The following is a 67,889-nucleotide window of genomic DNA, read 5'->3' as shown; positions in this document are numbered from 1 at the left end:
GTCTTGGATGCCATAGTTAGCTTTAGGGAGCTACCAGATGTACTGGGGGTGGACACTGCCAAAATGGTGTGGCACTTGAACAGGATGAATCTGTTATTGGTATGCAGCTTTGGTGGGTGGGCACAGAAGTGGCAGAAAGCTCACAGGAGATCTGAAAAATAGTAATACCTATGAGAAGAAATCTTGTCACCAAGTTGATATATCCCCAGATTTTTTTCATAGATTAATGCCCATTTCCAAGTTATTCATTCATTCATTCATTCATTCATTCACTGAATATTCATATTCATTGAATACTCGCTCAGGACCAGGGAGCATTTTAGGCTCTTCATGTCTCTCTATGTCTATGTATCTCTCTCTCTGACTTTCTTTTTTTAATATTTATTTATTTATTTATTTATTTATTCCCTTTTGTTGCCCTTGTTGTTTTATTGTTGTAGTTATTATTGTTATTGTCATTGTTGGGTAGGACAGAGAGAAATGGAGAGAGGAGGGGAAGACAGAGAGAGGGAAAGAAAGATAGACACCTGCAGACCTGCTTCGCCGCTTGTGAAGCAACTCCCCTGCAGGTGGGGAGCTTGAACCAGTATCCTTATGCAGGTCCTTGTGCTTTGCGCCAGGTGAGCTTAACCTGCTGTGCTACAGCCTGACTCCCTCTCTCTGACTTTCTGATAAGACAAAGAAAAATGCTCACCCACATATGCCAGGGGGAGGGGACACTCCTCCTTTCCACCCAAGCGAGTCCGGTAGTTCTATCTTTGGAGCAGGTATATGGGAAGGAAATTAGACAACTCCATGCAGAAAGAACTAGAGGAATATCATGAGGCAGGAATTTTAGGGTGAGTGGCAGAAAGTTGGCAGTGGATGGAAAAGCCAAGAAGACAGCTGAGTCTTGAGACAGGAGAGTCCTGGGGTCTCTGCAGAAGGTAGGCTGGCAAATGAGAAAGATGGAGAGCAGAGTAGGAGGACTAGGCTGAGGCAGGGGGCTGGCAGGGGGCTGGAGGAAGGGAGGGGGACAAATTAGAGAGCCGGAGGAGGAAGCAGAGTTTTAGCAGCCAAGGTGAGGGAGGAGGTGGGGGACTGGGAGGCAGGGCAGAGGAAATAGGTCCGGGCACTGGAGACAAAAGTCTGGGAGTCTGAGCCTCCTAGGAGCCACCTGGAAGGTGCAGGCTGCGGCAACATCAAACTTGGGATCCAGGGTTGGCTTTGGGAGTAAATTGAAAGGGGTGGGAGGTAACTGCAGGGGGAGCTGAGAGCAAGAGAGGGGGATAGAATCTATCATTACCCCCCCCTCCAGTCCTCAGTTTCCTCCAGTACCACCCATAACACCCAAGGCCGGAAGCCAAGACTCCAGAGTGCCACCCCACTACTGGTTCTGGACTCCACTGTGCTCACCCCTGGCTTTCCTGTCTCACTCTCTCTCCCGTCCAGCTTGGCTGTAGGGAGGCGCCTTGCTCAGAGGTGCAAAGAGAAGAGGAAAGGGCGTCTCCAGTCAAATGGGGGTCCAGATCCTGTTTGTAGTTCCCCTCCAACAGACCAGCTGAGGGTCCTCCGGGCACTTTTCCTCATCCAAAGGCCAGGACATGGATGCAGGTCCAGGCTCCAGGCTGAGTATTTTTCCTCTCCCCCCACTTCTCCCCCACCCCAAGATTCTCCCATCTTTTGGACTGGACCTGCTACCTAAGCATATGGAACCGATTGAAAGAATTTGTATGCTCACCTTATAATTTATGCAAATCAACTCTGTAATTAACTATAATTTGGAGGCATCCTTTGGTATTTGAGACATTTATCCATGAGGAAATGCCCTAGTGATAATGCTCCCGTATTAACATTATTTACTCCACCTGTGTGGTCTTCTCAGCTTGCCCCCCCCAACTCTGATTTTCTAGGCTAGAAGATGGGGAGGGACCTGGAAGCCCCTCCCTGGAGCCTGTCTCCGTCCTGACGCCTGGCCTGGGTTCCCTTAGGGAGTTGTGCAGGCTCTGCTCTCCCAATTTTGTCTGGGATTGAAGGAAGGGGTGCAGCTTAGCCTCCTCCACTCCCCCTGCTGCCCCCCCATCACTCTATTCTCTCCTGCCTGCTAGGTGGCTTTCTGCTGGGCTTTTTTTTTTTTTTACTCTTTTTTTAGGGCCTCAATGTTCTCATCTCTGAAATGGGGGAGAGGAAGGACCTGTTGGGGCCTTTATGGGGTAATTACTGAAAAGCTAATGAAGGGACTGGGAATCCCCAGTCTAGAGATCTCTGGGGGAAGAGGGGGAGGAGCGGGTCAAGAGTTCAGGGCAAAGACTCCTGACTCACCCTACTGGAGACATGGTGGGGGGGTGGCCTACGAGCCTTCGGTCACTATGCCTGTGCGTGTGCAGAGGTGTGTGCAGGGGTCCCTGTCCTCAATGCCGAGACCACTGGGCTCTGAGGATGAGGTGTGATTGCACACAGAGCCTCCAGGCCACTCTCTGGGCCGGTGGGTCAGAATTCCCAGCTTCAGAGGGCGCTGGGAAACCGGTCTCGCTTTGTTTCCTCTTCTTCCTCCTTCCTGGTCTTTTGTCCCTCTCTGCTCCAGGACATGCTGCTGGCCAACATGCCTAAACTTACAACCACCCTGAAATTAAGCACATGTGAATAGTTGGGGATGTGGGGGCTCCACCAGGATGCACCTCCAGGCCCTTTCTCCCTCTCTGGGCTGTTCCCAGCATTTTCATGCTCCTGGAGTTACAGAGTTTCTAACCTGCCTCTAAAAGGTCTGTCCCTCCCCAGTTGACAATGAGAGATCCTAGGTTTAAAAATAAATAAGCGGGAGTTGGGTGGTAGCACACTGGGTTAAGCGCAGGTGGTACAAAGTGCAAGGACCAGTGTAAGGGTCCTGGTTCGAGCCCCCGGCTCCCCACCTGCAGGGGAGTCACTTCACAGGCAGTGAAGCAGGTCTGCAGGTGTCTATCTTTCTCTCCCCCTCTCTGTCCTCCCCTCCTCTCTCTAATTCTCTCTGTCCTATCCAACAAAGATGACATCAGTAACAACAACAATAATAACTACAACAATAAAACAACAAGGGCAACAAAAGGGAATAAATAAACATAAAAAAATTAAAAATAAATAAATAAACGAGGGGCTGGTGGTGGAGCACCTGGTTAAGTGCACACATTACAGTGCACCAGGACATGGGTTCAAGCCCCCAGTCCCCACCTGCAGAGGGAAAGCTTCATAAGTGGTGAAGCAGGTCTGCAGGTGTCTCTCTGTCTCTCTCCCTCTCTATTCCCCCTTCTCTCTCGATTTCTCACTGTCTCTATAAAATAAGACAATAAAAATTAAAATAAATAAATGAACAAACAAACAAACAAACAAAACTGATCACATTCATATTGAACCCTCCTTCCTGCATTTTCAAGTTGGGAAGTATCTTTCTCACTTGGAAAACTTCCAAGCATCCCTTGAAAAGGGAATGACAGAAAGGGTGAAGGAGCAATGAGGTCCCCTGAGAGGCAGGAGAGACCTGATAGAGTAACCAACAGTACTGCAGGGAGGAAGTGTGTGTGTGTGTGTGTGTTTCAGGTCTTAAAAGCAATGCCCCAACAAGAGCAACAAAAGGGAAGATAAATAAATAAATATAAAAAAAAATTTTAAATAAAAAATAAAATAAAAGCAATGCCCCTCCCCCTTCTCCTCCTTTTCTCACCATCTATGGAGGAAACCTCAAAAAGTAGTAGGGGTGGAATTTGGAGAGTTCCAGCTTTCTCAGCTGCCCTCTTTCTGCAATGTGCTCATTTACTCCATCCTGCAAGAAGCTCCTAGTCCCTCTCTCACTGCCCATCTTGTCTCTGGAAGGAAGGGAGAGAGGGAGGTCCTGATCCCCACCCCCCAAGCCCAGCTGCCTCCTCCAGCTGAAATCCCCCTTTCCTGGCAGACCTCAGAGGCTCAGATCTCACCCCCTACTACTCCCCCAGCAGAGCCGGGGGCCACTGTTTCCTGGATTATCCTAAAAGCTTCCGAGGCCGTGAGGACTTGGCAGCTACCCTGCCCGCATCTCTCACCTCCCCCTCTGGCTCCAAGTGTCGCCTCCTTTATAAAGTCTGCCTCTCCCATCACCCCCACTTGCCCCTCACTGCTGCTGCCAGCTCTGGGCTCCATGGATTGGTAAGAGAGGCTGTTTTCCTGTTCAATTCAGGGGGCAAGTGGATCAGGTCTCCGCTCTAAAGTGGAAATCATAAGGAAGGGTCTGGAAGTTTTGGCTTTCTCTGAAATTGGGGTGGAGGAGCTAAGAGGGAGATCTTGGGGGGGCTGCTCTTTGTGAAGAATCAAAGGGATCCTTGGGGGTCTTTGGATTGGGTTGAAATCTGGGAGTTGTGGAGTGGGGGAGAGACAATTGAGGACTGCATTGAGCAACTATTAACAGACATTGCAGGACACACACTCACTACATGACAACTCATACATAACGGAAAATCTGCAGACACAACAAGGGAGAAACCACTGCCTATGTCCTGTGGGAAACACCCTTTATAATAGAGGAGAGAAGAGAGACACCCCACATTCAAACTGCAAACACAGAGCTCGGCACAAGGGGTACACACACTGGCATGACGTATACACGTATTTGCAGATACACATGCTGATGCACAATCTTCAGCTGGGTCCCTCTCTCACACTGAAAATGAATATAAATGCTAGTGAGATTTGGGTTTGTAATATAATTACTGTCCAGTATAGTGCTCAGTGCTAGGTGGACTCTCAGGGTTTGTTTAGTGGATAAAGGATGACTGAATAGACAACATATGATTCAACCTCTGAATGCTGCCTAGTATCCCAGGAACTTGGAGTGGGGTGAGGGATGGGAGGAGGGATGTGGGCGCCTAGTGTCACCAGCTTAGTCTTCCAAGTACATACTAGGGAGGTGGGGATGGGTGGGTAGAGAGAAAGAATGACACCTAGAAAATCAGGAATTAGGAGCCAAGGCTAGGTCCTTCCTCTGCTTCTGACTTGTTGTGTGACTAAGCCACTTGCCTTCCTGTTGTGAGGTTCAGCTTCCCTACTAGGAAAGTGAGGATTTCTGCTAGGCAATTATTATGGGCAGATCAGCTTTGCTGGTCTTTTATTATTATTATTATTTAATATTTATTTTCCCTTTTATTGCCCTTGTTGTTTTATTGTTGTAGTTATTATTGTTGTTCTTGATATCATCATTGTTGGATAGGACAGAGAGAAATGGAGAGGGGAGGGGAAGACAGAGAGGGGGAAAGAAAGATAGACACCTGCAGACCTGTTTCACCACTTGTGAAGTGACTCCCCTGCAGGTGGGGAGCCAGGGGCTTGAACCAGGATCCTTATGCCTGTCTTGTGCTTTGTGCCATGTGTGCTTAACCCACTGCGCTACTGCCTGAATCCCTGCTGTTCTTTTTTAAAATAAAGTTTATTTTATTGGATAGAGACAGGGAGAAATTGAGGGGGCATAGAGAGGAAGAGAGACACCTGTAGCACTACTTCACCACTTGTGAAGTTTTCCCCATGCAGGTGGAGACTGGAAGCTTGAACCTAGATCCTTGGACATGGTAATATGCCACTACCCAGCCCCTAGCTATGATATTTGTGTATATATATATATATATATATATATATATATGGATAGTTGATGTTTGGAAGGGACAGTTGATGTAGCTGTGGTTTGTCCCAGCTACAGGAAGAATCAGAAAAATCAGAGGCAGAAACCTAGACAGATGAATCTCCTGGACAGTGTGGAATCCTTTGCTGACACACCACAGGCAGACTGAGGGGCTTACTCCTGAGGATCCCACATGGTAGCTGGACAGGTTAGAATGGGGGTAGAAGGGGATCTCTGGGTTAGAAAGTGAGGTAGATATCCTTCATCCGGGGGGTTGGATCACTTTCCCAGTTGCTCTCCAGGGAAAATGAAAGAAATCAGTGAAATAAGATAATCTGTCACCTATAAATAAATAGAATGGGGACTTGCCTTTCTGTCTAGAATTGAACCCCTGTTCTGGTATTGGTAGCACCTTAAAGTGATAGCTAAGGGAAGAATCAGGAGACTACTGGACTATGGAGCTGCCAGGAGAGACAGGTGGAGAATGCTTGGGAGCCAGAGGGTCAAATAAGACTTCACCCAGGGAATAGATTCTGCGGCATAAACCCTAACTTGGTTCTAGACATAGCTGTGAACTAGTTAAGATTCACAGTCCCAGTGAATGAAGGCAAGACCATGTAGATAGATTAGAGGGTCTATCTGTGTAGATAGAGACTGATATAGCGGTGACTACAAAAAATCCAGAGCAGTTCTTGAGAATTTAGGGACCTGAATTTCTAAGATGGAAATATGACCGATCAGAAAAATACAAACTCTAATAATTGGGTGGTGTTTCTGGGTTTCCCAAGAGCCTGTCTTTTACCCCAAGGGCGGCTACTCAACCTGCATTTCACCCTCGAGGAAACTGAGGCTCAGAGCAACCAGACTCGCCAGATCAGCTTAGCAAGTGCAGGGCTGGGGCTAGAATTTAGATTTGTCAACTTCTACTCTAAAGATCTTTGTGAACATACGTTAATCCAGCAAACATTTGCTGGGAACTTATTGAGTAATTACAGCACCACCAAGTACGATGTTTTTCATTTACAGGGAGCTTACCATGGGCCCCATGTGGGAAAGTATTTTAGATGCATCAATTTCTTTAAGCCCCTGAACCATCTATATACAGGCTGTCCAGATGAGGAAGGAATCTTAGAGAAAAGAGAACTTTGCTGGTCAGCACAGTAACTCATGTGGATAGTACACTTGCTTTTTTATGTGCATGACCCAAGTTTAAGCTCAACCCCCACTATGCTAGGGATATAGTGGCCCCTCCCTCCCTCTCTGTCTCTATCTCTGAGCTGTGATGCTCTGATAATGAGAAAAAGAAAGAAAGAAAGAGAGGGAGAGAGAGGAAGAGGGAGAGAGAGAGATGAAAAAAGGAAGAAGGGGACCAGGCAGTGGTATACCTGGTTAAGCATACGCATTACAGTGCACAAGGACCCAGGTTCAAGCCCCTGGTCCCCACCTGCAGGGGGAAAGCTTCGCAAGTGGTGAAGCAGGGCTGCAGGTGTCTGTCTCTTTTCCTTTGTCCCCCCCCCATCTCAATTTCTCTGTCTCTACCCAACAATCATTCAATAAATAAGAGACTAAAAACCAAAAAAGAATGGAAGGAAGGAAGAGAAAAGAAAAATAAAGGGAGAGGAAGAAAGAAAGAAAAGAGATTTGCATTGAAGAATCAGGTTTTGGATACGGATAAAAGAACATGCGCTTTCAGGGAGGAAAACTGAACACACAAAGATCGATTTTCAAGTGATTTGTAAATCAGCTCAGCAGTTATATAGTTGTGTTTCAAGTATTCCCAAAGGGGAATGTAGGAAGGGCGAAACTCTGTAATTGTGGCTGTAGAAGAGAGATCCGATCAAGTCTAGAAAATTCCATTCTGGTTTTACGAAATAGACTGTAAAGACAAAACTAATAAATGAAAACAGCCAATGGGAAAGAGAAAGGCAACTGGTGCAGCTAAAAAGAGAGGCAGGGAGAGAGGGAGGGAGAGGGAGAGGGGGGAGAGAGAGAGAAAAAACTCATCCGAATTCCCTTCCTGGAAAGGGGTCACTTCAGATAACAGGGAAGCAGTTGGGAGCCTCCTGCACTCCTGCTGGGTTTGGAGCGCCAGGCTATTGGGGTGGGCTGTCCTGCACAGCGGGGGAGAGGACTCCCCTACCCACCCGGCGGGGCGGCATCATCTCCAGCTGGGATCTTGAAAGGAGTTTTTAGTTGGACATGGAAAGACACTGAGATCTCGAAGAATGTTGCATTGTGTGTGTGCATTTGTTTTTGTTTTTCCTGGAAGGAATCCAAGACCCTTCCTCAAAACCTTGGGTTTAGACTCTCAGATGCGAATCAGAAAGGCGTGGTGACAAGGGGTCGTTCAGTTCTTCCCAAAAGCATTCCTTCCCAGCACAATTCAGGGTTCCGACCCAATTTCTAGGGGTGAGTTCGCGGGGAGAGGGTGGTGGGGTCCCTTCAGGACCCGGGGAGGGAAGGTGTGTTTGGGAGATGGCCTTAGCTTGAGCTAGGGCTGCTGCCTAAGGGAAGGTGGAGAGAGAGAGAGAGAGACAGAGACAGACAGAGAGAGACCGGAGAAGTGAATGCGGGCAGTCAGAGAAGGACGAGGTCACACTAAAAGCTGACTGACTGGAGAAGGGGAACTGGAGAGGAAAGTCGGGGTAAAGTGCTGGTGAGGGGAGAAACCGTGGGAGAAATGATGAAGACAGGCAGAGCCAAGGCCAATTCTCACGACCTGGGTCTCCGGGATGGGCAGTGGGTGCTGGGGCCCTGGGGTGGGAGATGTAGATGGACCACAGACGTGGCGCTCAAACCCGTTTCCTTCTTTCCGCCCAGTTCTGAGACAGCCCCAGGGATGGGTCCTGGACCCCGCAGACAAACCGAGGGTCGTCTCTCACTTCCCCCAGGACCCACCTCTTCCTCCAGATCCCCAAGTTCCGAGTGCTGTGTCCCCAGCCATGGCAAGGACAATTTTCACCCGTCGGGGCGGGTCTCAGAACCTGGGAAACTCTCTGCTCAAGCCCCTCGCCCCAGGAACCACAGGAGGCGACCTAGTTAGCGATTCCTCCCCCACTCAGCGCCCGCCCCCTCCCTGCGGGCCCGTCCAGGCTCGGCCTCCAGTCCGGCCGAGCCCGCAAGGGTTAAAGGCGGCCGCAGGTGAGATGGGCGGGGCAGCGAACTGGGGAAAAAGGAGCGCACGGCTGAGAATGCTGGCAGAGCGCGGTGAGTCACGGGCGGAGCTGGCCTCGCTCGCTCTCTCCCTGGCTCGCAGGCTCCCGCCCTCCCGCCCGCTCTCTCCGCCCCTCCGCCGCCGCCAGCCGCCGCCAGCCGCCGGGTCTGGTGGGGCCCCGCTCGCCGCTGGAGAGTCCGCGGGTGCGCAGGGCAGTGCGCGCCGGTCTAGCACCAGCCAGCTGCGTCCGCAGCGCCGCGCCGCGCCGCGCCGCGCCCCGAGCGCAGCGTCGAGGTAGGAGCTCCGATCGGGGCGGCGAGGGGTGAGCCCTACTGGGATCTTCCAGCAAAGACTAACCCCGAGGCCGACACAGCCGTAGGGGAGGCGGTCCTTGAGAATCCAAGGAAATTAAGAGTCCTAGGAGAGTGGAGACTGGGGGAACGGGGAGAGGCTGGAGGGACCGAGGAGGCTGGAAACTGGGGGAACTGGAGCGACTGGGGCAACCAGGGGACTGAAACCTTGAGAACCCGGAGTACGGACGTCCAGACCGCCTGAGCACCGGCGATCGGCAGAGGGAGCCGGCGGAAGGGGAGCGAGGGTGTCTCTCTCTGTCCTCGGGTATTGGGGATCAGGAAGCCGTGTGCGCGCCTTCCCGTCTGCCTTCACAAAACCCGGGTAGTTAACTATTGCATCCCAGACTGGGTTCCTAGACCCTGTATCGGGCGGGTGAGGTTACTCCCGAGCCTGGGCTGCCCTACCCCCTCCTCCATCCCCTCGCCCCTGGGGGCAGTTCCCAGGCGCCAAAAGCTTTTAGGGTCTTAGCCCTCATCGCTCCAGTCCAGCCCCTTCTGGGTTGCCCCGCCTGAGCCTGAGGCTCCATTCCTGCTGCTTCACTCCTTTCTTGTGGTAAGGCTGCAGGAGCCTGAGTAGGCGCCCCAGTCTTTCTCTCCCTGACTTTCCCAGACTACCAGGTCTACCTCCCCGATCTGGAGATTGAGGGTGGTGGGGTCCTACTGTAGGTGGAGAGGAATAGTCTGACTCTGCACTAAATCGCACCTTCCCCTTCCACCCCCAACACATAACATCGGAGAAGCCCCAAACTCAAGGGCTCATGGCATTAAGGAGAGATGGTGAAAAAAGGACATTTCAAGTCACAGAGACTTGTGATTGAGAAAGGGGTGGGGTCTTCAGGTTTCCAAAGGTTTAGGAAAAGAAGAACAAACCATAAGTCACTCAGCACAGATTTGCTGATTAAATGAATTGAATGATTAAATGAATAAGGGAATGTCTACTTATTTAAGTACTACCTCAGTTCCCCACGATTTTATTTTATATAAGAGGGTTGATGATCATGGGAAATAGCTCAGTTGCTAGTTGCATGAGTTTGAAGGTAGTGTTGCATGTATTGGAGTGGCTCTTTGACTTCTCTCTTTAAAAAAATACTATATTTATTTGATGGAGATAGCCAGAAATTGAAAGGAAGGGGGATACAGAGAGGGAGAGAGACACTTGCAGCACTGCTTCACCACTTGTGAAGCTTTCCTCCTGTAGGTGGGGACTGGAGGCTTGAACCCGGGTCCTTGTGTACTGTAACATGTGCACTCAACCAAATGTGCCACCACTTGGCCCTGCTTTGGCTTCTTTCTCTTTTTCATGTAAGACTTTATTTCATATGAAATAAATAAAATTCATCTTAAAATAAGATGGGAGAAGTGAATTGGTCTAAACTGTGGTTCTCAACACTTCCCTGAATATTACTAGAATCATCCAGGGGAACATCTAAAAATGACCCATGCCTAAAAGATACCCTGTCATACACTTTTTGGGATAAGTCGTCCTCTTAAGTCTGTGATTCTGGGTTTCCTTGTTGGCCTGCTCTTCCTCCACTCTGATCCTTTATGAGAGTGGCAATGTTATCTTCCAGAAATTGCTCCTTGCTAACTTCCTTGTCTGGGGAAGCTGAGGTCCCTCCCCACTTCATATCTGGGTCTGTCCTGGATGGAGGAGAGAGTTGGCTGGCACCATATGTGTGAGGACCTAGAAGGGACTTAGTTTTCACTGGTGGGGAGAAGCCCCCTAGGAACTGGCACTATAGCTGCTTCCCAGGGAGGTGAAGTCCCTGCCTAAGGGAGAGGGTTGGGAGTCAGGCATGGGAGTGGGTTTGGAGGGACAAGGCAAGTGGGCCAGGTAGAGAGCTGGGGGGGATTGGTGAAATTTGGATCTTCACTCTGCTGAATATTCTTCAGGATGGTATGAGGGACTGTCTTCCAAAACCTCTGGACCTGTTCTGGGCTTTGGGACTTTGAGGCACCTCAAGCTTTAAGCTTCAGAAACAGACTACCTCCCTCTGAGTTAAGTTGGGGGAGCTTAGGTGGGTCAATATTCTAGGCCTGGACTGGCAGCAGATCTCCAGGGGGAACATGCCACTACCCCTTGTGCTGACCTGGTGGTTGGTGTGGGGATGGCTCTAGCACTGTGTCCTATGACTCTTCCACCTGGCAGCCTGGGTCTAGCCTAGACGGCCTTGTAAAGAGCCTCCCTCTCCAGCCCTCCTCTCACTGCATCCTTGAGCCTACCTGGCTCTCCCCAACCCCCAGAATTGAAATCTAGTTCCCACTCAGGGGTACTTCTTCCTTTCCCTCTTAGCACTTGGAAAGAAAAGCATTTTTTTAAAATTTGTTTTGGGCTGGGGAGATAGCATATAGTTATGCAAAAACACTTTCATGTCTGAGGTTCCAGGTCCCAGGGTCAATCCCCAGTACCACCATAAGTCAGAGTTGAGTAGTGCTCTGATCTCTCTCTGTATCTCTCTCTCATTAAAATATTTTAAAGACATTTTATTCATAGGCTGGGGAGACAGCATAATGGTTTTGCAAAATGTCTTTCATGCCTGAGGTTCTGAGCTCCCAGGTTCAGTCCCTAGTACCACCATAAGTCAGAGCAGTGTTTTGTTAATAAATAAGTCAATATTTTAAAAACACCTTTCATTCATTACATACGGATGCTTTTTTTTTTTTTTTTTTTACATAAGAGAGAAGCCAGAGCACTGCACTAAGTGTTGGTACATGTGGTGGTTCAAATGTGGGAACCTCAGGCATGGAAGTCCAGTGCTCTGCCAACTGTGCACTGGACTTTCTGGGAGATCTGGGTGAGGATAAACCCGAGAACAGAACTTTCCTCATTTCACCTCTCCTTGCCTCCTTTAGGTCTCACCTGAGGTGCCCCTGACCGTCCCTGTCCCCCATCCCACCCAGGACTCCGGCAATGCTAACCGCTGTCTGTGGCTCCCTGGGCAGCCAGCACACGGACGCGCCTCACGCCTCCCCGCCTCGCCTGGATCTGCAGCCTCTCCAAACATACCAGGGCCACACGAGCCCGGAGGCGGGGGACTACCCCTCCCCGCTGCAGCCTGGGGAGCTGCAGAGCCTCCCGCTGGGCCCTGAGGTGGACTTCTCGCAGGGCTATGAGCTGCCAGGGGCCTCCTCTAGGGTAACCTGTGAGGACCTGGAAAGCGACAGTCCCTTGGCCCCGGGCCCCTTTTCCAAGCTCCTGCAGCCGGACATGTCACACCACTATGAATCGTGGTTCCGGCCGACTCACCCAGGCACAGAGGATGGCTCCTGGTGGGACCTTCATCCGGGCACCAGCTGGATGGACCTCCCCCACACCCAGAGCGCGCTGACTTCACCTGGTCACCCTGGGGCGCTTCAGGCTGGTTTGGGGGGCTACGTCGGAGACCACCAACTTTGTGCCCCGCCGCACCACCCCCACCCGCACCACCTCCTCCCAGCCGCCGGAGGGCAGCACCTCCTGGGGCCTCCCGACGGGGCTAAAGTCTTAGAAGCTGCCGCCCCGGAGGCCCAGGGGTTGGATTCCAGCCTGGATGGGGCGGCCCGGCCCAAAGGCTCTCGGCGGTCAGTGCCCCGAAGCTCTGGCCAGACGGTGTGCCGCTGCCCCAATTGCCTGGAGGTGGAGCGACTGGGGGCTCCGTGCGGGCCCGATGGGGGCAAGAAGAAGCATTTGCACAACTGCCACATCCCTGGCTGCGGAAAAGCCTACGCCAAGACGTCGCACCTGAAGGCGCACCTGCGCTGGCACAGCGGCGACCGCCCCTTCGTGTGCAACTGGCTCTTCTGCGGCAAGCGCTTCACGCGCTCCGACGAGCTGCAGCGCCACCTCCAGACCCACACGGGCACCAAGAAGTTCCCCTGTGCCGTCTGCAGCCGCGTCTTCATGCGCAGCGACCACCTGGCCAAACACATGAAAACCCATGAGGGCGCCAAGGAGGAGGCTTCGGGCGCCGGCGAGGGCAAGGCGGGGGGAGCGGTGGAGTCCCCCGGGGGCAAAGGCAAGCGGGAGGCGGAGGGCAGCGCAGCTTCCTCCAATTGAACTCCTCCGCCACCGCCTCCCTGCTGGCCTCCCCGGGGGCGGGGGGCTGGGCAGCCATCCCTGGTCTGATGCGCTAAGGTGGGCAGCTTGAGCAAAGGGAGAAGGTGGTTATTTATTCAGGGGGAGAAGAGTGGTGCGGGGTCAGGGAGGCTGGGCGCTGGGGGTTTAATCTGGGGCTGGACTGCACGTTGGGCTGTTTGGTCCAACTCTTCACTCTTTCCCCTCTAGCTGGGGCAGGAGGTGGGGGGGGGTGCGGCATTGGGGTGGGGAACCCCAATCGCGGCTGGAGGGCGGAGGGGACGTGGCCTCCTTGCAGCAGAGAAGAGCCCGGGCCGCCCGGGGCGCTGGGGGGTAGTTGCCTGGACAAGTTCTTAGCGCCTGGGAACCACGACATAAAAGCGCCTCTGGAGCCGCCCTGTAGCCCAAGCCCCTTTCATCCCCCTTATAGTGCTTCTACCCCGAGGGTTTCTGGGAGAGACAGCTGAGATGAGGTAGGGGAGGCTGGGGGTCCCTCTTAGGGAGGGGTCTCCCTCTCTCTCTCTCTCTCTCTCTCTCTCTCTCTCTGTCTAGTGGGAAGAGTTGTTGCTGTAGAAATATCTTTTTCTGATGTGTCTCATGATTAACCCTTCCCGACCTGGTTTGGTGGCACCATGAAGGAAGAAACTGCTAGAATCCACAATACCTTCCCAGCCAGGACTGCGGTGCAGAGGTGGGGGGAGGGGTGTGTGATTTCTCTAAAATGAGAGAAAGTTGTGGTGGTGGTGGTGAGTCCTGAGCTTTTGGTTGTTATTTAAAAAAAAAAATGATAGCCTGTTCAGTGGTCTATACTTTACCCATCTGTTAGCCCAGGTGGACTTTATAGGCAGCAAGAAGCCCTCATTCTAGAACTGATGTAGTTTCTTATGCTAGATTCCCCCATCATCAACCTTCCACTTAGGGATAGAAAGAAAAGGATCTCCTGGTTTGGCTGGGGATAGCCAGGGATATATCCCTGCAGAGGGACTTCCTGTGGTTTTAGCTCAGTGGAACATTCTGCCTCTGCCTGCCCAACTCCTGCTCACCAAGAAGCAGGCTCACCACCACCAGCAGCCTTTCTCCTCCTGTAAGCCTCTTAGGAGACTTCTTCCTCCAGTCTCATGAGGACGGGGGTCTCCTATTGTTCTGAAGGGGCTCTGCCTTCTGAAGTGATGTCCAGGGAGCTATCCCTCTTCCCAAGAAGTACATCTTGATTGTGATCGTGAAGGGGAAGGGGGAGCCCAGTAAAGGCTGAGCCACGCAAAGGGGAAGGGTCTTCTTTGAGGAGGGTCTGGTGGGTTTTTCCAGGATGGAAGTAAAGTAGGGGTCTTCAGATTTACTTTGGCCTTCCTCTTCCCCTTTCCCTATCTCTACCCAGACCTTACCCGAGGATTAGTTGTGTATTGATTTCTAAGTTATAAGCAAAGGGTATTTTATTTAATATTAGGGCATGTGTGTGCATGTGTATGTTGTGTGTGTATGTGTGTATATTTCTCTACTGAGCCTAGGGTCTCCATCCAGGGAGACCCCCATCTTGTTCATCCCATTTAAGGTCCTGTGGCCTAGGCCCATGGTGTCTCTTCCTCCCTTGGGAAGAAGAGTTGGAGTCCAGGCCAAGGGCTGGGAGCTACCGGGGAAGTGGGGCTGGGATCTGGGTGGGGATATGTGTTTGTGTAGCAGGGAGCCCTTCTTAAAAGGGATGGGGTCACTCCCTGAGGGTCTGATGAGCCTGGGGTAGTTTAAGAAGTAATGTGCTTTCTTTATGCTCCCTCTTCTTCCTCTCTCCTGCAAAACCCCACAGAGTCACTTTTCCTTGCTGAAGGGGTGGGGGGCAGGACTACTGACAGCGGCTGTAGGTGAAAAGGCTGGACAGGTGACAAGGTGGGGAGGGCACTGTGGGTGTGCGCTGCCTTTCTCCTGCACCCATCAAAACCAGCCACCCCCTCTCTGTGCCACTAGGGCAGCCTTTCCTATGACCATTCTAAGGGGAACTCCTGAGTGGGTGTTGGTGTGTGTGCGTGCACGTGTGTGTGTGTGTGTGTGTGTGTGTGTGTGTGTGTGACAGAGAGATGGATGTGTTCCCCCACCCTCATCCCACAGAAGCCCTGTGCTCGAAGCTGCATGGGTGAGGGCTTTGGATAGGTTTTCTTCTGTCCCTTCCATTAGAGATCTAGGCTATGCATCTGTCCTCTCCTCAGCAGCACCCTAGAGGAGAAATGTAGGATTTTTTTTTTTTTAACTGCTGTGAACCTACTTGGAGTGAGGGGAAAGGAGGAAGAAACAGCCTGTGTTTTTTATGCCGTAATAAAGTCATCAAACACAGCATTGCTTCATTTGTCTTCCAGCTCCAGTTTCCTTTTTGACTCAGTGTCCCTTAGCCGGGGAAGACCAAGGCTGGCTGCAGGGTGGGGTGGACACTTCCCTTTGATCTTGCAGCCCTGGGCTGCCTCACCTCCCTCTGTTTAGGGCAGAACTGAGCTGATTGAAGGGTCAGGTCCTGCCCTGGAGGGGGTGGGGGTTGATGTGGGAGGAGTGAGGAGGAGGGAAGAGCTCTTGCTGGCTGATGGCTCCACAGACGGTCCCTCCCAGGCCTTCACCTGTGGGCCTGAGAAGGTTCTATTTATTTTTTTCCTCCTCCACACACAAGCCCCCTTCCTCCCCTCCCCTGCAAAGAACCTTGGTTCCCTACCTTCCCATAGATAACCAACATCTGGCTCCTGCGCCCCACCCCCATGGGGGTGTGCATGTCAATGGGTCCCTCTGGCTGGGAGTGAGATGGGGGTGACTGACAGTGATTTCTTCACCCAGGATGATCCCTATCAGGGACAAGGCGATGAAAGGCAGCCCAGGTATCTGATGGGCTCCCGCCCAGCTGGAAAGTATGAGGGAAAGGCTCTGATTGCAACTCCCAGTGAGAGACCAGCCACAGTTACACAACCATGCCGTATACATGTGTGCCCACGCTAGGCCCACTAGGCACCCTTGAATATGCACAAGTGTCCATCTCACACTTTCCCAGGCTGCCAATCCCTGGGCTGGAGTTGGTGCCCAATTCATGAGTGAAAATCTCATGACTCCAGCCCCAAAGTTAGGAAGGTTGTTGAAAAGGTTTCATTTTGACTCTTAGGGACAGGTTAAGTTCCTTTTCAGTTCTGGACTTAGACCAAACTCCCCTTCTGTAGCTTAATTCCTGTTTCCCCCACTCTCACCCAAATCCTTGGAGTCAACTGGGTGCCCAGGTGGGTCTGCCCCCACCCCAAGCCTCCTCAGGAAGGGGGCATCAAATGACTAGATGGAGACTAGATGGAGGTCTTGAGGTGGGGAGAGCTGTTTACTTTAATCTGCTTTTGGATTTAGAAGTCTGAGAAGGAGGGACAGGTTTGTGCTCCTGTGACTTGGTGCCTGCCCTAATCCTTGGGGCACCTCTTTTGTATTCCTGGTTTTGAGGGAGTTAGACCCCAGGGACCTGGAACATCCTCACTTGTCCCCCTCCCCACTGCCCCCAGGGACAGGAGGGCAGCTGTGGGGCCTGCTGGGCCTGTCTGGGCAGGGCTGGGACCTCCCCTCCTCCCCTTGCAGCTCCTCCTGCTGACCTGCATTCTTAGCGGGGGCCTTTGGTGGGGCTGTGATGCTTCAGAGCTCCTCAGCTTGCCCCGACAGCAATGCTGCCTGGCTGGCTTGAGCCCCCCATCCCCCAGTGGAGCTGAAGGCCACCTCTGACCTCTCAGATCTGGCGTCCCTGGCAGGAAGAAGCTGGAGGAATGAGAGGATTTAGGGCGATCAACATTATGACATGGGCTGACCTGGGCAACCTCACTGAGATGCCATCTACTGTCCTGGCAAGTGGGAGTAGAGTCTCTCTAGGGTGGGTGAGTGAAATCAAGAATGGGAAAGTGACGGAGGAGCCACCAACCTGGGAATGCAGCCTGTGGCTGTGCTGTGCAAACCACACCACTCCTGCAGCCCGCACCTGCCCCCAAGTGGGAAACTGGAGATGTGCAGGAGGTGAACCTGCTCTCCTGGGGGATGATGAAGCTGCTCAAGCCAGTCAGTGCACACACAGCCTTGCTGTTTGCTTCTGAGATGACACCTGACACTAACTGAAGAGGCCTTCAACTCTGCCCATTCATCCTAGTGAGGCTGACTGCTCAGCATCTAGCAGTGTAGTTTGAGAACAATCTCAAAAGCCCAACATTCCAGTAGTTGCCCTCAGGCAGACTAGAACTACCCAGGCTTGGAACAGCAGCCCTCAGGGGTGGCAGTATAACACACACATACACACCTGGAGGGTGCCACAGGGCAAAAATATGAGGTGGCTGCGCTTTAGCTTTAATGCTGCTTATGGTGATGGCTTCTAGAGGAAAATAACTCACAAAGCAAAACATTTGAGGTCAGAGTCCACCTGCTCACTGGTGTGTGCCCGTTGGCCAAAACTTCTTTGCTATGTCAGTTTTCTATGCCAGTGCACCAAGTCTTTGAACTATAAGCTTCCAAATCTCCTTCCAAAGTTAGTATTGTGAATGTGAGCACTGGGGGTGGGGTGGGGTGGGTGGAGGAGTATAATAGGTCTTTGAAGATCAGATAGACTGTGTGCATATACATCTTTAAAACATTGCACTAACAAGGGAACAGATGATGATGACAACTCACCCAGAAGATCACATTTCACCCTGCAAAAGGACCTGGGTTGAAGATCCCCACATCACATGGGAACCATGCATGCATCATCAGGAAACAGTGCTGTGGTGTCTCTTTCTCTCTGTCTCTCTGAAATTAAAGGAGGGGAGAGAAAAGTCCATATTTTTGGAGCAGTGGAATTGTGCAGGACTGAAGCCTCATAGCATGTGTACATGTGCATACACATTATTAACTGTAGCCTGGGATATAGGACAATAAATAAAGTATTGGGCTTTTAAGCATGAGTTTGAATCCCAGATATCACATGATGCTCTGATTCCCCACACCACCCTCCATTAATAAATAAATAATTTTTTCTTTTAATTTTTTTATATATTCTTATATTACAGAATTACATGTTGACCGGGGTTTGCATCCACACCATTCCCAACACCAGAGTTCTGAATAAATTTCTTTTAATATTACATTGACATCAGTACACCTTCTGGCCTGTGACCACTCTTGTTTTCCAAGGGGAATTCACACCAGGTGACACATAAATGAGTTTCTTCCTTAATCTATAGATGCTCCAGCAATTCTTGCTTCCTAGTAAACCAGACCGATTTTCCCTTTGTCCCTGGCCTCCTTCCCGCCCCCACCCCTGCTCTCCAGAGTGACCCCATGGGAGGAGCCCACAGAGTCCTTCCAGCCTGTACAGGGATTGAAAGCCCTTTTTGCCCTGAAGGGTAGGCAATTAACCTGCCTGGACTCAGGGATGACCGCTCCGCTCAAGACGTGGTGTTGGCGTGCGCCCTGTTGGAAAGCAGCGGGACTGCAGGCGCCTGGTTTCCGGCTCCATCCCTGGGGCCGAGCCCTTCCAGGTCACGTGGGACTTTCTGTCCAATGGGACGCACCTGGCTCGCCCGGGAGGCGTTGGCGCTCGGGATTTAGCGGGGAATCTCGGAGGGGGCAAGGGTAAGGGGTAGCACCCTATTGGGGGAAGCCGGAAAGGTGAAGGAAGAGAAGGGCTTAGTGAGGCTCGTGGAGAGCGGTGGGGTGACGAGGTTTAAGAGTCCACATTTAATGCAGGGCCTGGCGTGCGGGCCGTCTGAGCGCCTGCAGCCTGGGGACTGTGTGCCCCGCTTGTGCGCGCTGCGCCCCAAGTGTTCGTGGGGGTGCGGGGCGTCCCGAGCGCACTAGCTGGGTCTCTCCTGCGCGCCCTTGCACGAGTTGGGAGTGGGGCTCCCTAAGGCTCCCTGGGTGGAGAGGTGGCCTGCCAGGCTCACAATCCTGCCCACCTCTCCCCAGATGGCTTCTTTGGACCCCGACACCCCACGTTCTTGTGACTGCTTTATCTCAATGCCCCCGGCCTCGGCCATCCCAGCCGTAATCTTTGCCAAGAACTCGGATCGACCTCGGGACGAAGTGCAAGAGGTGGTGTTTGTACCAGCGGGCACTCACACCCCAGGGAGCCGGCTCCAGGTGGGTTCGACTTCTTTTCAATCTTCCTCCACTATCCACCACACATGGGAATCTGCCAGATGCAGTGGTAAGTACATACGTTCCCAGTCTACCAGTCTAGTTCCTGGACCTAGCCTACTATTTAGCCTCCTTGACCTCAGTTACCTCATTGTAAAATGGGAACAAGACCATCCTCAAGGGACTGTGTGTAAGTGGTCCTAGAGATGGTGCATTGGACTCAAGCGTGGGGTCCTGAGTTCAATCCCTGGCAGTACATAGACCAGCGTGATGTCTGGTTCTCTCTCTCTTCCTATCTTCTTCATAAATAAAATCTTTTAAAAATATTTATTTATTCCCTTTTGTTGCCCTTGTTTTTTTATTGTTGTAGTTATTGTTGTCTTCGTTGTTGGATAGAACAGAGAGAAATGGAGAGAGGAAGGGAAGACAGAGAGGGGGAGAGAAAGATAGACACCTGCAGACCTGCTTCACCGGCTGTGAAGCGACTCCCCTGCAGGTGGGGAGCCGGGGGCTCAAACTGGGATCCTTACGACGGTCCTTGTGCTTTGTGCCACCTGCGCTTAACCCGCTGCTCTACCGCCCGCTTCCTTTTTATTTTATTATTTTTTTAAAGGCCTGTGTAAGGTAATCAGTATTACTTTGCAGGTATCTCCCTCCCCCCACCAACCCTCTCTCTGAGTGGACTCTTTCTCCTTCTTCATCTCCAGTGCACCTACATTGAGGTGGAGCAGGTGTGCAAGACCCACGCTGTCATCCTGAGCCGCCCCTCTTGGCTGTGGGGGGCTGAGATGGGCGCCAATGAGTATGGTGTCTGCATTGGCAATGAGGCTGTGTGGACCAAGGAGCCCGTTGGGGAGAAGGAAGCCCTGTTGGGCATGGATCTACTCAGGTGTGGACCAGGCCCTCTCTCCTCACACACCAGAAGTAGAGGCTGAACACTAACCCAGGCCACCCTCCCCTTCCCAACCCTGGTCCACAGAGGGCATCACTTTCTTGCCCACCTTACCCAAATCAGGGGAGCTCTCCTCCTGCCCCATCCCCACCATCTGGTAAGAATGCAGCAAATACAGACATCTCCAGGCCTCTGTGGTCCCTGAAAGAAAGTGATTGTTTAAGACTGTTTATTTTCTTCTTCTTATTATTATTATTAGAGATAGGGACATAAAAGCAGAGAAAGAGATCCCAACACTGAAGCTTCCTACAATGTAGTGCTGGCCAGGCTTGAAGGTGGGTCATGCACATGGCAAAGCAGCTCATTATCCAAGTGAGCTATTTCACTGACCCTTTATTTAATCAATTAATTTGTGTAACCAGAGCATTGTTCAGCTCTGGTTTATGGAGGTGCTGGAGAATTGAACCTGAGCCCTTCAGTGCCTCAGGCATGAAAATCTTTTAGCATAACAACTATGTTTTCTTCCCCACCCTCTTCTGTTTTTTTATACTTATTTATTTTCCCTTTTCTTGCCCTTTTTTTATTGTTGTTATTGATGTCGTCATTGTTAGATAGGACAAAGAGAAATGGAGAGAGGAGGGGAAGACAGAGAGGGGGAGAGAAAGATAGACACCTGCAGACCTGCTTCACCACTTGTGAAGAAACTCCCCTGCAGGTGGGGAGCCGGGGGCTCAAACTGGGATCCTTACGCAGGTCCTTGCGCTTTGCACCATGTGCACCTAACCTGTTGAGCTACTGCTCGACTCGCTTTCTTCTGGTTTTTTTAAAAAATAATATATATATTTACTTATTCCTTTTGTTGCCCTTGTTTTATTGTTGTAGTTATTATTGTTGTTGTTATTGCTGTTGTTGTTGGATAGGACAGAGAGATGGAGAGAGGGGAAGACAGAGAGGGGAAAAGAAAGACACCTGCAGACCTGCTTCAATGCTTGTGAAGTGACCCCCCTGCAGGTAGGGAGCCAGGGGCTCGAACTGGGATCCTTACACCGGTCCTTGCACTTTGCGCCACCTGCGCTTAACCTGCTATGCTACCACCTGACTCCCCCTCTTCTGTTTTTTAAAGAATGTAGCACAGGGGAATGAGTCATACTGCTAAGTGGTCTCCCTAATGCCAGTTTTTCCACTATTTAATTAATTTATTTTTGCCACTCAGCTTTGGGTATTGGTAGTACCAAGATTGATCCTAGGGCCTTTTCACATGCAAGCTGTGGCATTCTATTCTTTTAGAAAGAGGGGAGAGGGACAGAGAGACTCAGAGAGAAAGAGAGACTCCACAACACTGCTCCCCCATCCATAGAGTGCCATTTGAGCTATGCATGAATTTTTATGAGGTGCTAGGGCTCAAACCCAGGACCTCATGCCTGTAAAACACATTGTCTCCTGACCCAAAAATTGTTTCTGAGTAGAAGTAAAAAATTTCATGTAGAGCCCAACTGATTAAAATCAGTGAGGGCAGGGAGATAGAATAGTGGTCATGCAAAATCACTTTCATGCCTGAGACTCTAAAGCCTCAGGTTCAATCCCCAGCACCACCATAAGCCAGAAATGAGCAGTACTCTGATGAAGAAAAAAAAATGCATAGGGGCCAGGTGGTGGCACACCTGGTTGACTGCATGTGTTATAATGCACAAGGATCCTGGTTTGAGACCCCGGCTCCCCCCCTGCTGGGGGGTCGATTCACAAGTGGTGAAGGAGGTCTGTAGGTGTCTGTCTCTCCCCCTCTCTGTCTTCCCCTCCTTTCTCGATTTCTATCTGTCCTATCCAACAACAACAGCTATAACAACAACAGTAAAAACAACAAGTGCAACAAAAATGGGGAAAATGGCCTCCAGGAGCAGAGGACTCATGGTGCAGGCACCAAGCACCAGCAATAACCCTGGAGACAAAAAAAAAAAAAAAAGGAAAAACAGAAAAGAAAAAAAAAACAACAAATAATTTAAAAAGAGAAACAGAAAATGCATATATATATGTGTGTGTGTGTGTATATATATATATACACACAATAATAATAAAACAAATCAGTAAAAGTGGGCAGCTCTGATTAAAGAAAGGTTAGGGGCCCTTGGGATACTTCTCTCTCCCCAAAACCCTCTCACGGACTCCTCAGAGCCTGAAAAACTTGAGCACAATTATACCTTATACAGTCAATGTTGGCAGATTCTCTGTTGATTTAGGCCTGTCACTGAGCCTCTTTGGGCCTTGCCTGTCCTCTAGAGCTTCTGCTACCAGCCACTGATGCCCCTCTGTCCCCTGGGCCTCTCCGCCAGGTTGGCTCTAGAACGGAGCAGCTCAGCTCAGGAGGCTGTGCAAGTGATCACAGACTTGCTGGAACACTACGGGCAGGGGGGCAGTTGCTGGGAGGACCCCAAGATGTTCTGCTACCACAACACTTTCCTGCTGGCTGACCGGACAGAAGCATGGGTGCTGGAGACTGCAGGGAGGCTGTGGGCTGCACAGAGGATTCAGGGTGAGGACCTGCCTTCCAGAGATAATCCCCTATTTCCGGCCTTGGTGGAGGGATGCAAAAGATGGTCAGGGCAGGGAAATCTCTTTTTGGATCCTGGGGCTATCCAGGGAGGTAGGAAGTGGGCGCATGGGGGTGCTCTTGAGATTCCCTTTTCACTTATTACTCCTCCTTGTGCTCCAGCCTGCTGCTTAGTCTGAGGAGCCCCCTAATATGGAAACAGGGGTCTCTTCGCTGCTCTCATATTTGCAAGCTCACATTAAATTTCTGTCATGGTTTTGCTGGTCCCCCTTCATGAGCATAGGCCTTTTCTCCTCACCATCATGTCTGGATGATAAATGACTGACTCCCCCATCTCTTCCACAGAGGGAGTCCGAAACATTTCCAACCAGCTGAGCATTGGCTCGGACATCTCAGCAGAACACCCTCAGCTTCGAAGCCATGCCCAGGCCCAGGGCTGGTGGGATGGGCAGGGGGCCTTTAACTTTGCGCAGGTCTTCTCCTTGGCTCAGCAGCCCGTGCGCATGGAGGCTGCCAAGGCCCGATTCCAGGCTGGGCGGGAGCTGCTGCAGCAACACCAAGGTCAGTGCAAAGGCAGAGTGAGGACCAGGAGAGCTTCAGTAATCCCAGACACCCTCCCCCGTGTCGTTTGTGGGACAGGGTCTCTAATCCACCCTGAGGGAGCCCTCACTTGGTTTTCCTCAGCAGGGAGCATCACAGCAGAGGTGATGATGGACATCCTCAGGAACAAGGAGTCTGGCATCTGCATGGACTCAGGAGGCTTCCGCACCACAGGCAGTATGGTGTCCATCCTGCCCCGGGACCCCGCACAGCCCTGCATCCATTTCCTCACTGCCACACCAGACCCGGCCAGGTGAGAAGGGGGAGGAAGGTGAGGGGAAGGGAGGGTGATGGAGCTGTGTGATGTATCTCAGTCCTCCCACCTGTATCCTTTTAGGTCAGTGTTCAAACCTTTTGTTTTTGGGATGGGGGCAACACAGGCCCCCCAGGTGCTGTCCCCCACTTTTGGAGCACAGGATCCTGTGCGGACCCTACCCAGGTTCCAGACTCAGGTAGATCGCCAGCACACCCTCTACCGTGGACACCAGCTGGCCCTGGCGCTGATGGAGAGCGAGCAGGTAACCCCTACAGACTAGGAGTTGCTGGGGGTGGGGTGGTGGTGGGAGACTTACCTCCAGCACCAACTGGACTCTGGAAATATGAGGGGACAGCGTCTGGTAGAGATGCCAGAGCTGGAGAAAGGGGCTTCTCCTTTCCATTTCAAAATGCTGGTGGTCTTTCCTCTGTCACTCTTATTCACAGTGGCACATGTGAATAACATGTGTATAACATGATGAGCATGATACACACATCTTCCCTAACTGGAAGGGAACTGTGCCCCAGGGACTCATCTCCTATTTTCCTGGGCAGGAGCGGGGAAAGCAGCTCCAGCAGGAGCAGCAGAAGCTGGAGCAGGAAGGCCTGGAGGCTGTTCAGAGGCTGCTGACTGGAGAATGGACCCCACATCTCCAGGAGCTGAGTGGCCTCTTCCAGGTCTTTGTGGAGCGGGAGAGCCAGGCCTATGCCTGAATGCAGGGCTCCTTCTGGCCTGTGCTGGGAGCAAGTGCAGGGCAGGGGGACCCAGGGCAATCCCATCTGCCCCCTCAGCTTGGCCTTTGTCTTAATAAACATGCTCTGTTTCCTCTCCAATGAACTTGGTCCCAGTGAACTTGGGAAGCGGGGAGTCAAATGAGGATAAAGGGCAGCCCTGAACTGGCTGTGGGGTTGCTAGTTGCCTGGCTGGAGGAAAGTCTTAATTTTTATAGTTTTGATAGAGAGAAACTGAGAGGGGTGGGGCAGATAGGGAGGGAGAGGGAAAGAGAGACACTTGCAGACCTGCTTCACCATTGTGAAGCTTCCCCCTTGCTGGTGGGGTCCAGGGGCTTGAGCCTGGGTTCTTATACATTCTGTGCATTGTGTAGGGTGTGCTACTGCCCAGCCCCTGGAGAGTCTTCTCCGGCAGGTGACGGGGACTAGCCAGTGAAGGCTCTCGGGAGGGGAAGTGGCTCTGCGATGTGCACTTGCATGTGAGATCATGGAGGTGGGCTGCTACTTGGGGAGGATATTTAGTCACCGCTTTGAACATTAGGACTCTTCCTGGGGGTTGGCAGTGAGATGTTCCCACCCAGAGATGGCACTCTACACAGGTGAGGCCTGCTTCCCTGCTCAGGAGCCAGGATGTCGAGGCAGAGTGCTGAGAAGGTGTACCAGACCTTCGAACTTGTCCTTGGGAATCAGGCTGCTCGTTAAGGTTCTCCATTTTTATTGATCACTTCCCAAGATGCCCAAGTAACATGGGAGACACAGTGTCTGGGGATTGGCTCCTGTCATAGGTGAAGGCCCGGCAGAGGAAGGGAGGCCCCTCCTTGTTCTTTCCCACTCCCTTGTGGCTTTGCAGAGACGGATGGCTGTGCTTCAGTTCTTAACTCGCATCTTGGTTGTGCTGGAGCCTCCAGAGAGAGAGGCCTTGGAGACTGTGGCCGCTCTGGTCACCTTCTTCGCCTGCATGGTGCTGGGATGAGCCTTGGAAACCAGAGCGCTGGGTTTCTTAGTGGCAGAGGTGGCTTGTGGCAAGGATGGTGGCTCCAGAGTTGTTTCCGTGCCCTCACTGGGAGTGTCAGAGTGGCTGCAGTCCCCAGCTGTGGCATCCTCGGCTAGTTCAGGGAGGCTGGTGAGCGTGGGCTTTGTCTCCATCCGCAGAAGGTGCTCTGTCAGGGCTCCCTGCTGCCTACGCTCCTTGCGCCTCATCATCTCCTGCTCCATTTCTTTGAAGAAGCCTGTGTGAGAGAGGGTGAGTGGTGGACAGAGTCCTGTGCTCAGTAGGAGGGTTTGGGCCAAGGGAGAAGTCTTAGGAGAAGGAGCCAGAACCTGGGGGGCAGGAAAGATATCACCTGTATGGCCTGGTGCTGACCACATTGTAGTTCTCTAGCCCAGATGCTGCTCTGGGGTTTGGGGACACTTCCCTAGACACCACTGCTTCCCTAGGTTTCTCCACATCCCATAGGGTCTGCAAATGTCAGGAAGCAAGGTCACCTTTCTCTGAACAGAATGGGCCACCAAGCTCTGGGAACTCATCCTCCTCACTGGAGGATTTATCCTCCTCATCTGAGGCCCAGCGTTCCGACACAGGCTGCCTGTCCAGGTCCAGGAGCAGGGGGAGGGCTTCCATCAGCTGCTCCCTGCAGGGTGGAAAGAGAGATACAGTTTAGGAGGGTGCCCCTGGGCATGGGACCCAGGCAGATGCAAAGACACAAGCCACACTAGCCACACCAGGGTGGATAGCTGGTGTTGACAAGCTGGGAGATACCCCTGTGCACATCCCTGAGTGGCTAAGGTCTGGCTCCCTGGGATGTTAAGATGGAGGGGTAAAGGGCTATAATTCAAGCTTGAGTAGGGGAAAAGGTGGCAGGGATGGTGGCAGGTCGGTGAGCTGAGCAGGAATTAGGGGGAGAAACTCAGCTGTCAGTCCTTTCTCCCCACCCTGAGTTCCCCCGCACCTGTAGCCATTCTGGTTGGTACAGCTGTTTCCGGTCAGGTTGAGGATGAGAATGCTCTGGGGGAACTCATCTGCACGCACCAAAGAGAGGGGACTGAGGTCTTCAAACCCTCTTCCAGCCCAAAGTCAGTCCCACCCACTCACCCTGTCCCCTGGAGATGCAGTGACAGGGACATGGGGCCAGAGAAACTTACTCCATGTCGCAGGGCAAAGGCATTCCTACCTAGTTTCAGTTTTTCTATCAGGTTCTCAGAAAGGTCCAGAAACTGGAGGTGTGGGAGGTCTCGGAGGTTTTCCACCTGCCTAATTCGGTTTCCTGCCAGAGACAGGAAGCTGGGGGGAAGGGAGGGTACAGGGTCATAGCTGAATCACTGTGAGGAAGGGAGGCAGGTGCCCTCACCCAGATCCCCTGGGAGGCAGCTAGATGATGGGGAGACGGGGGAGCATGGGCTTTGGGGGTAAGGGAAGCAGAGTTAGACTTACTGGGTCCTCAGCCAGAAAAGAAACCAGACTTGTGCGTGGTCTGAACCAGTTCTTTAAAGTGTTATCAGACTCCCCCCACCCATCCCTGCTGCCGTGCCAGCCCTGGCACCACATACCGTAAGGAGGGGATACAGTCCAGGTTCTCAATTCGCTCAATCTTATTCTGCAGGAGAAAAGACAGTGGAGAAAGCAAGCTGAATACCACTGGGTGGGAAAGTCTTTAGAACAAGACCCCCAAGACCATGTCTGCACCTGTGACTGGAGATCTGGGATCTTTGGGATGGTCGCCACTCCTTAATCTGGTTGTCATTAGCTTGCTTTTATTTTATTTTTGCCTCCAGGGTTATCACTGGGGCTAGGTGCCTATACTGTGAATCTACTGCTCCTGGCGGCCATTTTTTCCAGTTTTTTTTTTTTTTTTTTTGATAGGACAGAGAGAAATTGAGAGAGGAGGGGGAAATAGAAAGATAGACACCTGTAGACCTGCTTCACTGCTTGTGAACTGACTCGCTGGCAGGTGGGGAGCTGGGGGCTCAAACCCGGATCCTTAAGCCTGTCCTTGCGCTTTGCGCCACATGTGCTTAACCCGCTACGCTACCGCCCGACTTCCTGAAAGTACACTTTTTAAAAAAAATATTTATTTTCCCTTTTGTTGCCCCTGTTGTTTTTCATTGTTGTTGTACTTATTATTGTTGTCGTTGTTGTTGCATAGGGCAGAGAGAAATGGAGAGAGGAGGGGGGAAGAAAGACACCTGCAGACCTGCTTCACGGCCTGTGAAGCGATTCCCCTGCAGGTGGGGAGCCGGGGGGGCGGGATCCTTATGCCTGTCCTTGGGCTTTGCGCCACATGCCCTTAACCGGCTGCACTACCGCCTGACTCCCTGAAATTACACTTTTTAAAAGAGGGAAATGGTCAGTGACATACCTGGTTGAGCACATATATTACCAAGAGCAAAAATCCAGGTTCACGTCCAACCGCTACCTTCAGGAGGAAACTTCACAAGTGGTGAAGCAGTACTGCAGGTGCCTCTCTGTGTCTTTGTCTGCCTCCCCTTCTCAATTTCTCGGTCCTATCAAAACTTAAATTAAGGAGCCAGGTAGTGGTGCACCTGGTTGAGCACACGTTACAATGTACAAGGACCCAGGCTTGAGCCCCCAGTCCCCACCTGTAGGGAGGAAGCTTCACGACTGGTAAAGCAGGGCTGTAGGTGTTTCTCTGTCTCTCTCCTCAAATCTTTTTATTCGTTTTAATATTTCTTTTTTAAATATTTCTTTCTTTTTGTTGCCCTTGTTGTTTTCTTGTTGTAGTTATTGATGTCGTTATTGTTGGATAGGACAGAGAGAAATGGAGAGAGGAGGGGAAGACAGAGAGGGGGAGAGAAAGATAGACACCTGCAGACCTGCTTCACCACCTGTGAAGCGACTCCCCTGCAGGTGGGAAGCTGGGGCTCAAACTGGGATCCTTACGCCGGTCCTTGCGCTTTGTACCATGTGTGCTTAATGCGCTGCGCTACCGCCTGACTCCGCTTTTAATATTTATTTATTCCCATTTGTTGCTCTTGTTTTTTTTTTAATTGTTGTAGTTATTATTGTTGTTATCGATGTCGTCGTTGTTGGATAGGACAGAGAAATGGAGAGGAAAAGACAGAGGGGGAGAGAAAGATAGACACCTGCAGACCTGCTTCACCACTTGTGAAGTGACCCCCCCCTCAGATAGGGAGCCGGGGGCTTGTGCTTTGCACCACGTGTGCTTAACCCGCTGCGCTAAGGCCCAACTCCCTCCTTCTTGAGTCTTTCTTTCTTCCTTTCTTTCTTTCTTTTTAATATTTATTTATTCCCTTCTGTTGCCCTTGTTATTCTATTGTTGTAGTTATTGTTGTTGTTGTTGTTGGATAGGGCAGAGAAACAGAGAGAGGAGGGGAAGACAGAGAGGGAATAGACACCTGCAGACCTACTTCACTGCCTGTGAAGTGACTCCCCTGCAGGTGGGGAGCTGGACTTCAGAGCCTAAGGCTCCTCTGCAGGTGGGGAGGACTTCAGAGCCTAAGGCATAAGAGTCTCTGCATAACCATTATACTATCTACCTCTGTATCTCTCTCCTTTTTTGTCACCCCCTTCCCTCTGGATTTCTAGTTGTCTCTATCCAATAAATAAATAAATGACAAAATTTAAAAAATAGTATGGGGGTAGATAGCATAATGGTTATGCAAATAGACTCTCATGTCTGAGGCTCTGAAGTCCCAGGTTCAAGCCCCCACACCACCATAAACCAGAGCTGAGTAGTGCTCTGGTTAAAAAAAAAATTAAAAAATTAAATTAAAAGAGGGACATGGAAAGAAAAACTTGGTGGTGGCTTACAAACATGGAGGAAGCAAATAAAAAAATATTATGGGGTTTGTAAAGTTTCTGTGGAAAAATATTAAGAGATCTGGGGTAGGGAGGCTGAAGATGAACCAATGTCACCCAACAAACAGCTTTTAAAGTTCTGAAAGGTGCAGAGGAATCTTCTTGGTTGCTTCTTGTCTTTCTTCAAAACTGGAAATGAACTTTGGCTATAGAACATGAAGGACTTAGGATAGACACCAAGGACAAATAGAACAAGGGAGGTGGGCTGGGGAGATAGTATAATAGTTATGCAAAATGACTTTCATGCTTGTGGTGCCAAAAATCCCAGGTTCAGTTGGCACCACCATAAACTAGAGCTGAACAGTGCTCTGGGGGAAAAAAAACAACCAGTCATTCAAAATCATATTCAGACCCTCTTTTGGAATGATTGGTTTCAGTTCAGGAGAATTCCTGATATATCTGGGAATGGCTTAAATGAAGGTCTCCTGCCTAAACACCAGTGAATGGGCAAGATGACCTGATTAACTCCTTTCATATTAGACAGACTTAATCCATCGCAAGGAAAGGTGGGGTAAGGGCTGGCCTCACATTACCGCTTGCAGGTAGAGACTATGAAGATTCTGGAGGCTCTCTAGGTTCTTGATAGTGGTAATCCCCTCCCTATCCAAGCGGACAGTCTGAAGTTCAGCAAGAGTGTGAAACCTGGAGGAACAGTTAATGGATGATGAAAGAGAGTGCTACTACTATGGTCTCTTAGCAGAGAAAATGGGAAGGAGACAATGAGGGGTGGGGGCTGGGCAGTGACACACCCAGCTGAGCACACATGTTATACCATGCATGAGAATCCTGGTTCAAGGCCCCAACTCCCCACCTGAGACAAGGAGGCTTCATGAGCAGTGAAGCAGTGCTACAGGTCTCTCTTTCCCTCTCTCTTCTATCTTCTCTTTCCCCCCTCAGTTCCTCTATAAAATAAATAAAATCTAAAACAAAAAAAGAAGGTGAATGGCTATATTATTATTTTAATACTTATTTATTTTCCCTTTTGTTGCCCTTGTTATTGTTGTTGTTGTTATTATTGTTGTTGTTATTGATGTCGTCGTTGTTAGGACAGAGAGAAATGGAGAGAAGAGGGGAAGACAGGGGGAGAGAAAGATAGACACCTGCAGACCTGCTTCACCAACTGTGAAGCGACTCCTGTACAGGTGGGGAGCCGGGGCTCGAACAAGGATTCTCAGGCCGGTCCTTGCGCTTTGTGCCACGTGTGCTTAACCCACTGCTCTACTGATGGCTATATTATTTATTTTTTAAAATATTTTACTTATCAGTGAAAAAGAGGGAGCAAATAAGAGATAACCAGAGCATCACTCTAGCACATGTAATGCCAACATCCATGTCCAGTGGAGAAGCAATTACAGAAATCCGAACTCCCACCTTCTGCATTCCAGAATGAATTTTGGTCCATAACCCCCAGAGAGGGAGAAATGTTAGGGGAAGATGACCAGAGGTCTCTGAACCCTAACTCCATTAAGGACCCAGAGAGGAAGAAGGGAGGATGCTCCAAAGCAGTAATAGGTGTAGATGTGACTTAGAAAGGAAGAAAAAGCAGGACCATTGGGAAAAAAATGGGCTAAAAAAATATATAGGGTTGGAGAGATAGCATAATGGTTATGTAAAAAGCCTTTCATGCCTGAAGTACCAAAGGTCCCAGGGTCAGTCCCTAGCACCGCCATAAGCCACAGCTGAGCAGTGTTCTGGTAAAAATAAATAAATAAATAAATAAATAAATAAATAAATAAATAAAGATATAGATATAGAAATAATAGTCATCCCAGAAATGTGACCTTGGGAGAACTACTGCAATTTCCAATGGAGGGAATAGGGACACAGAACCCTGGTGGTGGGCACAGTGTGGAATTATACTTCTGTTATAACTTTGTAAATCAATATTAAAGGGGCCGGGCGGTGGTGCACTGGGCTAAGTGCACATAGTACTAAATGCAAGGACCTGAGCAAGGATGTCGGTTCAAGCCCCTAGCTCCCCACCTGCAGGGGGGTCACTTTATAAGCAGTGAAGCAAGTCTGAAGGTATCTCTCTTTATCTCCCCTTCTCTATCTTCCTTATCTCTCTCAATTTTTCTTTGTCCTGTTGAATAATAATAATAATAATAAGGAAAAGTGGATTGCTGGGCAGTTCAATTTAAAAAATCAATATTGAATAACTAATAAAAATAAAATTGAGGCAGGGGTAGATAGCATAATGGTTATGCAAAGAGACTCTCATGCCTGAGACTCCAAAGTCCCAGGTTCAGTCCCCCACACCACCATATGCCAGAGCTGAGCAGTGCTCTGGTAAAAAATAAATAAATTAATTAAAAAAAATGAAATTAGGTTGACTTGAAGACCAAGTAGCAAGAGATAGCACTGAAAAGGCAGTAGAGAGCAACTCATGTCAAGATGTACCCTCTGGAGTACTAGGGAACCAAGATGATTATTATCAAGGAGTGCCTGACCAGATTTGCCATGTAAAAGGATTGCTCTAGCAGGGGTAGATAGCATAGTGGTTATGCAAAGAGAATGTCATGCCTGAGGCTCCAAAGTCCCAGGTCAATCCCCTGCACCACCATAAGTCAGAGCTGAGCAGTGCTCTGGTGTTTCTGTGTCTTTCTCTCTCAGTATCTCTCCCAAAAATAAAATAAATAAACTAAAAAAGTTTCTAAAAAAAAAAAAAAAGGATTGCTCTACACACACATTACAGTGCACAAGGATCCAGGTTCAAGCTCTTAGTCCTTACCTGCAGGTGGGAAGCTTCACAAGTGGTGAAGCAGTGCTGCAGGCCTCTCTCTCGTCTCCCTTCCCTCTCAATTTCCCTGTTTCTATCAAAAACAAACAAACAAACAAACAAACAAAAATAGCTGCTGGGAGCAGTAGACTTGTGCAGGCACTGAGCAAAATAATAATAATGACGATGATGCTCTAGCAACAGTTTGGGTGTAGGGAGTTAGTTGAGAAGCACAGTCTATCTAAAGCACTTTGGTGACCTTGTTACCTTTGACTGGATGTGTGGAGTAGGTAGAGTGGGACAAAGATGAGTTGACAGATCAGTACAGTTCTAACTTTGCAGCACCTGTCTTCCCCTCTCCTCCCCTGTGTACTTATTATTATTATTTTTACAGAGCTCAGCTCTGGCTTATGGTGGTGGACTTTAGAGCCTGAGTGTCTCTTTGCATAACCATTATGCTATCTCTCCCGCCCTCCCCTCCCCTGCACTCACATATTCGCTGACAGTTCTTCATCCTCAGGGAAAGTCAAATTCCGCTTAGTGATCAGGGCTTCAGTAATGCATACGTCTCCTTCCTCTGGACCCTGGGCAGGCTTGTCTGTGAAAGGATGAGCCGCTATAGTCCGTTATTCATGGCACTCTGCAAACCTGTCGATTCTACCCACCACCCTCCCTCCCTGCTCACCTGTGGACATGATCTAAAATCGCTGACTTGGGCGCGACGGGAAGGAAGAAAGAGCTCTGGGTCACCCTGGAAGGTATGAGCGAGAAGTTCAGAGACTTGGAGGACACGAGAAAGGGCTTGAACAGAACAAATTGTTGGGGTGGGGGTGAAGACAAAAGTAAAGAAAAGTGGAGGCACTGGTGTCTGAAGGGTATGAGGTTGTGGGTTGCCGGCGGTGCGTTGTTGCTAGGAGACCAGACGCCAAATTTGACGTTGGGGAGGACGGATTCGCAGTTGCCCGCCGCCGCGCATGCGGATACAGCTCCGGTTAGCAGCTCCGCCCGCAGCCGCCGGCCCCGACTTCCCACAATCCTCAGCTCTTCCCGTCGCTCCAGGCTCACTTTCCGCTCTTCCGGTGGCGATGGCCGCGGCTGTCTCTGGGGTTCTACGACGCTGTCTCCTTCCCCAGGCGGGTAAGGAGAAATCCAGGTCTCACGGCGTCGTGTTCCAGACGTTCTTTAGCCCTCGTCTCAGTTCTACTTGTGACCTTTTAATTTTCCTTTGTCCCCTGTCTCCAGCTGGGTCGCCGTGCTCTCGTGCTCCTTCCCCATCTAACTCCTTGTTACTCCTGACTCTTAATTAAAACAGCAGAAACATCAGCGGCAACCAGTTGGCCTCCTATGCCCTAGTTTCCTCAATTTGGGGTTTCCATAACTCAACACCCAGTTCTTGCTCGATACAGAATTTGCTTGGAGCGCTCCCGCCCCGACCTTGGCACTGTGCCTTAAGGACCCGGCCTAAATGTCACCTCCTCAGGCCTTCATTCGCCGCTCTACGGGCACGTTTTCCTGTTAAACCTATTTCTTGCACGCTGCTTACTTCACTCTATCAGAATCTGATTTTGCTTCTATTTATTTGTTTCCTTTATTAGACTTTACAGCTCATCTGGGTAGAACCATGTTCATTTGTCATAGCCAGCAGGTGGCATGGTGCCTGGTATTAATAGGCATACAGTAGATGTTGGTTTAAGGAATGATTTTGGGGGGGGCGGGGTTGCTAGGGATCAAACCCAGGGTATTGCACACTACCACTGAGCTATGTCTCTGACCTAGATAAGTATTTTGAGTACATAATAAAGAGCATGCACAGGGATAAATGTTTTATGTGCATCACCTCATTTAAATTTTAAAATACTGTGGAGAAGGCATTGCTATAATCCCTCTATTTAAGATAGGGTATATACAAAGGAGCTGAAATTTAGGTCTATTGAGTGACTGGTCCAAGTCATAAAGATGAAGATATTGTTCCAACTTATTAGAAGTCTGTGCTCTGGGAGTCGGGCGGTAGTGCAGCCGGTTAAGTGCACGTGGTGCAAAGCGCAAGGACCGGCATTAGGATCGCGATTCAAGCCCCCGGCTCCCCACCTGTAGGGGGGTCGCTTCACAGGCGGTGAAGCAGGTCTGCAGGTGTCTATCTTTCTCTCCCTCTCTGCCTTCCCCTCTTCTCTCCATTTCTCTCTGTCCTATCCAATGACGACATCAATAACAACTATAACTACAACAATAAAAAAAAGGGCAACAAAAGGAAATAAATAAATAAATAAAAAGAAAAACATTTAAAAAAAAAGTCTGTGCTCTTGAGAATTAGGTTTTGTGGTCCAGGAGATAGCTTACCTGGTAAAGTGCTGTGTTTGCAATGAGTCCCTGACTTCAAATCCAGACACCATAGAGGAACACTGGGGGAACTTCATGAATGGTGGTGCATGGCTGTGGTGACTCTCCTCTCTCCTAAAGACATAAGAATAGAAAGATAGGCTTTGGGTGCTGGAGGCACACTAGGTTGAGTGCACATGTTTCAATCTGCAAGGACCTGAGTCAAGCCCTGAGTCTCCACCTGCAGGGGGAAAGCTTCATGTGTGTCTCCCTCTCCAATCTGTCTCCCTTTTTCCTCTCAATTTCTGTCTTTATCCATTAAACAGTAAAAAATATTTAAAAAAAATAAAGTTAGGCTTTTCAGCAATTCTAGCTAAACCTTTCTCCTCCATCCCATTCCAAACATGGGGGGGGGGGCTGAAAGAGGGATGCTGTAGTGTGAGCTCTTGTCAAGGATGTGGAATTACTTTAACTCAGGTCATTCAGGTGGCTCCATCTTTTGTGTCCCTTTTAGCTTGTAAACAAGAGCAGAGGGAAGACTTCTTTGAGGGAAATGTGAGGATAGTGTAACATTTTCTTTTTACAAGTCATGGGAGAAGACTTCGGAGTAATGGTTTTTCAAATTTAGCATGCACCAGCATCATGTGGAGGGCTAGTTAGGACAGTTTGCTGGGAACCATACCAGTTCTACTGATTCAGTAGGTCTAGGACTGACCCTGAGAGTTTATGGTTATAACTTGTTCACAGGTGATGCTGATATTGTTGACTTAGGGGTATATATGGTAGGGCATACTTTAAAAAAAAATAATTTAAAAAATATTTTATTTATTCATTTTCCCTTTTGTTGCCCTTGTTTTTTATTGTTGTTATAGTTGTTGTTGTTGTTTTTGATGTCGTTGTTGGATAGGACAGAGAGAAATGGAGAGAGGAGGGGAAGACAGAGGGGGAGAGAAAGACAACTGCAGACCTGCTTCATCACTTGTGAAGTGACTCCCCTGCAGGTGGGGAGCCGGGGCTCAAACTGGGATCGTTACACTGGTCCTTGTGCTTGGTGCCACATGTGCTTAACCCGCTGTGCTACTACCCTACTCCCAGTAGGGCATACTTTTAAGAACCTCTGGCTTAGACAGGAATTGAATCATGGCAGGGCTGGCCACCATGTTTTATAAATAAAGATTTATTGGAACACAGCTACATCTGTTTACATATTGCCTGTTGTAAGTATTGCCATACTTCTTTCAGGATGCAATGGCAGAATTGACTAATAGTTACAGAGACTATATGGTTCTCAAGTTCAAAATAGTTAATATTGTCCTGGCTATTTAAGTTTACTCAAACCTTCTCTCCTTTTTAATTTGTTCAAAATACTTTCTTCTCTCCTTCCCTGCTCCATCACTTCCATCTCTGCATATAAGGCAGCAGTAGAGCAATGGAACCTCAGAGAACTGAGGAACTCACGTGAATTCTAAAGATAAGGTTTGAAAATTCAAGATTTTTGGCAGGCAGTTTCTTTTCTTGTTCACTCTTCCCAAAAGATGGACTTTTTCCTTCCTCTAGGGCAGGAGAGGAGGCTGTATCTCACCATATTGCCATTTTCCCCTAGGTCGGCTCCCTACCCTCCAGAATGTCCGCTATGGCTCCAAGGCTGTAACTCGTCACCGTCGAGTGATGCACTTTGAGAGACAGAAGCTGATGGCTGTGACTGAATATATCCCTCCCAAACCTGCTGTCAACCCAAGATGCTTACCACCTCCTCCCATTTCCCAGAAGGAGGTGAGGAGGAAACTGGTGGGTGGGGTGGTAAATTGAAGTGATCCTGTCTGTGTGGCCATAATGTAGTAAGACTTCAGGACACACTCATTTACATTATTTCTTCCCTACTTTGATCATGTGGTCCAGATACTTTATTAATTTATTTTAGTCACACAAATCTAAGTCACATTTATTTGTACATGTATAGCCGTGAGCAACAGATACACCATACACATTTATAAAACAACAAGGTACACGTGTGAAATCCTGTTTACAAATTTAAGTGTAAATGAACTTCACTCTGTAAACTAGCTTAATACAATACTTACTTAAAAACAATTCTTGGGAGTCGGGCAGTAGTGCAGTGGGTTAAGCGCATGTGGCGCAAAGCACAAGGATCGACATAAGGATCCCGGTTCTAGCCCCCAGCTCCCCACCTTCAGGGGAGTTGCTTCACAGGCGGTGAACCAGGTCTGCAGGTGTCTATCTTTCTCTCCTCTGTCTTCCTCTCCTCTCTCCATTTCTCTTTGTCCTATCCAACAGCAACAACATCAACAACAGTGACATCAATAACAACAATAATAACTACAACAAGGGCACCAAAAGGGAATAAATAAATAAATATTAAAAAAAACAATTCTTGGGAGTCGGGCGGTAGCACAGCGGGTTAAGCACATGTGGTGTACAGCTCATGGACCTGTGCAAGGATCCTGGTTTGAGGCCCCGGCTCCCCACCCACAGTGGAGTCGCTTCACGGGTAGTGAAGCAGGTCTGCAGGTGTCTATCTTTCTCTCCTATACTCTTTGTCTTCCCCTCCTCTCTCCATTTCTCTCTGTCCTATCCAACAACAACGACATCAATAACAACAACAATAATAACTAGAACAATAAAAAGCAAGGGCAATAAAGGGAAAATAAATAAATATTTAAAAAGATGTATTAAAAAAATTCTTGAGAACACATTAGTATGTTTCAGTAAAAGTCAACACAAAAGACAAGCCCACCAAGTTTAAAATACACTTTTTTACCTCCCTCCTAGAAGTGATCTTTTTTTCCTGAAGAATGACCAAAATCAAATCTTTATTTAATAACTGTATAAGTGTGATCCAAATGTGTCCACCACTAATTTTTAACAAAGAAATATGCTATAAATAAGCCATCTACAGCTGCTCACTGATATGTGTATGGACTTCCTAGATGTCTCATTGGGCTTAATTACAGACCACTCACAGCAATACAATTTTAGTAGAAAGTGCAGCATGATGTTAAGCCATTTCAGCTCTTGCACATACATGCTGCACTTCAGAAATGATCATTTTAACAGAAGCATACATTGTACTATGAAAACCAAAGAAAGGTATCCCATATTCATGGAGAAAATACCGGTCAAATTACATTGCTTATTATCTACTAAATATATGGCTTAAATATGAAAAATGGCTTATATTAAAGTAACAAAGGAAATTAAGAAAAATACTGAGATGATTTTGAGAACAAATCATGTCCCCACCCTTACCCCAAAGTAGCAAAGATCTGAAATTGACAACTCAGTAACTTGTATAAGGCAAATAAAAAGTGAGAAAGCCTTCACAGACATTTGAATAATATTCACTATTTAGTGGAGAAAAGCTGAAAATGATATCAAGGTAGTTTATAAGTGTCAATAACAATTAAAAAAAAAAGGGCAACAAAAGGGGGAAAGAGCAAATAAAAAATTTAGAGAGATTCTTCCCCCCCATTTTTGTTGCCATTATTGTTGTTGGATAAGACAGAGAGAAATCTAGAGATGGGGAAGACAGAGAGGGAGAAAGACCTGCAGACCTGCAGACCTGCTTCACCACTTGTGAAGTGACTCCCCTGCAGGTGGGGAGCCAGGGGCTCGAACCAGGATCCTTACGCTGGTCCTTGCGCTTCGTGCCATCTGCGCTTACCACTGCGCTACCCCTGACTCCCTAATCTTATTATTTTTATGTATCTTGCAACTTCACATAATTTTGGTAAATAACTTACAAAATTATGCAAAAAGAAAAAAATGGTAAACATTCTGTATTTTCCAAAAGACATTTTTTTACAATATGCAATTTTAAAAAAATATTTATTTCCTTTTTGTTGCCCTTGTTCTTTTTAATTTTTTAATATTTATTTATTTTCCCTTTTGTTGCCCTTGTTTTTTATTGTTGTATTTATTATTGTTGTTAGATAGGACAGAGAGAAATGGACAGAGGAGGGGAAGAAAGACACCTGCTGACCTGCTTCACCGCTTGTGAAGCGACTCCCCTACAGGTGGAGAGCCGGGGGCTTGAACCAGGATCCTTACGCCGGTCCTTGTGCTTCGCGCCACGTGCGTTTAACCCGCTGTGCTACCGCCCAACTCCCCAATATGCAGTTCTTAAGGCAGCATCCTTAAGATGAGTAATCCTTTTACTCATCCAGAAATCTGCTGCAAAGAAGAGGCTACAATAGCCTGGCTTCTTCCACTAATGCCTTTTGCCTTTCCTGTCTTATTTTCAGTCTCTTTGACTTCTTGAAGATCTTTACTGATGTTGTTGTTGGATAGGACAGAGAGAAATCGAGAGAGATGGGGAAAACAGAGAGGGGGAGAGAAAGATAGACACCTGCAGACTTGCTTCACCATTTGTGAAGTGACGCCCCTGCAGGTGGAGAGCCGGGGGCTCGAACTGGAATCCTTATGCCGATCCTTGAGCTTGGTGCCATGTGCGCTTAACCCACTGCACTACCGCTCGCCCCCCAGAATCTGTATATTTTATAACAATAACAACTACAACAACAACGAAAAATAACAAGGGCAACAAAATGGAAAATAAATAAATAAAAGAATCTGTATATTTTAATTGATAAATCTTTAAGTCTGTTTCTTTCTAACTGCATCATACACTGCTTTTGTAGAAATAAATGCATTTCATTAGTTCTGGGATGTCCTTGTTGACACTTATAAACTCAGTGGTGCTTCATAACTACAAAGAATTTAGAACAGTGTCTTGTATTTGAACCTTCTGGAGTAAGGTAATACCCAACTGATAATGAGATTGGATTGTTGGAAAAGTCATGATGTGGAGTGCGGGCAGTAGTGCAGTGGGTTAAATGTACATGGCAGAAGTGCAAGGACTGGCATAAGCATCCTGGCTCCCCACCTGCAGGGGAGGTCTCTTCACAAGCTGTGAAGCAGATCTGAAGGTGTCTGTCTTCTCCTCCTCTCGCGATTTCTCTCTTTCCTATCCAACAACAATGACATCAATAACAACAACAATAATAACCACAGCAACGATAAAAAAACAAGGGCAGCAAATGGGAAAAAATGGCCTCCAGGAGCAGTGGGTTTGTGGTGTAGGCACCAAGCCCCAGCGATAACCCTGGAGGGGGGAAAAGAAAGTCAAGATGTATCTTAGCATAGAAAAATGTCAGCGGTGAAGCAGGTTTGTAGGTGCCTATCTTTCTCTCCCCCTCTGTCTTCCCCCTCCTCTCTCCATTACTCTCTGTCCTATCCAACAGTGACAACAACAATAATAACTATAACAATAAGACAACAAGGGCAACAAAAGGGAATAAATAAATAAAAAATAAATAAAAAAAGAAAAATGTCATGATGGTGAGGGTAGATAGCATAATGGTTATGTAAAGAAACTTATGCTTGAGGCTTCGAAGTCCCAGATTCAATCCCCTGCACCATCATAAGCCAGAGCTGAGCAGTGCTCTGGTAAAAAAAAAAAAAAAAAAAAAAAGTCATGACTTTCCAACAACCCAATGGTTGTTAACCATATATGAATATTCAGCAGTGGACGTGAGGTTACTGTGACTGGAAAACTGGATTATTAATTATAATCAGTTTTAACTCATATAAAATTAGCAATCTGGTTAATGGCTAGTTAGTAGATAGGGTAGATCTGGAGCCTAGATTTAACATAGCAGTGAATCTTTCAATGTTTTAACATTTATGTATCAAATGGATTAATAGTTTCATTAACTTATGTGGATTGTACTTGTTATGTTATTTATGTTGAATTCTTTTTTTTATGGAAATCTTTTTAAATTTTTAAAAAAATATTTAATATTCCCTTTTTGTTGCCCTTGTTTTTTATTGTTGTAGTTATTATTGTTGTTGTTATTGATGTCATTGTTGTTGGATAGGACAGAGAGAAATAGAGAGAGGAGGGGAAGAGATAGACACCTGCAGACCTGCTTCACTGCTTGTGAAGTGACCCCCCTGCAGGGGGTAGCCAGGGGCTGGAACTGGGATCCTTACACCTGTCCTTGTGCTTTGCTCCACCTGCGTTTAACCCACTGCCTGACTCCCATCTTTTTTAAAAAAAAATTTTATATTTATTCCCTTTTGTTGCCCTTGTTGCTTTATTGTTGTAGTTATTGTTGTTGTTATTGATGTTGTTGTTGTTGGATAGGACAGAGGGAAATGGAGAGAGGAGGGAAAGACCGAGAGGAGGAGAGAAAGATAGACACCTGCAGATCTGCTTCACTGCTTGTGAAGTGACTCCCCTGCAGGTGGGGAGCTGGGGGCTAGAACCCGGATCCTTATGCTGGTCCTTGTACTTTGTTCCAGGTGCGCTTAACCCCTTGCGCTACCGCCAGACTCCCATCTTTTTTTTTTTTTAATATTTATTTATTCCCTTTTGTTGCCCTTGTTTTATTGTAGTTATTGTTGTTGTTATTGATGTTGTTGTTGTTGGATAGGACAGAGAGAAATGGAGAGAGGAGGGGAAGACAGAGAGGAGGAGAGAAAGACAGACACCTGCAGACCTGCTTCACTGCTTGTGAAGCGACTCCCCTGCAGGTGGGGAGCCGGGGCTCGAACCGAGTTCTTTTCGCCAGTGCTTATGCTTTGCGCCACCTGTGCTTAACCTGCTGGCTACCACCTGACTCTCTATGTTGAATTCTACAAAGAGCACTCTGATTTCATGTAAGTCCAGTGTTTAAAGAAAAGTATGTGGGGGTGGGGGAATTGGTTTATATACCTGGTTGAGCGCATGTATCACCATGTACAAGGACTCAGGTTCGAGCCCTCCTCTCCCCACCTGCAGGGGGAACACTTCATGAGCAGTGAAGCGTGTCTGCAGGTATCTTTCTCTCCCCCTGTCTATCTCCCTTCCCCTCTCAATTTCCCTTTGTCCTGTCAAATAAAAATAGAAAGGAAAAAGTGGCCACCAGGAGTGGTGGGTTGGTAGTGCACCTACTAAGCTCCAGTGATGACCCTAGTGGCTAAAAAGAAAAAGGAGAATGGGCTCTTTCCGCCATCTTGGACTGGAGGTCTGCTGGCCTTGTGAAGCTACAACTGTGGCTGGAAGGCTGTGGTCCAAAGCCACTCTTCCTGGCTATAAGTGAGGGCTCAAGAACTAGAGGGAGCACACAGCTCTTCTTAAAATTGAAGTAGTGGATGCTCAAGATGAAACTGAATTCTACCCCGGCAAGAGATGCAATTATGTGTACAAAGCAAAAGACAACACAGTGACTCCTGGTGCCAAACCTAACAAAACCAGAGTAATCTGGGGAAAGGTAACTTGTGCCCATGGAAACAGTGGTATGGTTTGAGCAAAGTTCCACCGCAACCTTCCTGTTCAGGCCATTGAACACAGAGTCCATACAATACTGTATCCGTCAAGGATTTAAATTCATTGAAAAAATAAAATTATAGATTTGCTAAAGAAAAGTGGGGAAGAGGTGGGAGACAAGTAATGGCATATCTGATAGAGTACTTACAATACCTAGTACACTCATGGACCTGGGTTCAAGACCTTGTCCCCACCTATAAGAGGGAGAAGATTCATGAGCCACAGAGCAGTTCTGCAACTGTCTTTCCATCTCTCTGTCCCTCTCCCTCAATCTCTGTCTCTTACCTTCTATTAAAAAGAGAAAAAAAAAAAAAGGGAGTCAGGTAGTAGCGCAGCAGGTTAAGCACAGGTGGTGCAAAAGCGCAAGGACTTGCGTGAGGATCCCAGTTCCAGCCCCCGGCTCCCCACCTGCAGGGGAGTCACTTCACAGGCGGTGAAGCAGGTCTGCAGGTGTCAATCTTTCTCTCCTCTTCTCTGTCTTCCCCTCCTCTCTCTATTTCTCTCTGTCCTATCTAGCAACGACAACATCAATAACAGCAATAATAACTACAACAGTACAAAAAACTAGGGCAACAAAAGGGAATAAATACATAAATATTAAAAAAAAAAAAAGAAAAAGAAAAAAATAACCTCTGGAAGTGATGGAGCCATGCTTATCTTGAGCCCCTAGTGGCAAAAAAGAAAAGAAAACAAAAATTTTGAAAAGCATTTTTATATATTAAAATGTGGGAAACCCAGAGCATCGCTCTGGTGGTACATGTGATGCCAGATATTGAATGCAGGGTGTCGTGCTCTCAAGTCTAAAGCCACTGCACCACCTCCCAGTTGTTTAACATCCTCTTAATTAAACATTGTTTATAGAATCTGAATGTATTCTCACTTCCATAGATTCTCACCTTTGAAAAGCACTGTGTGTTGGGCAGGGGAGATAGCATAATAGTTATGCAAAAAGACTTTCATGCCTGAGACTCCCAAAGTCCCAGGTTCAGTCCCTTTACAACCCCATAAGAGTGGTGACACAGTCCTGCAGGTGTGTGTCTCCTTATCTTCCTCCTCCCCTCTCAGTTTCTTTCTGATCAATCTGAAAGGCGGGGGGGGGGGGGGGGGTGTGATAAGAAAAAGCTACCACGAGTGGAATCATTATGCAAGCACCAAGCCCCAGCAATAACCTTGGTGGCAACTAATTAATTAAAAATATAACCCCCTCCCCAATAAATAAGTAAATTAAACAAGAAATAAGTCTAAATGTGATCTGTACTTCTTTTTTAAAAAAATATTTATTCCCTTTTGTTGCCCTTGATGTTTCATTATTGTAGTTATTATTGTTGTTGCTATTGATATCGTCGATGTTGGATAGGACAGATAGAAATGGAGAGAGGAGAGAAAGACAGAGGGGGGAGAGAAAGATAGACACCTGCAGACCTGCTTCACCGCTTGTGAAGTGACTCCCCTGCAGGTGGGGTGCCGGGGCCTCGAACTGGGTTCCTCAAGCAGGTACTTACGCTTTGTGCCACCTGTGCTTAACCCACTGCACTACCCCCCCGACTCCCTACACTTCTTAATTTATTGCAGATATTTAAACTATGGAAATGGAAACATCCACTTTTAGAGGGATGCACCTTTGGGACTTGTATAATGTAGAAAAGCAACTGCTTCCTTTAGTGAATTTTATATCCAGTACCTAAAATAACGAGTGCTTTCTGCATATATATATATATATATATATATATATATATATATATATATATATATATATATTAACCTCCAAGGTTATTGCTAGGGCTCAGTGCTCCTGGAGGCTATACCCCCCTTTTTGTTGCCCTTGTTTATCATTATTGTTATTGTTGTTGTTATTGCTGTCATTGGATAGTACAGAGAGAAATCAAGAGAGATGGGGAAGACGGAGGGGGAGAGAAAGACAGATGCCTATAGACCTGCTTCACCACTTGTGAAGCGACCCCTTGCAGGTTGGGAGCCGGGGGCTTGAACCAGGATCTTTATGCTGGTCCTTGTGCTTCGTGCCACGTGCACTTAACCCGCTGTGCTACTGCCCAGCCCTCCTTTCTGCTTATATTTAAGTTGTATTTCTTTTTCTTTTTTCTTTTTTTTTTTTTTTTACCAGAGTACTACTCAGCTCTGGCTTTTGGTTGAGTGGGGTATTGAACCTAGGACTTGGAGCCTCGGGCATGGGAGTCTCTTTGCATAACTATTATGCTATCTACCTCTGTCCTGAGTTGTATTTTTTCTTTTCTTTTTCTTTCTATTATTTAAAAAAAAATTTTATTTATAAAAAGGAAACACTGGCAAATACCATAGGATAAGAGGTGTACAACTCCTCACAATTCCCACCACCAGAATTCCGTATCCCATCCCTTTCCTTGATAGCTTTCCTATTCTTACCATCCTGTACATGCCCGATCTCATCTTAATTGTATTATTATTATTATTTTTTTTAAATATTTATTTATTCCCTTTTGTTGCCCTTGTTGTTTTATTGTTGTAGTTATTATTGTTGTTGTCGTTGTTGGATAGGACAGAGAGAAATGGAGAGAGGAGGGGAAGACAGAGAGGAGGAGAGAAAGATAGACACCTGCAGACCTGCTTCACCGCCTGTGAAGTGACTCCCTTGCAGGTGGGGAGCCGGGGTTCGAACCGGGATCTTTATGCCGGTCCTTGTGCTTTGCGCCACCTGCGCTTAACCCGCTGCGCTACAGCCCGACTCCTTTATTATTATTTTTTAACCAGAACACTGTTCAGTTCTGGCTTGTGGTGTGGGGGATTGAACCTGGGATGTTGGAACCTCAGGCATGAGAGACTCTTTGCATAACCATTATGCTATCTACCCTCCACCCCTTAATTGTATTTTTAAACAAGCTATAAAAAATTAAAGGGACAAGTAGAACCTGAAATGGAATTGGCATATCACACCAAAGTAAAAGACTCTGGGGTGGGTGGGTGGGGAGAATACAGGTCCATGAAGGATGATAGAGGACCTAGTGGGGGTTGTATTGTTATATGGGAAACTGGGGAATGTTATGCATGTACAAACTATTATATTTACTGTTGAATGTAAAACATTAATTCCCCAATAAAGAAACTAAAAAAAAATTAAAGGGCTATTGTGAGAAAGAAAAGAAGAGGACAGGGTAGATAGCACCCATCACCCACCACCACTGCAAGCCAGAGCTGATCAGTGCTGTGGTAAGAGAGATAGAGATAGAGATAGTGAGAGAGAGAGAGAGAGAAAGAGAGAGAGAGGGAGAGAGAGAGATAAAGGAAGGGAGAAAAAGAAAAAAAAGAAAAAACACTGCTTTTAACAACTACAACTGAAATTATGTGAAAGGATATATCAACTCAAGAAGTATTACAGTGGACAAGGTATTAGACACTCAAGCATGATGTCCCAGTTTTAATCCCCAGCATCACATGTCAGAGTCATGCTCTTTATTTTCTTTCTCTTTCAGTCAGTCTCTCAAGTCTTTTGAGAAAAGTAGAAGGGTATAGTGGATGGAGATGACTCTGAAAGTTAGTGATTCACTATCCTGATCTTCCCGAATTTGTGTGTCACTGGCAGCTGCAGCACCTTACCCTGAGGGAGGTATTAGTGCCAAGAGAAGAGGAAACTTATGTTTGGTCATCCCTCCCTCTCTCAGGAGACAGGCCTCATCCGACTCCTTCGGCGTGAGATAGCAGCAATTTTTCAGGATAACCGAATGATCGCCGTCTGCCAGAATGTGGCTCTGAGTGCAGAAGATAAGCTGCTTCTTCGGCACCAGCTGCGAAAGCACAAGATTTTGATGAAGGTCTACCCCAACCAGGTCGGGAGCATCCCTCCGGCTTGGATTGTCCATATTCCCCATGCCAGCTCAGACTTTCACATCTCTCCCAAGATCTGGCACTCCTGACTCTCCTACTACAAGCAGCCCTCCAGTCTGGTGCCTCAGCTGTAATCTGACCTGTGGTCAAGTTTGGGGGGGGGGGGCTCTTTCTCCCCAACAAACCTATCTTTTCTGCCATCCCAGATCCTTAAGCCGTTCCTGGAGCATTCCAAGTACCAAAACCTGCTGCCTCTTTTTGTGGGGCACAACATGTTGCTGGTCAGTGAAGAGCCCAAGGTCAAGGAGATGGTACGAATCTTGAGGAGTGTGCCCTTCCTGCCACTACTAGGTGAGCAAGCATTTCTGCGGAGTGGGGTGGCGGTGAAGGGGAGGCGTTTCAGCAGCCTGGGGCCATCTGCTCAGAATGAGTGGGGAAAACTGGTCGTCTTTGGAGAGGACATCCTCTCAAGGATTGGCCTGAGTCAGCAGTACCTTTTGTTGACGGCTGCCTGTGTTGGCTTACTTCCTTGTCTTAACGCTAGAGAAGAGAGGGAAAAGGAAATTCAGACACCTTACATCTCACGGTGGGGCGGTGGGTCTTCACAGCACACAGGCAACTATACTGAAAATATACATATCTGAGGACTAGTAAACAATTAAAATAAGTTTTTTTATTTCCCCTTTTGTTGCCCTTTATTGTTGTTGTAGTTATTGTTGTTGTTATTGTTGTCTTCGTTGTTGATAGAACAGAGAGAAATGGAGAGAGGAAGGGAAGACAGAGAGGGGGAGAGAAAGATAGACACCTGTAGACCTGCTTCACCGCTTGTGAAGTGACTCCCCTGCAGGTGGGGAGCCCGGGCCTCGAACTGGGATCCTTATGCCGGTCCTTGCTCTTTGTGCCACCTGCGCTTAACCCACTGTGCTACCACCCGACTCCCACTAAACAGTTTTTATTTCCAGATTCCCCTGATTCTAAGAACCCTGGGTGGTACCCCTATAGGGAATCCTTATTGCATAGATTTCTGGCAGCCATTTTTTCCCGTTTTTGTTGCTCTTGTTGTTGTTGTTATTATTGCTGCCGTTATTGTTGGATAAGACAGAAAGAAATTGAGAGGGGAGGGAGTCAGAGAGAGAGAGAGAGAGAGAGGCAGAGAGACCCCTGCAGACCTGCTTCTCCACTCATGAAGCTTTCCCCCTGCAGGTGGAGACCAGGGGCTTGAGCCCAGGTCTTTGCGCACTGTAATGTATGTGCTTAATCAGGTGCGCCACTGCCTGGCCCCCCGCTTCATTCTATGTCTCTTCATGGTTCTCAAAAAAAAAAAAAAATTAGCAAACAGTCTCTTAGTGAAATTTATTCAGACCAGGTGAATTTATTATGTAGAGGGTTTCTAGGGAAGAGTTAGGAAGGAGGGCAGGGCTCAGCCTCAAACAGTGTGGGAATGAGATGGGAGAAGTCTGGGAGGTAGAGAAGAGCAATGGAGGGCATTCTTAGGGTTGGGACACTATTGAAAGAGGAATGGCATTTGTGGAGATCCCGGCTGACACTATGTTCTTCCAGGTGGCTGCATTGATGACACCATCCTCAGCAGGCAGGGCTTCATCAACTATTCCAAGCTTCCCAGCTTAACATTGGTGCAGGGGCAGCTGGTAGGAGGGCTCACTCTCCTCTTGGCCCAAACCCATTCCCTGCTTCAGAACCAGCCCCTCCAGATGATGGCCCTGCTGGATCAGTATGTCAGACAGCAGCACAAGGAGGATTCTGTCAAGCCAGCTGATGGGCAGCCAGATTCTCCTGATCCTGTTCCAGACTCGTAGCTGGCCTGCTGTTCCCAGCCTGCCCATAAAATTCCCTCTCCTTCTGTTGACTGTACCATCCTCTGTGGAAGATATGCAAGAACTGAGTGGGGATAGCATTTGTTACCTGGTTTCCACTGACAATGATCTCCTCAGATACCGGGTCCCTTGAAACTTCCACTTCAGAATGGAAGCTATTAATCAATGTCTTTGTCCCTCATCATCCCAACTGGGTCCTAATAGGAGCAAAGTGTATTTGCAAGGCAGAGGAGCTAAACAGAGGAAAGTGCCCTGTGTCTCCACTTCCACTGTCCCTTGCTGCATGGCCATGCACCTGTCTCCTTGTGTGTCCCACTTGCCAGGACAGTCCATCTAACTGCTTGGCTAACAGTGGCTTGTTGAGATTCTGCTGGCCCATTATCTGTGATGACCAATTTCCATGTACCAGCTCATTTGTTTCTCCCCATATTATCCCTGTTTCACGGAAAGGAAAACTAAGGGATCGAGAAGTAGAATAACCTGTTCAAGGTCCTGCCATTAGTTAAGTGGTGGGGCAAGGTCTTGAGCCAGGCTCTCACTGCTTGGGAGAACATGCCTGGATTTCTGCACTGGAATTTATTCACTTGGGCCCCAGGTGTACTTGGATGTCAATTCTCTGCCTTTGGAGTGTGCCACATTTGGAAAGGTTGGGAACACTGCTTTATAATAAAACGAAACTTGTTTCACTGCCTGTTTTTACTGTTTACAAGCATATCCTCCCTATATACTTAATTTCCAGTCTCTCATTGTCACTTCACTTCCCAGAAAATCCTTCCTCTTCCAATGTCCAAGCCTGGTCCCTCCCTGCCACCACTCCCATGAATGACATCTCTTCTATGCATATCCCACTGAAGGCAACTGACGGCTTTTCCCAGTAGCTCATATATCTCAGGAGGTTCTGAGAAAAAAAGCTGGAGGAAAATCTGGGTTCTGGATCAACGAGGGGACCTGGAACTCTTAAATTTCAGGGAGCCAGAAGTTCCTATTGAAGGAGAGAGGGTGTTTAATGGGAAGCTTGGCATTGTCCTTGACTGGAGCATATTCTGTGCTGCTATAGGAGTGCTGTGGGGAGAGGGACTATTGAGCATTCCTCTGGAACTTGGAGCAGCACCACAGTTTTCATAGTGCTGGACAGACACTGCCTTGGCATGGATAGTCTGCAGCAGCTTTTCTGTGTCCTGGTCCAGAACCAACTTCCCACAGTGCCCAGCTTCATGCAATACGCCCAGGGATGCTTATCAATATATGAAGTGAATTAAAAGGCCCTTGAGGCTCCCAGATGTCACAGTGGACCTGGCCAGTGCAGCCCAGCATTCTCCCTGGCTCCCAGCACTCTGCCAGTTAGTTGCTAACAATGACCTCTTCCTGGGGTGGCAGGAACAGTACTGAGATGCTGAATGGAGCATCTCCATTCTGAGTGGGGCAGAAGAGGCATCTCCTGAAAGATGCAGGGTGAGCCAGGACCCACATGTGGCAACACGGATGGGGGAAGTGACCTGCTATTGATGGGTTGCAAGAACCCCGTATTTCCTCTACCTGCTGGTGCCGCAGCAGGTAGAGGAAATACCCACCAATGAACACCCACTTCTTTCCAGAAAGCAACTTCGTTATACGTGAAGCTGTCAGTCTCATGTTTATTTGAATTGAGTTGTGAACCTTAGGAAAGCAGTTTTTACGATTGACTAGGACTGAGTAACAACATAGTACTTCAGAATAAGGGCAAAGGTGCTCAGTTCTGCCTAGCCTGCTTCTGGTCCAGGCTCAGGCTCAGGCTCAGGTTTTGTCTTACTGCAGAGGTGCTGCTCTGTGCTCTTGGCACTGGCTACTGTGGTCCCAGAGGAAAGTCTGTCCCGATCAACCAAGCTGATACCCGGTGCTGGCTGCAAATTTTGCAATCTATTTTCAGATGTAAAATGAGAGGGGAAGGCCAATAAGGAAATAGCCTCGTGTGCTAATGGGTCAAGGCTATGCTAATCTGAGAAAGAAAAAAAACAAAAAACCTTTGCTTTCAATGGCCTGAGGCTAGAAGCTTCCCATTCTTCAGGGATCTAACAACGGGAACTGTTTCTCCCACTCCCAAGCCACCTCAGTGCTAGGAAGTTTGCTCAGCCCTGAGTCCTCCCGGGAGCAGGGGGGCAGAGCTGAGCGGCTGCCCGGAGCTTGGCAGGAGGAGGGGCCGGGGAAGGGGGAGGTAGGGAGATCCGGCTGGAGGGGAGGCTCTGACAACGTCTCCTTCCTGGTTCCTGCAGCAGCTGCTGCCACTGCTCAGCTCCTTGAGGAGGGAGCGGGTGAATTGAGACAGTGACTCAGAGGCAACGCGGCACACGGGCCAGGGTACACTGGCGTCCATGGACCCTGAGGTAAGGGGCTTGCACCGGCATCAGCTGACATTCCTGCAGAGGGCTTCCTCCCACCTGAAGCTGGGTCTGCTCCTCCAGGGCTACGGGTAGAAACAGAGGTGGAGCAGGGACACCCACCTGGGTCTCTACTCCGCACCCTCCTGCTGACTGAGTCTCCCCCTCCACCCACAAGCAGTGAGGGGTTAGGATCCCTGGGGGCCAGGCAAAGGGCACAGAAATACCCAAACGTGAGAAGAGTTTGGGAACTTTCAATGGCCATATGCAGGAGTTTACGCTCCCCCCAATCCCCAACACACACACGTGCACACAGACACCCCAGAAGCTTCATGTAGCCTGGGCCCTTCTGTTCTGAACCCCCCTCCCACCACCCCATCCCATCACTTCCCTGTTCCCTCCTAACCTTAGCTCCTCAGGTACCTGCTAGCCTCATGCAGAGCTGAGCTGTTCCCAGCCTTGGGCCAACCTTTCCCCTCTAGTCCCCTCCCCCTTCTCTCATACACACAGCCTCATGCATTATTAATCTCCTGGTGGAGCCAGGATGGCCAGGGCTGGTGCCAGGGGTGCCTGCTGGCACTACTACAGGACCCATGTGGACCTGGGCACGTTTATAGTCACCTCTACTCCCACCCCCAGCATCACTCTTGACCCTACTCTGACCATTGGGTGGCACTTGCAGGAGCTCTAAGGACTGGGATTATAGAGAGGGAATGGTAAACCTTTCTTTTTTTGGGGGTGGGGGTGGGAGAAGGGAGCAGAGGGCTGAGAATTCAAGGTGAGGATTCTGGGGGGGGGGTTGATGGGAGGAGACAGGGAAATAGGGGCTGACTCAGGCCCCAGTTTCCCCATGTAGAAAACAAGAGCCTGGACTACGGAGATAGCATAGTGGTTATGCAACTGAATTTCATGCCTGAGGCTCCAAGTTTCCAGGTTCAATATCCAACACCACCATAAACCAGAACTGAGCATTGCCCTGGTTGAAAAACAAAAAAGAAACAAGGGAGGAAGGAAGGGAGGGAGAGAGGGAGGAAGGAAGGAAGGAAGGAAGGAATGAAAGAAGGAAGGAAGGAAGAAAAGGGGAAGAGTGAGCCCAAGAACTAGAGAATATGAAGCTCAGTCAGGAAACTGGGTTTGATGGGTTTGAGGGTGCTGAAGGGGGATTGTAATAAAGTTATGGTGGATTCAGTCTATGGTGGTGGAGATACAGGGGTCCTGCTGGAAGAGGAACCTGTCCAGTTTCTGAATTTTTGTCCTTTTTTTGAGCTTCTTATTTTCTTGCCCTAATTATCACCCCTACCGCCCCCCCCCCACACACACACAGACACACACACACACACACACACACCTCCCAGGTATCCTCCAGAGAAAGCACCAAGTGTTTGCTGGAGCCCGAGAATGTGTGCCCAAGGTGGGGCTAGGAGGACTTTCCGCGGTTTCCTCTAAGCTCCTGACTGCTTTCCGCTCTGAGCTGTGGCTGCAGGGTAGTGTGTGGGCAGGGACTCCCGCCCACGGAGGGGTAGGTTCAGACACAGGAAAATACATAGCAAGTGAGTGGAAGATGGCTTGGGGAGCTCTCATCTGGAGTGAGATAGGGGGGTGGGGGTTGGCGGTAGAGAAAGTGATGACCAGGTCTGTGCTAATGGGGTTTCTCTTTTGCTCAAGGATCCTCTAAGGACAAGGTGACATCCTTCCCCTCCCACTTAACTCTACATCCAAAGCGCTGAGTGGCCATCCCCTTCTCCATGGACTTCCGAGAGAAGGACCCTCCCTTTCTATCCGAGAGCACTCAGTCCGCCAAGTCCAGCAGTGCTCAGCAGGTCTGAGGGTAGGGAAGCAGGCAGTGGTGGTGCTGGTGGTGGGTGGGTGCTCTCCACAGGGGAGAGACAGGCGTGTGGTCTCACCAGCTCCCCTAGCCCCCCACCTTTACCCCTCCCCTGGACTACAGGTCTCTGAGCTGTGGGAGGTGGTGGAGGAGCCTCAGGGCAGGCTGGGGGCAGACAGGATCATGCCTGAGAGGCAGGAAGGGCACCTGCTCAAGAAGAGGAAGTGGCCTCTGAAGGGCTGGCACAAGGTAGGGTGGGCAGGGCAAAGGGAGGGGCCAAGGCTTCAGGGCCAGATGGGGGAGGCTGCCTGGCAGGGTAAAGTGCCAGGAAGGAGAAGCAGAGCCCATGTATGTGGTTATTCTCTTCCCCATACTTTCCCCTCGGCACCCTTGGGACCTGTTTTTCCTGGCCACGTCACAGAGGTACTTTGTGCTGGAGGATGGGATCCTTCACTATGCAACCACTCGGCAAGATGTAAGTCAGGACCTGATTGGAGGTCGTGGGAGGGGCCTGGCCCCCAAGTGCCCTGGACTGGGTGTGGATTTCTGGCAGGTTTCAGAACAGGGTCCAGTCCTGGGTACATCATTTGCTACATGTCAGGTCCTGAGCAGGCCCCTCTTGAGTTCAGAATGTGACGTGGCATAGTGAGGTGCCCCGTGACAGGTCCCTGCTAATACTGTGACTTGTGAGGGTGAACCTGCTGCCTGGTCTGAGGCCTGGAATGGCTCTGTGACCATAGGAGCCTAAATCTAACCTCTCTTTGTCCCACCAAAACTCCACCACAGATCACCAAGGGGAAGCTCCATGGTTCCATTGACGTCCGACTGTCTGTCATGTCCATCAACAAGAAGGCCCAACGCATAGACCTTGACACTGAAGACAACATCTACCATCTCAAGGTGACATCCTTGGAATTAAATGGCAGGGTTTTCCCTAGCTTGGCAGAGGCACTATTGCACCCATGACCTTGCAGGGTCATGGAGTGGGGGATATCTGTCCCTGAGTCTGACAGTGTTTTTATCACACACAGTAGCCAGAGGCAAACTACTGGTGGTGATTTTGTGTGACTAGACCCAGAGCATAGCACTCTGTGTTTAACAAAGCTGGGTCTTTGCATAAGCCGGGTGCTGTAGGAAGAGACTACACTTGCTTTGGAACCACAATGGCCTGACTTCTTATCCCTGAAAAGCTGTCCCTTTACTCCCCCATCCCTCCCACCCCTTCTCCATTTCCTCTGCAGATCAAATCCCAGGACCTGTTCCAGAGCTGGGTGACTCAGTTGCGTGCCCACCGCTTGGCCCAGCGCCTGGACATGCCTCGAGGTCCATTGCCCAGCACCACTCACTGGAAGGTAGTATGGGTTCTGGGGTGGGGGTAGGTGATGTGCGGTCTCAGGGGGCTTTGCTTCAAGGAACTGTGAGACCTGGGGTAGCAGGCAGGCTTTTTTTTTTTTTTTTCCTGACCCCTGGCTCACCCACAGGTCCCTGGTGCCCAGCTCCCAGCAGCAGGCAATACGTCAGCTCTACCTGGGCTTGGACCTCGGGAGAAAGTGTCTTCCTGGCTGAGGGACAGTGACGGGCTAGACCGCTGCTCTCATGGTGAGCCCCCCTATACACACACACACACACACACACACACACACACGCCCATGCTAGGTGGCATCATCAGTCACCAGGAGGAGGAAGTGTTACTTCCATCTCTGCATCAGGGGCCCCATCCAAGGAGGGGAGCGACTTTTGCCTCTAAGTTGATCGGATTTATACAAGTCCTTCTCTGGGGAGCCCAGTATTCCAGAGGATAATGGTGCTTATGTTCTGGGAACCTACACAAAGACTGATACTCTGAAGGCTGGGGCTCATGAAAAGAAATATACAGGGGTCAGGGAGATAGCTCAGCTGGGAGGGTACCTGTGTTGCAAGGTACCTGACCCAGGTTCAAATCCTGCTTCCATATGGGAGATGTTATATGGGAGTGCTACTTCTTTAGTGCCACAGTGTCTCACTCTCTAAAAAGTGAAAGAGTGGTCTGGAAGGTGGCACAGTGGGTAAAGCATTGAGGTCCTGAGTTCAATCTCTGGCAGCACATGTACCAGAATGATATCTGGTTCTTTCTCTCCTATCTTTCTCATAAATAAATACTAAAAAAAAAAAAAAAAAAAAAAAATTTAAAAAAAACAAAGGGGAGGAGTGGGGGTAGGTAACCTAATGGTTATGCAAAGAGACTCTCATGCCTGAGGCTCCTAAGTTCCAGGTTCAAACCCCCCACCACCACTATAAACCAGAGCTGAGCAGTGCTCTGGTGTTTCTCTTTGTTTTTCTCTATCTGCATCTCTCTCAAAAATAAAATAAATAAACTACTTAAAAAATTTTTAAAAAATAAAGGGATCTGGGAGGTAGCATAGCAGGTTAAGCACACACGGTGCCAAGTGCAAGGACTGGTGTAAGGATCCTGGTTCAAGCCCCCAGCTCCCCACCTGTAGGGAGGTCTCTTCACAGGTGGTGAAGCAGGTCTGCAGGTGTCTATATATATATATTTTTATTTTTTATATTTATTTATTCCCTTTTGTTGCCCTATCTGTTTTATTGTTGTAGTTATTATTGTTGTTATTGATATCATTTGTTGTTGGATAGGAGAGAGAGAAGTGGAGAGAGGAGGGGAAGACAGAGAGGGGGAGAGAAAGATAGACACCTGCAGACCTGCTTCACCACTTGTGAAGCGACTCCCCTGCAGGTGGGGATCTGGGGGCTCGAACCAGGATCCTTATTCTGGTCCTTGTGCTTTGCGCCAAGTGCACTTAACCCGCTGCGCTACCGCCCGACTCCCAGGTGTCTATATTTTTCTCCCCCTTTCTGTCTTCCCCTTCTTTCTTGATTTCTGTCTGTCCTATCCAACAACAAAGAGAGCAATAACAACAACAACAAACAAGGGCAACAAAAGGGAAAAAATAGTCTCCAGGAGCAGTGCAATCATAGTGCAGGCACCGAGCCCCAGCAATAACCCTGGAGGCAAAAAAAAAAAGTGACGAAGAAAAAAAAACATTAAAAAAGAAATAAAAATTAAAAGAAAAGACAGGAAGAAAGAAAAAATAGAAAGAGAAAGAAAAAGTAAGAAGGAAAGAAAGAAGGGGTCGGGCGGTAGCGCATCAGGTTAAGTGCACATGGCGCAAAGCTCACCGACCAGTGCAAGGACAGGCATTAGGATCCCAGTTCAAGCCCCCGGCTCCCCACCTGCAGGGGGGGTCTCTTCACAAGAGGTGAAGCAGGTCTGCAGGTGTCTATCTTTCTGTCCCCCTGTGTCTTCCCTTCCTCTCTCCATTTCTTTATTTTTTTATTAAAAATTTTTTTACAAAGAATTTGTCTTTTTAAAACTTTTTAAAAAATTTATTTTCTCCCTTTTGTTGCCCTTGTTGTTTTATTGTTGTAATTATTATTGTTGTTGTTGATGTCATTGTTGTTGGATAGGACAGAGAGAAATGGAGAGAGGAGGGGAAGACAGAGGGGGAGAGAAAGATAGACACCTGCAGACCTGCTTCACCGCCTGTGGAGTGACTCCCCTGCAAGTGGGGAGCCGGAGGCTCGAACCGGGATCCTTATGCCAGTCCTTGTCCTTTGCGCCACCACGTATGCTTAACCCACTGCACTACTGCCCGACTCCCTTTAAACTTTTTTTTAAATTTTATTATTGGATAGAGACAGATAAATTGAGAGGGGCAAAGGAGATAGAGAAAGAGAGAGACAGAGAGACACCTGCAGCCCTGCTTCACCACTGTCAAACTTCTCCCTGCAGGTGGGGACCAGGGGTTTGAATCCAGTTCCTTGCGCACTGTAGTGTGTGTGCTTAACCAGATGCGCCACTGCCTGGCCCTGATTTCTCTCTGTCTTATCGAACAAAAACGACAAAAATAACCATAACAAGCATGAAACAACAAGGGCAATAAAAAGAAAAAAAAGAAAATCTTTTGAAAGAAAGAGGGAGGAAGGGAGAGAGGGAGGAAGGAAGGAAGGAAGAGCATATTCTGTGCCAGTGAAGGAGGGGTTGAGGTCCTGAGGAGAAGCTCCAGGAAAAGGTATGCCATTCTGGACTAGGGGCCTGTGCCATTATTGCCCTGTAGGAGGGAAGTTAAGCTACGGCAGCATAGAGGCCAGGCCAGAGGCGGGAGCTGAGAACCATTTGGATTTATGAGGCAGGGGCCATGTCAGGGTTCCATGACTGCCTAGGGTAGTCTTTGGAAGAGGAAGGGAACCTGACATATAGACTTCAGAATGCATAGCCGGTGTTGAGGGCCTTGTACAGTCACTTCTTTAAAATTAATTAATTTATTATTGAACAGAGAGAAATTGAGAGGGGAGAGGGAGATAGAGAGTGGAGGCGACTGAGAGGCACCTATATATAGCCCTACTTCACCACTCATGAAGCTTTCCTCCTGCAGGTGGGGACCATGGACTTGAACCTGGGTCCTTGCACACTATAATGTGTACATTTAACCAGGTGTGCTACCACTTGGCCCCTCACTTGTTTATTTATTTATTTTTTAGGACTGGGGAGATAGTTAAATGATTATGCAAAAAGTCTTTCATGTCTGTGGCACTACAAGTTCCAGGTTCAAACCCCAGCACCACCATAACACAGAGCTGAGTAGTGAGTGCTCTGGTGTAAAAAACCAAACCAAAACAAACAAAAAGACATTTATATATATATAATAGTTTTTAAATATTTACTTATTTTCCCTTTTGTTGCCCTTGTTTTTCATTGTTGTTATTGATGTTGTCGTTGTTGGATAGGACAGAGAGAAATGGAGAGAGGAGGGGAAGACAGAGAGGGGAAGAGAAAGACAGACACCTGCAGACCTGCTTTACCGCCTGTGGAGCGACTCCCCTGCAGGTGGGGAGCCAGGGGCTGGAACTGGGATCCTTACATCAGTCCTTGCACTTTGTGCGCTTTAACCCGCTGTGCTACTGCCCGACTCCCTACAAAATAAATATTTTATTTTTTACATATGAGAGCTTAACATGAGGCTGAGAGAGGGTTGGGGAGAAAGAGAGGAGAGTGAGAAAAGCTATGACCACTCTGATACATGTGGTGTCAAGGATCAAACCAGGAATGTTGGGCATGAAAATCTGCTGCTCTACCAGTTGAGCCGTATCCCCAGCTACATCATTTCTCTCACAGAGCTCTCTGAGTGTCAGGGCAAGCTCCAGGAACTTCACAGGCTCCTCCAGAGCCTGGAGTCCCTACACCGAATCCCTTCAGCCCCTGTCATCCCCACCCACCAGGTAAGGGAGTGGACAAATTTCTGGCAGCTTCTTTCTCTTGTTACTTTTGTCCCCCTCACTTTTTTGTGCTGCTCCCCTGTTCCTCTCATGTTGATGCAGTTTCCTGGACATCCTTCATCTGCCTTGTGGCTTCCCTCCCCTGGCTCCTCCTGCCTTGGGTGTGCCTGTCTGCCCCTGTGGAGCCACCCCTTCTTCCTGTGCCCACATGCCCGCTAGGGTCTCTGCATCCTCCTCCCTCGACTTCTGCCTGTCTCCTGGCTTCGATAGTTGCATCCCCTTTTCCCTGTCTGGGAGTGAAACACTCTCCCCTCCCTTCAAGGCCTCAGTGACCACAGAGAGACCCAAGAAGGGGAAACGAACCAGCCGCATGTGGTGCACACAGAGCTTTGCCAAGGATGACACCATTGGACGGGTGAGGTGGGGCCTGGGCCCTCAACTGCCCCCTGGGGTGGGGTGCTCTAAAGAAGACTGTCCCCTTCACCCTTTCCCTTCACTTATAGGTTGGGCGGCTCCATGGCTCTGTTCCTAACCTGTCTCGCTACCTGGAGTCTCGGGACTCTTCGGGGCCCCGAGGGCTGCCACCCCCAGATTATGCCCACCTGCAGCGCAGTTTCTGGGCCCTGGCCCAGAAGGGTAGGTGTGGGCCAGAGGGCCAGCATGGGGCGGGCAGGGGAAGGCAAGGAAGAGTCACCTGATGGCCTGCCCTGCCCCCACAGTGCACAGCTCTCTCAGCAGCGTCCTGGCTGCCCTCACCAATGAGCGGGACCGACTCGGGGACCTGCACCACGGCTCTGAAATGCCAAGGATGGGGGTAAGACTTGGGGACAGGGTGGCTGGTGAGTCTTGGGATTGCAGGCCAAGGGTTGGGGTGGGGTGACAGCAGCCCTGGGCCTGGGGCAAGAGTGATTGGCACAGGCAGGCCCTGTAGAGTCCACTCCTTCCCCTCACTCTGCAGGTCTCTGAGGTCTCAGCAGGCCCCCAGAGACTCCACTCACTCTCTGTTTCCTCGGACACCACTGCAGACTCCTTCAGTTCCCTCAACCCTGAGGAGGTAAGAGCCTGGCTGGTTTGGGGACCCTTTCCTTCTTCAGCAGAAATACAGGCACCAGGAAGGGAAAGGGGCTGGAGCTGGGAATGCCAGGCTCTGTTGCAACTTTGAGAACCAACCTTACCTGATCTCTTGCTTCATTCCTTCTTCCCAGTATGTGGAGAGCTTTTCCCTTCATCCCAGAGCCCTAGGAGGCAGTGACTCTTACCCTCAAGTTTATAGATGAGGAAGTTGAGATTCAAGGACTATAACTGATGAACCCAGTCTCCTGCACTTATGAACTGAGTAAGCTGGGACTCTATGCTGGCTTTAGGCCTCTGAGCCTCAGTGTCCTAATCTGTCAGTTGAGGGTAATAATTGTATTTACCTCATAGGACAGGTGTCAGGGATGACTGGGTTAATACCAAGGACTGGAGCTAGGGAAACAGCATAATGGTTAAGCAAAAAGACTTAACCTTTTGTGCCTAAGGCACAAAAGGTCCCAGGTTCAGCTCCCTATACCACTCATAAACCAGAGCTGAGAACTACTTTGGTTAAAAAATGAAACAAAGAGAGTTAGGCGGTAGCGCAGTAGGTTAAGTGCAGGTGGCACAAAGCGCAAGGATCCCGGTTCGAGCCCTGGCTCCCCACCCGCAGAGGGGTCGCTTCATAGGCGGTGAAGCAGGTCTGCAGGTATCTATCTTTCTCTTCCCCTCTCTGTCTCCCCTCCTCTCTCCATTTCTTTCTGTCCTATCCAACAATGACAACATCAATAACAAAAAAACGAGGGCAACAAAAGGGAATAAATAAATAAATAATGAAACAAAACTTGGGTCAGGCAGTAGCACAGCGTGTTAAGCGCACATGGCGTGAAGTGCAAGGACTGGTGTAAGGTTCCTGGTTCGAGCTCCCGGATCCCTACCTGCAGGGGGGTTGTTTGGTGAAGCAGGTCTACAGGTGTCTATCTTTCTCTCCCCCTCTCTGTCTTCCCCTTCTCTCTCCATTTCTATATGTCCTATCCAACAACAACAACAACAACAACAATAATAACCACAACAATGATAAAACAAGGACAACAAAAGGGAAGAAAATAGCTTCCAGGAGCAGTGGATTCATGGTGCAGGCACCAAGCCCATCAATAACCCTGGAGGCAAAAAAAAAAAAAAAAGAAAGAAAAAAGAAAAGAAACAAAACGAAAACAAACAAGGAAACAAAACAGCTCAGGTTCATTACCTTGGAAGCAGTCATGTAACCCACCTGTCCTTGTTCCCAGGCCAGTGCTCACCCCACTAGGCCTGCTCCCTTGCATCTTCTCCTGCTCGGCAGGACTCTAACGGCAAAGGCTCTGATTATGCTTCCAACCCAGGGAACTGTTGGGCCAGAGGGACCCCAGCCTGACTCCCCACTTAGCCTCCAGGGCCTGACACCATCCTGTTCCCACAGCAAGAAGCTCTGTACATGAAGGGGCGAGAATTGACACCCCAACTTTCCCAGAGCAGTATCTTGTCCCTCGCCGATTCCCACACAGAGTTCTTTGATGCCTGTGAGGTTCTCCTGTCTGCCAGCTCTTCTGAGAATGAGGTGAGGGAGGAAGGAAGCAGGTTGAGATGGGAGGTTACCCTGGGTGCAGAGGTGTGGGGTCCAAGGAGATTGCAATCTGCAGATTCTCCAACCCTTTCTAACCAGCTCAGTTGGCCTCTCTGGGGACACATCCAGGCTGGGTTTGTGTGGCTCTGCACAGCAATCTCTGCTGGAGACCCTTCTTTCAGTTTGACAGTCTTTGTCCCCACTGGGTTCTCCAGTGAGATTGCCGCCTCACCTCTACCTCCATCATCTTCCCATGACTCCCCTTTAGCCTTGATGCTCCTTTGACCCCACCCACCCCTGGCCCCACATCTCAATAGTCTCCAGGCTCCTCTCCTTTCTGTCTGGCCAAGTCCCTGAGCTTTCTCCCCTTGGGTGTAGGACCAGACCTTCACCCTCTCAAAGTGGCAGGGCTCACTCAGTGACGCCAGGCTCAAAGTTTGGCTCTTAGGTCTCAGCACCCCCACTCCCATCAAAAGACTAGCTGGACAGAGTCTTGCCAGGCCCTGGGCACTGCTCAGCTGCCTGGCCTATTATCTGTCCTGGCCCAGGGCTCAGAGGAGGAGGAGTCATGCACCAGTGAAATTACCACCAGCCTGTCTGAGGAGGTGCTGGATCTCAGAGGAACCGAACCCTGTCAGAAAGGTGCACACAGGGAAGGGCTGAGGTGGGCAGAGAAATGATCATGGTCCATGGTCCAGGGCTCCTTAGAGAGACAGTCCCTTGTGGTGACTAGTGGGCTAACAACTTTAGATGCTGGTTCCAGAGGTGACCTGAAGTGAGGAAGCTAAGCTGAGGTCTGTCCAGAGCAGTTCAGCATTTTACCCTTAAGGTTGTTTCCTAATTTGTAAAGTGGGCTGAACATGGGCCGGCCAGTGGTGCATATGGTTGGTTACACACATTACTATGTGTAAGGACCAGGGTTCAAGCTCCTGGTCCCCACCTGAAGGGGGATAGCTTCACAAGCAGGTGGTTTTTTGTCTTTCCCTCTCTATTACACTACTTTCTCCATTTCTCTCTGCCTCTAAAAACTTAACAAATAATCGTAATTAAAAAATTTTACAATGCAGTGAACAATCTGCATCCTAACATCAGTTTCTGCACTGATAAAAGGAAATAAAGATGAGGGTGGAGACTCAGGAAGGGGCCCTTGGGTGTAGAGGTGATGGCTGTGGGAACTGTCTCTCTGAGGCTGGGGCTTGGGAATAAGCTTAACTAACTAGAAGCCCTTCAGGAATTGAAGATAGCTGGATGGGGGCTGGGGTGGGAGGCTGGCCTATGGGGCTGCTATGTCTGGCTGCTGGTGCCCTGAGGGAGAGTGACATGGTTGGGGTGGGCCCAGGGGGTTGTGTTCCAGGGCGAGCTGCAGGCCCACCCCGCCGCAGATGCCTGCCTGCAGCCAGTGGACCTGGGACCGATGTGAGCCTGTGGAACATACTACGGAACAACATTGGCAAGGACCTGTCAAAGGTGTCGATGCCGGTGCAGCTCAACGAGCCCCTCAACACTCTGCAGCGGCTCTGCGAGGAGCTGGAGTACAGCAGCCTGCTGGACCAGGCCAGCCGCACCACAGACCCCTGCGAGCGCATGGTACCGGCCCACTGCTTTCTCTCCCTTGGGCCCAGCCTCCCAGAAAACTCTGGCTGGACAGTTCCCTGCGGCTGCAACTGCTGCTCAAGTTACACCCAGGAGTCCAGCTTTTAAGCCCCTTCTCTCGCCCTCCATCTCCACCCCTAGCGCGAGCCCCCCTGTCTTCCTCCTGCAGGTGTACATCGCCGCCTTTGCTGTCTCTGCCTACTCCTCCACGTACTACCGAGCAGGCTGCAAACCCTTCAACCCTGTCCTGGGGGAGACCTATGAGTGCGAGCGGCCAGACAGAGGTTTTCGCTTCATTAGTGAGCAGGTGTGGATGCCCGGGGAGAGGGCTGGCCTCTGGGTGGCCGGGGCAGGGCAGCCCTGGCACTCTGTGCCAGGGGCTATAAATGAGCTGGAGGTGGTGAGGGTTCCCAATGGAGCACTTCCCCACTTAGAGCGGGAGGCTGACTTGAAGCTAGGAGGCACTGTGCTCTGTTCTAGAACTGGGACCATGGACTCATAGGAGGTTATTCAGCTCCACCTGGGAAGGTTTGCTTGAGGATGGGGGAGGGAACCTTTTTGTCTGCCTAAGGTCATCTGGAGATTTATTTAGTTAGTTACCAGAGCACTGCTCAGCTCTGGCTTATGGTGGTGTGGAAGATTGAACCTGGGACTTTGGAGCCTCAGGAATGGAAGCCTTTTGCATAGCCATTATACTATCTCCCTCACCCTGGATATATATAATGTCATTTGCAGTTCATGCAAAATCATCAACATTTAAAAACGAGCGTTGAATGTCGCTCCTAGATTTATTGAATTTTGAGCCCCAGGTTTCCTTGGCAGGGCCAGAGCAAATGTATATGGCCCTTAGGTCAGACATTTCCTACACCTGCTCTGGGAGATCATCTCCCCCCAACTACATCTTATTTGTTCATTTCCTTTCCTTCTCCATCTTTTTTTTTTTTTCTTTTCTTTTTCACCAGTGATGGCTCGAATTGAACCTAGGACCTCAGGTTCAGTGTCTTAGGCATGAGAATCTGTTTATTGCCTTAATTGCTGTGCTATCTTCCTTGAGCCACATCTTGAATGCTGAGTTAGATGAGTGAAGAAGGTGGAATGTTCCAGACTGTGTGAAGGAAAGGTGGGGCAGATTTGGGAAGAGGTAGAAACTGAGTTGAAAGACAAGGCGGGGCCAGATTCTAAGGAGCCCTGCAGGTGAGTTAGGAGGGTTTTGTTGTTGGTTTTTCATTCTGAAGGTCATGGGGAGTGATTACTGGGTTTTAAACAGCAGTGACATGCTCAGAATAGTGCTTTCTAAAACCACTCTGGTGGTGGTGTTGGCCGGGTCAGAGGAGGCCATTAGGAGACCTTTTTGCTCATCTCCTGAAGAGTGAGGAGGCTCTGCACTTAGATTCTGGCATCTAGACTAGGTGGATTTTGGCTTCAAAAGCTGTTTATGTCTTGGCCTTGACAGTGGTCAACACGATGTCCTGAGTGAGGGGTGGGGAGATGTTGATGAGAGGCAGATATCTGGGGTGGCCTCAGATTTCTGTTGGGGGTGTGGATTTGGTAGATGCTTGGCACCAGTTAGCAAGATGGAGAATGTATGAAGAAGGGGGCCAAATTAGAACCACCATTCGTCCACATGCACTTGGTTTCTGAGGGGAGGTGTCCAGTGGGCCTTGGGTCATGTGGGCCTCATGCTCCTCAGAGAAGACACATCAGGGAGTCACAAGATAAGATGGCAGGTGGTGGTCACAGACTGGGCAAGGCAGGTGAGGGGACTCTGAGGGGAGTGAGAAGGGAGGAGGGATGGCCCCTGGGACTTAGGGAAGTGCCACCGGCTTCCTGAGAAAGATTTCAGAGAAAGCCTAGGAACTTTGGGTGAGAGTAGTACAAATTTTTGGTCAAGAGCAGACCCCCAGGATCTCAGGGACAGCCTCAAGATACCTCTGTTCATTAAGGTCTCCCACCACCCCCCCATCTCGGCATGCCATGCAGAGTCTGAGAACTTCATCTTCTGGCAAGGTAGGTGTGGGGTGTGGGCCTTGGGGCAAAGGGGGAGTGGGGACCCAGCCGGTACACCCTCTGGTCTTATCTCTGCTGTCCTTGTTCCTCTCCCAACCCAACTCCAGATATGAAGTGGAAGAACAAGTTCTGGGGCAAATCCCTGGAGATAGTGCCTGTGGGGACAGTCAATGTCAGCCTGCCCAGGTGAATGTTGCCGAATGCCAGCCCCAGGCTAGGGATGGGGTGGAGAGGCTGGGTGGGACTCTGCTTGGGGGAGGGCAGCCTGCACATTTTGCACCTATATTTACAGCACTTGCTGTAAGAAAGGTGAAAAAGCTCAGAATGGTGGAGCGACTGAGGGAGAAAGGTGAAGGAAAGCTCGCTGAGGTCATCTGATCCAGTAGCTTTCACACTTCTTTTTTGACCATGACTCACAGAAAGAAATGCATTTAAGACTCCAAGCTAGCACACACACATACACACTCATCTCACACACATACCTGTCATACACATACTGTTCACACATACACCTCTCTCTACACACACACACACACACACACCTCTAAATGAATTTCAAAATGAATTGACCACAAGCCACTTTTGAAATCCCCTCACTTAGCTTATATAGGTGAGAATTCTACAGCCAGAGAAGAACAGAGACTTGCTCACCTGAGGGTCACTGTGGAGTGGGGAAGATGACTCTGGTTATTGATGGAGGACTTAAGCCCTGCCTGGAGGTCTTGGTTCTGCCACTTAAGTTATATAAGCAGCAAAAAGGATGCTTCTAAGCCTTGGGCCTGCTTTTCTTTTTACTTTTTTAAAAATTTTTTTCTAAAAATATATATTCCTTTTCGTTGCCCTTGTTTTTTTTTTTGTTGTTGTTGTTGTTGTAGTTATTGTTGTTGTTGTTATTGGTGTCATCATTGTTGGATAGGACAGAGAGAAATGGAGAGAGGAGGGGAAGACAGAGGAGGGAGAGAAAGACAGACACCTGCAGACCTGCTTCACCGCCTGTGAAGCGACTCCCCTGCAGGTGGGGAGCCGGGGTTCGAACCGGGATCCTTATGCCGGTCCTTGTGCTTTGCGCCACCTGCGCTTAACTGGCTGCGCTACCAACGACTCCCTTAATGAGCAGGGTCCTTGTGCGTGTGTGATTTTACCACTCCCAGGCTGCGTTTTCATTGAGATAGAGACAGTTAGAGAAAGAGAGAGACACCACAGCACCAGAACTTCCCCCTGTACTGTGAGACTTAAACCTGGGCCATGTGCATGGTAAGACAGGTGCCCTACCTGGTGAGATGTCCCAACAGCCCCTAGGTCTTGCATTTTAATTAAGAGGAATAGTATTTCATAGAGAGAGGGGGTGAGTGGAGAAATATATGACACCTGAAACCTGTCTTTGCTTTTGTCTCTAGACTGAGATATTCAGAAGCTTTTTTTTCAATTAATTTTTTAAATTAATTTTTATATGAGATATATAGAAAAAGTTACAAAGAGTGATATCAGAGCACTGCTAGTTCTGACTTATGGTGGTGCTGGGGATTGAACCTGGGACCTCAGAGCCTCAAGCATGAAAGACTTTTTGCATAACCATTATACTGTCTCCCCAATCCCTTTAAGAAAAAAAAAAGATTTATTTATGGGCTTAGGAGATAGCATAATGGTTATACAAAAAGACTTTCATACCTAAGGTTCAGTCCCCAGTCCTACCATAAGCCAGAGCTAGTAAATTGTTAGTAAATAAATAAATAAATATTTTCTTATTTATTTATGAGAGGGAGAAAGAGAAAGGAGCATAGCATCACTGTGGCATTCCATGCCAGGGATTGAACTCAGGGCCTCATACTTGAGAGTCCAATGGTTTATCCGCAGTGCCACCTCCTAGGCTCCATCACTGAGGAGCTTCGACAATGAATGGAGACAGGTAAATTGAATGCATTCTGCTCTGCATCCTTCACAGCACAGTTTCCTCCCCGCCCCCCACCTGCTCCAGGCAGAGAGATGCTCCCAGCTCAGAGGCGCAGCTACTTCCCTGGGCCCACTGCTGCCCACCCCTCATGCTCTGTCCTGCTCAGGTTCGGGGACCATTTTGAGTGGAACAAGGTGACCTCCTGCATCCACAACATTCTCAGTGGGCAGCGCTGGATCGAGCACTACGGGGAGGTGCTTATCCGGAACACCCAGGACAGCTCCTGCCACTGCAAGATCACCTTCTGTAAGGTGTGCACGCCAGAGTGACCACTCCCACCCACTCCTAGCAACTTGCCCCTGGGAAGGGGAAGGGTTGCCTCCCTGAGCCCCCCCCCCACCCCTTTTGCCCCCAGGCCAAGTACTGGAGCTCCAACATCCATGAGGTGCAGGGTGCCGTTTTCAGCCGCAGTGGCCGGGTCCTCCACCGCCTGTTTGGGAAGTGGACCGAGGGCCTGTACCGGGGACCCCCACCCAGTGGCCAGTGTGTCTGGAAACCCAGTAAGTGGGGTGAATGGTAGGGCCAGGCAGGGGCAGGGGTAGCTATGGCACAGTCCACCTGCCCCAGACCCTGTCTTTCCCCCTAGACTCAATGCCCCCAAACCATGAGCGAAACTTCGGCTTCACTCAGTTTGCCTTGGAGCTGAATGAGCTGACGTCAGAGCTGAAACGGTCGCTGCCTTCCACCGACACACGCCTCCGGCCAGACCAGAGGTCAGTACCAGGCAGTGGTCACTCCTGGGAGTGACCTGCCAGGAGGGGGGTTCCAAGCAGAGCTGGCATTGAGTCCTTCTTTCCCTGTGTTACCTGTGTTGGGGCAGAGCTAGAAGGGAGCAGAAGACTTGATTTGGGGGAATCCCTGAGGGGGGTTGTTTAACTAAGCAGTCTGGATGTTCAGGTACCTGGAAGAGGGGAACATACAGGCAGCCGAGGCCCAGAAGAGGAGGATCGAGCAGCTTCAGCGTGACAGGCGAAAAGTGATGGAGGAAAACAACATCGTCCACCAGGCTCGCTTCTTCAGGTACCTGTGCCCTCTGCCCGGGCTCTCTGCACCTGGCTCCTCTCCTCCTGCCTCTAGCCCTTTCTGGTTTAAGTGGGGCAGTGTCCTGGGACCTGGTCTTCTCCCCCACTCCCATCTCCACCCCCTTACGGCTATCTTTCCCCAGGCGGCAGACGGACAGCAGCGGGAAGGAGTGGTGGGTGACCAACAACACGTATTGGCGGCTGCGGGCTGAGCCGGGCTATGGGAGCCTGGATGGAGCAGTGCTCTGGTAGCCCTGGCCGTGGGGCAGGGGACTCTGGCTTTGCACCTGCCTCCACCCTCTCATGGACACATGGGCGAGGCAAGGCTCCCTCACTCTGCCCTGAAGACTCACGGGATAGCTCTAGCTCTGACCCTCTCCCCTCTGCTGGCCAGAGGGGCTGCATCTCAGAATCCATGCTCCTCCTAGTCTCATTGCCCCAGACAACTGGCATGTAAGACCCTTCTTCCTCTGTCTTCCCCGTTCCTGTCATCACTGGTGTACTTGGGGGAGACGCCGGGCTCTGCAGGATCTGTTCCCCATTTCAGTGCCTTCCTAGGACACGGGGGACCCCTTGATGCTCCCCAGGCTTCCTATGCCCAGCTATGAGGTTGGATGTGTGAAGGGAAGGAGATAGCCTTTTCTTCCTTGACCCCTGTCCTATCCCCTGTCTCCAGCATCATCTCAGCTACAGCTCAGCGGAGCTCCCTCTGCTTGGTCCCTGGTAGCCTCGCCCACCCTCTTGGGTCCCCTTCTCCCAAACTGCAAAACGCCTGCAGCTTCTAGCTCCTTCCTTGGTCCTCAAGTGATTTCCTTTGATCTCAGCTCAGTGGATCCCCTCAAAGCCAACCAGGCCTCTCCGAGAGATGGGGAACAGACTGAGCACACCAGGCACCTGACCTCAGCCTCACCAGGAGTGTGTGTGCACGAGTGTGTTTGTGTAGGACAATGTGTATGTGTGTGTATGTATGTGTGCTTGTGTGCCGCTCGCAGGCGAGCGGGATTCCCAGTGTAGCCCAGATGTCGCCCTGCTGGGTGCCAGCCACTGTTGCTGCTCATTTTGCACAGTCTGCCTCTGATCAAGGTGAACTGCTATGGCGTTCCAAGCTCCAATAAAGACTGTCCTGAACTTTGGCCCTTGATCATTCTTTCAAAACCATGTCCAAGTGGTGAGAAGATGGCTCAGATGGTAGGATACACCCCTCACTGTGTGGGGGACCCTGGGTCTCACGACACCACACGGGAGCTTCATGGATGATGGTGTGATGCTGTGGTGTCTCTCCTCCATCTGCTCGTTCTCTCTCTCTTTCTTTCTCTCTCTCCAAACCTTCAGATGAAAAAATCAGGTTCAAGGAAGCTGCACAATGGAAGTGTCATGGGCACATGAATCCCTGGGTTCATTCCTTGATGTCACATAAAAAATTAAGGTGGGGGCAGGCAGTAGTGCAGTGGGTTAAGTGCAGGTGATGCAAAGAGCAAGGACTAGCCTAAGGATCCTGGTTCAAACCCCCGGCTCCCCACCTGCAGGGGAGTCGCTTCACAGGCAGTGGAGCAGGTCTGCAGGTGTCTGTCTTTCCCCCTCTCTGTCTTCCCCTCCTCTCTCCATTTCTCTCTGTCCTATCCAACAATGATGCTATCAAGAACAACAACAATATGGAACTACAACAACAATAAAGCAACAAGGGCAACAAAAAGGGGACAATTTTAAAAAGGGGGAAAAATTTTTAAAATAAAATTAATTTAAAAAATTAATAAGGGAGGAGCCAGGTGGTAACACAGTGGGTTAAGCACATATGGTGTTAAGTGCTGGGACTAGTGTAAGGAAACCAGTTCAAGTCCCTGGCTCCCCACCTGCAAGGAGTTTGCTTCACAGTCGGTGAAACAAGTCTGCAGGTGTCTGTCTTTCTCTCCCCCTCTCTGTCTTCCCCTCCTCTCTCCACTTCTCTCTGTCCTGTCCAATAACAAACAACAACAGCAATGGCAACAGTAATAACAACAACAAGGGCAACAAAATGGGGAAAATGACCTCCCGGAGCAAGTAATAAGGGGGGCCGGGTGGTGGTGCACCTGGTTGAGTGCACATGTTACAAAAAAAGTACAAGGACCCAGGTTTGAGCTCCCAGTCC

The 67,889-nt window shown here is 49.3% G+C and overlaps 5 protein-coding genes and 1 pseudogene across 10 annotated transcripts; 5 read left to right on the top strand and 1 right to left on the bottom strand.

The window, feature by feature from the left end:
• Positions 1–8,761: 8,761 nt before the first annotated feature.
• On the top strand, positions 8,762–13,239 carry SP6 (Sp6 transcription factor). Of its 3 annotated transcripts, none has more exons than XM_007530005.3 (2): positions 8,762–9,041; positions 11,954–13,239. In XM_007530005.3, the coding sequence occupies exon 2, from the start codon at positions 12,012–12,014 to the stop codon at positions 13,134–13,136; it is 1,125 nt and encodes a 374-aa protein (XP_007530067.1). In that variant the 5' UTR covers positions 8,762–9,041; positions 11,954–12,011; the 3' UTR covers positions 13,137–13,239. The 3 variants fall into 3 exon arrangements, with proteins under 3 accessions (XP_007530067.1, XP_060059613.1, XP_060059612.1); XM_060203630.1 differs by lacking the exon at positions 8,762–9,041 and adding an exon at positions 9,144–9,385; XM_060203629.1 differs by lacking the exon at positions 8,762–9,041 and adding an exon at positions 9,144–9,422.
• Positions 13,240–18,658: 5,419 nt separating this feature from the next.
• Positions 18,659–24,377, top strand: SCRN2 (secernin 2). Of its 2 annotated transcripts, none has more exons than XM_007530006.3 (8): positions 18,659–18,743; positions 19,077–19,250; positions 19,955–20,136; positions 22,467–22,666; positions 23,030–23,245; positions 23,372–23,537; positions 23,622–23,802; positions 24,095–24,377. In XM_007530006.3, exons 2-8 carry the CDS (start codon positions 19,077–19,079, stop codon positions 24,251–24,253), a joined length of 1,278 nt encoding a protein of 425 aa, XP_007530068.1. In that variant the 5' UTR covers positions 18,659–18,743; the 3' UTR covers positions 24,254–24,377. The 2 variants fall into 2 exon arrangements, with proteins under 2 accessions (XP_007530068.1, XP_016046738.1); XM_016191252.2 differs by having other exon boundaries at positions 23,369–23,537.
• A 592-nt stretch (positions 24,378–24,969) lies between these two features.
• On the bottom strand, positions 24,970–32,800 carry LRRC46 (leucine rich repeat containing 46). The gene is made up of 8 exons (XM_007530021.3): positions 32,513–32,800; positions 32,320–32,425; positions 29,642–29,750; positions 26,819–26,865; positions 26,443–26,552; positions 26,221–26,290; positions 25,757–25,902; positions 24,970–25,500 (listed from the first exon to the last, which is right to left on the bottom strand). Exons 1-8 carry the CDS (start codon positions 32,520–32,522, stop codon positions 25,139–25,141), a joined length of 960 nt encoding a protein of 319 aa, XP_007530083.1. The 5' UTR covers positions 32,523–32,800; the 3' UTR covers positions 24,970–25,138.
• A 28-nt stretch (positions 32,801–32,828) lies between these two features.
• On the top strand, positions 32,829–47,808 carry MRPL10 (mitochondrial ribosomal protein L10). Of its 2 annotated transcripts, none has more exons than XM_007530007.3 (5): positions 32,829–32,964; positions 35,747–35,916; positions 45,127–45,291; positions 45,496–45,640; positions 46,850–47,808. In XM_007530007.3, exons 1-5 carry the CDS (start codon positions 32,913–32,915, stop codon positions 47,104–47,106), a joined length of 789 nt encoding a protein of 262 aa, XP_007530069.1. In that variant the 5' UTR covers positions 32,829–32,912; the 3' UTR covers positions 47,107–47,808. The 2 variants fall into 2 exon arrangements, with proteins under 2 accessions (XP_007530069.1, XP_060059611.1); XM_060203628.1 differs by having other exon boundaries at positions 32,892–32,980.
• Positions 40,001–42,338, top strand: LOC132541723 (large ribosomal subunit protein eL33-like; annotated as a pseudogene).
• Positions 47,809–49,194: 1,386 nt separating the features above from the next.
• Positions 49,195–66,897, top strand: OSBPL7 (oxysterol binding protein like 7). Of its 2 annotated transcripts, XM_007530010.3 has the most exons (23): positions 49,195–49,484; positions 51,144–51,298; positions 51,427–51,552; positions 51,725–51,778; positions 52,090–52,203; positions 52,545–52,655; positions 52,785–52,902; positions 56,474–56,577; positions 56,897–56,989; positions 57,078–57,210; positions 57,294–57,388; positions 57,533–57,628; positions 59,048–59,185; positions 59,740–59,833; positions 60,531–60,778; positions 60,954–61,091; positions 62,728–62,791; positions 62,899–62,977; positions 64,849–64,993; positions 65,098–65,242; positions 65,329–65,455; positions 65,640–65,762; positions 65,908–66,897. In XM_007530010.3, exons 2-23 carry the CDS (start codon positions 51,224–51,226, stop codon positions 66,014–66,016), a joined length of 2,529 nt encoding a protein of 842 aa, XP_007530072.1. In that variant the 5' UTR covers positions 49,195–49,484; positions 51,144–51,223; the 3' UTR covers positions 66,017–66,897. The 2 variants fall into 2 exon arrangements, with proteins under 2 accessions (XP_007530072.1, XP_060059617.1); XM_060203634.1 differs by lacking the exon at positions 51,725–51,778.
• The last annotated feature ends 992 nt before the right edge of the window (positions 66,898–67,889 follow it).

Source organism: Erinaceus europaeus, chromosome 12, assembly GCF_950295315.1.
Source record: "Erinaceus europaeus chromosome 12, mEriEur2.1, whole genome shotgun sequence".
Taxonomy (NCBI): Eukaryota; Metazoa; Chordata; class Mammalia; order Eulipotyphla; family Erinaceidae; genus Erinaceus; species Erinaceus europaeus.
This window is presented reverse-complemented; position numbering and strand designations above follow the sequence as displayed.

Excerpts from the sequence above, each read along its gene's own strand:
- SP6 (XM_007530005.3), top strand. The coding sequence starts at position 12,012 with ATGCTAACCGCTGTCTGTGGCTCCCTGGGCAGCCAGCACACGGACGCG.
- SCRN2 (XM_016191252.2), top strand. The coding sequence starts at position 19,077 with ATGGCTTCTTTGGACCCCGACACCCCACGTTCTTGTGACTGCTTTATC. Across the intron at positions 19,251-19,954 it reads CCCCAGGGAGCCGGCTCCAG|TGCACCTACATTGAGGTGGA; the intron begins GTGGGTTCGACT and ends CTTCATCTCCAG. Across the intron at positions 23,803-24,094 it reads CGCTGATGGAGAGCGAGCAG|GAGCGGGGAAAGCAGCTCCA; the intron begins GTAACCCCTACA and ends TTTCCTGGGCAG.
- LRRC46 (XM_007530021.3), bottom strand. Across the intron at positions 26,866-29,641 it reads ATAGTCTCTACCTGCAAGCG|AATAAGATTGAGCGAATTGA; the intron begins GTAATGTGAGGC and ends TTTCTCCTGCAG. Across the intron at positions 26,291-26,442 it reads GATAGAAAAACTGAAACTAG|ATGAGTTCCCCCAGAGCATT; the intron begins GTAGGAATGCCT and ends TGGTGCGTGCAG.
- MRPL10 (XM_007530007.3), top strand. The coding sequence starts at position 32,913 with ATGGCCGCGGCTGTCTCTGGGGTTCTACGACGCTGTCTCCTTCCCCAG. Across the intron at positions 32,965-35,746 it reads CTGTCTCCTTCCCCAGGCGG|GTCGGCTCCCTACCCTCCAG; the intron begins GTAAGGAGAAAT and ends ATTTTCCCCTAG. Across the intron at positions 45,292-45,495 it reads TGAAGGTCTACCCCAACCAG|ATCCTTAAGCCGTTCCTGGA; the intron begins GTCGGGAGCATC and ends CTGCCATCCCAG.
- OSBPL7 (XM_007530010.3), top strand. The coding sequence starts at position 51,224 with ATGGACTTCCGAGAGAAGGACCCTCCCTTTCTATCCGAGAGCACTCAG. Across the intron at positions 62,978-64,848 it reads GTCAATGTCAGCCTGCCCAG|GTTCGGGGACCATTTTGAGT; the intron begins GTGAATGTTGCC and ends TGTCCTGCTCAG. Across the intron at positions 65,243-65,328 it reads CCAGTGTGTCTGGAAACCCA|ACTCAATGCCCCCAAACCAT; the intron begins GTAAGTGGGGTG and ends CTTTCCCCCTAG.